Source organism: Nuphar pumila, chromosome 15, assembly GCF_984573655.1.
Source record: "Nuphar pumila chromosome 15, dmNupPumi1.hap1.1, whole genome shotgun sequence".
NCBI classification, from domain to species: Eukaryota; Viridiplantae; Streptophyta; class Magnoliopsida; order Nymphaeales; family Nymphaeaceae; genus Nuphar; species Nuphar pumila.
Genome location: NC_143263.1, coordinates 893,349 through 957,158, shown reverse-complemented (window position 1 = coordinate 957,158; position 63,810 = coordinate 893,349). Strand labels below are relative to the sequence as shown.

At 37.2% G+C, this 63,810-nt stretch overlaps 2 protein-coding genes across 3 annotated transcripts in view; both read right to left on the bottom strand.

The window, feature by feature from the left end:
- Positions 1–3,080: 3,080 nt before the first annotated feature.
- LOC149814044 (DNA gyrase subunit A, chloroplastic/mitochondrial-like) lies at positions 3,081–39,923 on the bottom strand. 2 transcript variants are annotated; one of them, XM_089989513.1, is made up of 27 exons: positions 39,270–39,923; positions 38,874–38,943; positions 38,606–38,671; positions 35,195–35,296; positions 34,859–34,903; positions 33,669–33,767; positions 33,460–33,546; positions 33,023–33,093; positions 32,800–32,908; positions 32,420–32,482; positions 29,344–29,409; positions 29,106–29,194; positions 28,866–28,914; positions 18,344–18,430; positions 18,181–18,274; positions 16,131–16,201; positions 15,963–16,052; positions 8,022–8,147; positions 7,249–7,406; positions 6,849–6,930; positions 6,572–6,736; positions 6,364–6,465; positions 5,799–5,914; positions 5,356–5,476; positions 4,786–4,840; positions 4,590–4,689; positions 3,081–3,511 (listed from the first exon to the last, which is right to left on the bottom strand). In XM_089989513.1, exons 1-27 carry the CDS (start codon positions 39,674–39,676, stop codon positions 3,418–3,420), a joined length of 2,784 nt encoding a protein of 927 aa, XP_089845639.1. In that variant the 5' UTR covers positions 39,677–39,923; the 3' UTR covers positions 3,081–3,417. The 2 variants fall into 2 exon arrangements, with proteins under 2 accessions (XP_089845639.1, XP_089845640.1); XM_089989514.1 differs by lacking the exons at positions 38,606–38,671; positions 38,874–38,943; positions 39,270–39,923 and adding an exon at positions 38,265–38,454.
- Positions 39,924–58,139: 18,216 nt separating this feature from the next.
- Positions 58,140–63,810, bottom strand: part of LOC149814043 (uncharacterized) — a 7,816-nt gene continuing 2,145 nt past the window's right edge. The window contains exons 2-3 of the mRNA XM_089989512.1: positions 59,054–59,578; positions 58,140–58,537 (exon numbers count right to left, since the gene is read on the bottom strand). Of these exons, the coding sequence (XP_089845638.1) occupies positions 58,292–58,537; positions 59,054–59,578 (771 nt within the window). The 3' untranslated portion in view covers positions 58,140–58,291. The remainder of the gene's footprint in view (positions 58,538–59,053; positions 59,579–63,810) is intronic.

Genomic DNA, 63,810 nt, shown 5'->3' with positions numbered 1-63,810 from the left:
TATATATATATATATATATATATCTTAAATTTGCAAATATTTAAGTAATATATTTGTGATGTTGTGACATTTCATTTAAGTGAAAGTTCGCACATATGTATGCGGATTCATGAAGTATATGCGAATAAGTAGTATATTTGTGATGTTCTGCATTTCAGTTTAACCGAATGTTTGCAAATAAATTTATGTGAGGTTTGTATGATATATGTGAATAAGTAGGATATTTATGATTTTAGTTATTTCAGTCTAACCGGATGTGAGCAAATAAATTTATGCGAGGTCTGTATTGTATATGCGAAAGTAAGATATTTGCGATGTTTGGGGTTTGAGTTTCACCAAATGTTTGCAAATAAATTTATGCGAGTTTCATAAAGTCAGCATAAGAAAATGTGTGATTCTGGATTTAAGTGAGAGTTTGTACTAGCTGATGAATGGTACAATTTTTATCCGGTCAGCTCACAATCTCAAAAAGTAAAAAGGTCCTAACAAATTTGGGTATTTACTGTTTTGAACATGAGAAGAATAGCAAAAATTATATGGCATTTTGGGAAACATGTCAAATTAGCCGTACAATACAGTCATTTTTTGTTGATTTAATGATAATGGACCATTAGATTGTATTTTTTGCATGAAAAATATGATTTTTTAAATCACAAAAAATTATGTCTTGTCAACCATTGAATTTTCTAATGGCCAAAATATAGTGCACATAAGTTGGACTTCACTAAATGAATGACGCAGATCACATCTGTGGAGTCCAATTTGATCAAAACAACTTGTATCAATGAAATCTCAAGGAGGGGTAGTGGAACCAAGGAGCCTGGAGGGACAGAGGTAGGGCTGTCAATGGATTGGATACGTATGGAGTTTCTGATGCAATCTGAACCCAAATTAAAAGGCATTGGCATAAAAAGTATCAGCCTGTATAATATTTGGTTGGAACATAACAATATGAGGGTCAGGCGTTGGTTATGATTTTTACTGGGTACCCGACCCGACTCAGCTTTTTTGCTGGGTAGTTGACCTAATCCGAGTTTTTTATATGTATTTTTAATAAAAATGAAGTTATGAAATTAAAGGGATTTGGGTTTGGAATTTTATTTGTTGTGATACAAGAAAAATTGAACCTGATAATTTGTTATGTGGGCGGGTTTGGATGCACTCTGATGGGTTGGGTACCCAACCCGTTGACAGCCCTTGACGAGGCGAGACATCGCTTGCACCCATGTAAACCAATGTGTGACTGACTTAACCACAAAACTAGGGCTCATTGAACTGAAAACACCTGCAAATATGATTTTTAAAAGTGATTAAAACGATTAAAGAGGTCAGGGAACCTTTCATAGAGCTTACTTTCAACCCATTTAAATATGCAAACTTACATCTAAAGCTTCAGTTTGAACGAGCCAAATGGACATCATTTGATACGCGGAACACAATGGTTCAGCACAACTCGTTCCATCGTCCTGTATTTGATGCAGGATGTGAGGCTTATATGAAACAGGACACAACTTTTCAAACAGAGCTTGAGCGAGACAGATTATCGGTGCCTCTAGCGAAATATGCCCACCATCACATCTGAATTTGATTTGAGAGTCCAGATCTTTAGCGCCTGCCCCATTTGACCTACTAATGAGAAGTAGACAACGGATCATATTGCCGTACATGAAACAGCAGACATGTCAGTAGCTGACCAGTTCAACCTGTCCTACTAGGGAATTAAGGGTGTGTTTAATTGTGCATCCTGCACGTCGCACGAGACACTTTCAATCAAACTGCATCCAACCGTCCGCTTGGACAGGTTTAAACCATAACAAATTGTAATCCCTGCCAAAGCATATATCGGTCTCTCAGAGGACCTAGGGTGGGGGTCACCGACATCCAAGCCCTTTCGGCGAATGCATGAGTTGTAATCCCAGCTCTCAGTTCCCAAACATCCACCTGAAAAAAATAGTTTGACCGTGCTTTTACTAATTGCGTAAACTCATGTCCCAGCTACCATTTCCAAACAGAGCCTTGTGACCCGGTTCTTGGTGAGGGTTCATCATCATTGAACAAAAAAAAAAACAGCTACTACTTAACAAATGCATAAACTCCCTCCAACTATCAGTTTCCAAAGCGAGACCATTATTTGACACCCTGCACACTGCCAACTGTCCTGGCTGGCAGTGTTCAGGATGCAATTTGTACACCCTGACAAGGGAGGACGTAAATTACATATGCATCTCCATGTGGCAGGATTAACAGCTAAGGGTATCAACATCAACAGGTCAGGTTTGGTTCGGACACAGGTGAAACCAAACACAGACCTGATTTGAGGTTATAGTACCAGGTCCAGATACAGGTCTAATCACTCACCATAAGAGAAACCATACCCAGTAAAATAATATTTTTCATCTTTTTTACATGGAAAATTTGTGAATATTAGTCAGAAGTGAACTCCGTTCAGGCCTGGGTCTAGTATGAAATTTCAAAAACCATACCCAGATCCGTATATTAATCAGGCCCAACTCAGATTCTAATTGGACCTTCTTGTTTATCACCAAACCCTGACCCTAATGGGTATGGTAAGGGTCAGGTCCCGGTCAAACCCAACCCGTTTACACCACTACTCTGGGCACATTTGGTGCAGGAACATCAGTGACCCTCCAAGGGTGGTGCCGCAACGAATCCTGCCTTTGTACAGAGGGAATATAGCCAACAGGGATGCCAGGACCCAATGCATCCAAGGCCCTTCTTCAATCTCTAAACAAATCAATGAATAAGTTTGAAGCAGATGGAAAGGCGTTTTTTAAGGCCCAGCACTCTCCAACGGTATGAACCCCAAACGCGTCCTCAACAGATGGAATGATTGAGCTCTAGCCATGCAACACAATAGCTACAGGATACAGAATCTCATCCAAGGCACGGACGCACACATTACTGCTCATTGCATGTAAAGGCCATCTTGACCAAACAATGGCGGCATCGAATGCTGCGCAGGAGCTGCAAAAATCGCCTAGGCATTGTGCTTAATTAAATTACGAGGCAGCAGACTTCTCCATCAACAAATTTTTCAGTTGCTTACGCACATCCACATCTGCATTAAATGCGCAGGAGCTGCAAAAATCGCTTTGGCATTGTGTTTAATTACACAACAGCAGACCTCTCTATGAACAAGTTTTTCAGTTACATGTACGTCTGCATCGCCAAAACAATATACATATCGAAAATGAATCTTCTGAGACTACAGACTAGCAAGTTCTTGCAGTCCTTTACAAAACTGGAAGATTCTGCTGATACTGACTTGTACGTTCAAGTTACAAAAAGAAAAGGGTTCTTTCAAGCCTGTGATCAGCAAAAAACCCTTGGACAAATAATTTCCTGCTCTTTTCTTCTCACCTTTATACCACCCAATTGGCACTTTCATGGCACAAATTATTCCTCTGCCTCTACGTCATTATCCATTGCAGATATCAGGGACACGGATTGAATCCTTCCAGCATATTCTAGTCTCATAAGAATAACACCCCTGAAACACCACAAACAAATACTGAGCACTCCGAATCCTACCAGAAACATGTGTAAAAGCATGAGAATATACAAGGAAATAGAATTATATCTATACAGGTAAACATACAGCAAAAAGAAACCAATACTTAAAAAGCACACCTTTGTACTCCAGGCATGCAGAATGCAACATCACATGAATATGTAGTAAGTGTGGATGCGACCCTATTTTGTCCTCAACAACATCACAAAGAGGTTCTCTTGATATATGGATGTGCTCAGTTCAAGAACTTAAGAAAAATGAAGCTGCACCAAGTCAACAAATGGACCATGGATTTAGTGAAGCTTCTAAACAGGCTAATTGCTTGGCAGCTAGGACGGTCTGCTAAGAGGGCATACCACCATTTAGCAATAAACTGGTAGCCGTTCCAACTTCCAACAAATTTATTGCTAGCTTTTTCCTTTTCCATAACTAAATTCTGCCTAGTCAAAAGCAGCCTAATCCACTCCCATTACAACAAGGTTCTTGGATTTGTAAGTACTAGAAATTCCTCTATAACCAACCTTATGGACGGCTAAAAGGAATTTATATCAGGGGTATGGTCACTAGATTACTGTGGATGACAATCAACAAGAGGTTGTCCATTCAGGTTAAGGCCAGATACCACCAACCATGCGAAGCACTACCAAACATTATGATGAAGCGGCCAAAGGGGTGCGACACAGAGACCCTACAATGCATTATAAATGTTGGGGAACTTCGATGTGTAGGATGGTTCTCAACATATGAAGAATATCTAACAAGGTCCCGCTAAATAGACATTTAGATCTCTTTATTGGGACTATGGTATCATAATTCATCAGAAAATTAGAGGATGTCAACTAAAAAGTTGCCAATGACATGATCCTCACGTCCACTTTGATGCATGCCATTATCACTTGGCCAGCTCAAGTCCGCTAAAACTGTGAGCTGTTATAATGCTGAATATCAAGATGAATGCAGCAATGAACATAGACACAGTAACAAACATCTGGCAACCAGGGTCACTAAAATGTTAATGTAAACCTAACAAAGAGGGAGGGAAAAAGACCATTCTCACCTTGCAAAACGTGACTGAATTGACACATCTCTAACCTTGATTCTATTGACTGTTCCACTTTGACTCACCAAAACAACTTGCTCATCACTTTCACCATCATCTGACAAAGAGGAACCACAGTTATAAACTACATTTACTTATAAACCAAAATATGGCACTAGAGAAAGTCGTCATCAAGACATTGAAAAAAAAATACCTGATAATGAAAACCCAACAACAAACACTGCAGCAAGTCGGTCATCTGGGTTAAGCTGTCAAACAAGAAAAGCAAAACAAGGACTAGAAGTTATAAGGAGCCTTCACCAGCATTTTATGTGCAGTCAACAATCAAAATAGATGCATAACCTGGAACAGGGTGGACATGTTTTGGGCCAGGTTCCGAGTTGACACTAAGTCAGTTCCAGGAATGCATGAAAAGGGGGGTCAACCTGGCATTATGCCTGATTAGCCAAGCTTAACTGTTGGCAAATTGGTCATTTCCAGAGCCCCCACCCATGCCACACAGACACTCCAGATTGACTCCACTGGAACTCCATAGAACTAATTTTCAGTGTGCTTATGAAAAAACTAGTAACCTGTACCCTCTAGCTGTATCCATGTGACATGGATCCCTGAAGACTAGACCAGGTTCTGGTTAAGATGCCAAAGTCCCACATTCAATCAATGACACTTTTTACCAATACACATCAATGAGAGGTCAGAATGTCCAAGTTGCAGGTTCAAGATGGCACATAATCACCACACAGAAGATCGACACTAAACTTACCTTGTAACCCACCAAACCAACTCTCTTTAGTGGCGACAACCGAAAGCTACTCAGTGGTACACGCTTGCCATAACCACACTCTGATACAAAGAGCAGCCATGGAGCACTGGCATTTTTAACCCTGCAGTGAAAAAATCACCTAAAATGAATTTGATTCCCTCCATCATTATAAAAATAATGAAATAATAAAAGCATGAGCATAATGAGAAACAAGAAGAGGCCTATTGATTATAAGACATCCATAAGTCCCATGGTAAATAAGCAAAGTCAATAAAAATGTAAACGCAGAATCCAGCTTAAGTTGGAAATACAAAATAAATTTCAAAAATTCCAGGCTTCCAGCTACCGGATATTAACCAAATACAATTAATTTAAGCAACAAGAGAAAGAAACTAATGTGCAGCAAAAATTACAAATATGTCGTCAGTTTTGCTATTTCTTACGCTCTCTGCAAGTCTTTCTGCATTGATGCAGGTATGATGTCCATGGATGCCATGCGGTCCCTGTGCTTTAGCTTCATTGAAACCACACCACGTGTGTTTCTCGAAAGTGATCGAAGCTGAAAAACAAAGATTGCAAAAATAAGCACTAAAAACTGTACAGAAGGAATGTTTCTGTGTTTCGATGTGAACTGTCACATTTCCTGAACTGCAAAAGCCAAGCTAGAAGACTCATAACCAGGAAATCACTCCTTTGCTTGAAAGTCGCATCTGGTGCAGGTCCCATGACAGATCCCACCTCAAGTTCAGAGATCCGAGAATCTCCAGGGCAATCAACTGTGCCCTAAAGGAATACTTCAATATACTAGCTAACAGAACCAAGGTTTCATGCAGATTTCTTTAAGACAGGGAAAGGCTAAAATTCACCTCATAAAATTATAATAACCCCTTCAGTTATTATTTATATTCTCCAGAGCAGTTATAAATCATCAGGTAACATGATGTTTTACTTTCAATCGTTGTCAGAAGCTATGGATAAAATTGCAAAATACAAAATAACATGACTTACACTATTACAGGAGCTTAGAAGAACCATCCCACTTTGGGAAGCCATAGCAACGAGGTCATCATTTGTGCAGCATCGCACCCACTTTAACTCATCACCAGGCACCTGCTCAAGTAAAACATGCCAGATATTTTGGACAGAGAACAGCGAGATATCAGAATCCTCAAGGGCATAATGCAAGCACAGATCAGGAACAGGTAACAGGACTGACCAGCTGAATTGATATTATCCCTGTTGATCTTATTGCTGAGAAAAAGGCTAAAGAAGTTTTCTTGATGTATCCATTTGCTGTCAACATTATAAGATATTGATCTTCAACAAACTCACTCACTGGAATAAATGAGGTTATTCTCTCCCCATCGGATAAAGATAGTATCTGCCACGCACATGATAAATGAACAAAGATACATTAGTAATATAATACAGTTACTTGCAGGCAAAAAGAATGAAACAGTAAAAGAAATTAGTGACAACTTACATACTAGTACCTGAACTAATGGTGTGCCAGCCGCAGTTCGAGAACACTCAGGTATTCGATAAGCACGAGCAGAATACACTATTCCCCTATCACTGTAGAAGTAATTTAGCGGTTCATTAGCCATTTGAAAGAAAAAGGAGAATGATATAGTTGTGCTCTGCTTGGAAAATTTTCTGTCTATAGGTTTAAGAACTCCAGTCTCTCAATTTTATTATGCACATGCATTATACATAAATCACTCGAGTCTCTCAATTTGCATGGGACACACAATAGGCATTGGCATATTCTTAGAACCTATGAAAAGAATAACAAAATAAAATAATGAAGCAGATAAATAAATGGGATAAATTCAACACATGGAATGTCACCACATGGTTCGCAAAAGATTCACCATAGAACAAGTTTATTACCTGAAATAAAGAACATGATCATGTGCACGACAGACAAGGAAGTCAGACATGGCATCATTAACTCGCATTTTCCCAACAGATTTTCCAATTGTTCCACGATGTTGTAGATTAAAGGTGCCAGGTTTCATTCTTTTTACATAACCCTTCTCACTGAGAGCCTATGAACAATGACAAAGTTGTAACAAAGGCAAGATATTATTGTTAAATAACTTCCAACTAAAGAATTCACAAGTATGCACACAAGGATATTTGTAATCAAAGCATGGCACATAATGTTGAAAAATCTCTAGTTTGAACCATAGTGGCTAATATCAGCAATATTTTGAAAATATTGTGAGAAATTCCAAGAAATTAAGGTACCGACCGTACCATTATTATCGGGAAAATCATGCAATATTTTCAAAATATCACTAAAATGAAAAATGGCAATAATATCGCGACATGTTGGCACATTTTTTTAAATCTTATTTTTATATATATGAAGTTCAGTTTATCTATTTTTTGCTTCTTTTGTATTTCAAAAAGTTTTAAAACTTGTTTCTTTATATTTTTGTAAGAAAAATAATAGAAAACCTATTCCTTCTCACTATTATTTATATTTTTCAATTTTTTAAGCTTCCGAGATTTTCCCAAGATCTTTCACCTTTTGAAAATATCTCCGAGAAAAACCCTCGCCAGGAAATTACCTTGAACACTATAGCCTATAGGTGACTATTGTTTGGACAGACGTCTAAAGGAACATAGGACCATAATATGGAATTAGAAACTCATACCAATATAATTTCTTCATTAGGGATAACATCTATGTCGTCTAATTGGCTACCTTCTGCATCTTCCAATGTTGAGCGCCTTGATGTTCTAAACTTGTTCTTCACTTCCATTGCTTCTTGTTCTACCAACTAAAAATAAAAAAGAAATTAGAACTTTTAAAAGGAGAACAAAGACTTTAAACAAATATCTAAAAGAGCATGAACAAGAACAAGTACAGAAACAACTTCAACAAAGAGACACGATATCAAAAGCATCATCAAGAAATATCTACAAGATAATCAATCAAATAAAACTACGATAGTGGATGATTTATGCAACATTAGACAACCAAAGAAAAAGAGAAAATGAGCAATTAAATGCAAGCTCGATACTAATATATCATAGTAATGATAAGCAAGAACCAAGGCTAAAGAGACAAGAAAACCTAATGATACCACTACCATAGAAACAAAATAAGATTTATGCCACATGGACGCTTCACTTTGTTAAGAAGTACATGTGTGTGTGTGTGTGTGTGTGTGTATATATATATATATATATATATATATATATATATACATTTAACTAAAAAGCCTTATTAAACATACCACATAAAATAACATACCATAGATAATACCATAAAAAGTAGCCTAATTTATAGGTTACACCATAACCAGGGGGGATATACTTTTTTACGTGGGGTCAGGTAGATTAGCAATTTTACGTCATATATCCTGATTTAACGTGGGGTCAGGTAATTGCTGGTATAAAGTATATTAGCCTTTTGTTGTATTTAGCTGGGATAAGGCTGATTTGAAGGGACGTGGGGTCAGGTAGATTAGCCATTTTACGGCATATATCCTGATTTAACGTGGGGTCAGGTAATAGCTTGTATTAAGTATATTAGCCTTTTGTTGTATTTAGCTGGGATAAGGCTGATTTGAAGGGACGTGGGGTCAGGTAGATTTGCATGGACGTGGGATAGGGCAGATTTGCATGGGATAGGGCTTATTTTATGGATATTATAGCAACGGGATAGGGTTTATTTTATGGATATTATAGCCACTTTGTGATTAATGTATTTTAAACCAAGGATGTCAAGTCTCTCGGAATACTTTGTTATAGCATTTCTTTTAAACCTATAAATTAATGGCGGGTTTAACTACGGAATACTTTGCTACGGCATTTCAACCAATAATAAATGCCATACGGAATACTTTATAATTGCAAATTGCTATTGCTTTTAGCCTCCCCAGAGGTCACACTAGTATTAGTGTAGGGCAAATTGTCATGGTAATGGTCATAACCCTTGGATTATAAGCTATTTCTATAACCGCAGGCCATGAACTTTTTAATCGTAGTTTCGTAATCATTTTTCATATTCCTTGTATCAATAAAAAAGATTGACAAGAAATACACCCAAGACAATATCCTCTATCTTTAACTTTCATAGAGTTTATACCCAAATTATCCCTCTGAAGAGTATCATTATAAAAGGGGGTATTTATATACCCCCCATAACATCCTTTTCCTCTCTGAAGAGTATCAATTTATGAGGGGCATTATATATATATATATATATATATATATATATATATATATATATATATATATATATTATTTATAATGATAGAATAGGTAAATACCCACTAGGGGTATTTTCATCATTTTACTCATGTAATAGGAATTGTTCATTAAGAACCTTAGTTGTCAAAGGCGGTAGCCCCATAGCCTGGGTAACTAGGTTTGGGCGGTGGGGCCCTATATTACAGCCTAGGCTTTTTTTAGAGCCTAGGCTTTTCTTTTTTTTAAGATTTTTTTTAAGACATCATTTGTTTTCTTCTTCGAGGAGAAGAAGAAGAAGAAGACATGTTATTTGTCCATTGCTTGTATTATGTCTATTGTTGAGAAGAAGAAGAAGAAAAATACATTATGTGTTGATTGCTTATATTATGTCTATTATTGAGAAGAAGAAGACATTATTTGTCTATTATTGTTGTTAATTTTTTTGTATACATAATTTTATTTTTTGTGTATTGTTCTTCACATTGTTAGTTGTATTGTTTGTTTATTCAATTGTTAATTTATTCTTAATTTGTTTGAGCAAGTTAAGGTTATGTAATATAATTGCTTTAGAGTGTTCAACAACATATTATTTGCCTATTCCTTATTGTTGATTGATTTTATGTTATATACATGTTTCTTATTATGTTTTTTAAGTTTTTTATTTTTTATTTGGGGTACCACCTAGGCCTTTTTAAGGGCCCACCGTGTAGTATCCGCCTAGTGCCTATGACAACTAAGTTAAGAACATTTTTTCCTTTTTTTGTATTTTCCCATTTAGAGCATGGGCTCTATGGTCTTTTAATTATAGTCATTGGGGGTTCCCAATGGTCATATTTGGGGGCTCCCAACGGTCATAAATATGACCGTTGGGACGACTCCATTGGGAGCTCCTATGTGGTCTCCCTCTCTCTTGTATGTGTATAAATAGGGGCTTTGTTCCCTTTCATTCTTTAATGTTTCTCTTAAGCATTCATGCTCAATAAAATATATATTTTTATATTCTTGTGTTCTACCTTTTAATTCCTTGATATTTTGTATGCACTTAGTGCTTGTGTAGTGCCTTAGTACTCTTGTATTGTCCCTTAGTTGGACTTGTGTGTGTGCATGTGAACTTTGTATTTATGTAAGCCCTTAGAGGCCTTTGATTTTGTATTTTCATGTATTTCATTGCATGGTATCATAGTCAAGAAATCTTTCTTAGTACTTTTGTCTTTTTGGGATCTTGGGATTCTTTGGTTCGTGATCGTTGTGTGACTTCGATTAAAGGAAAATCTTGACCCGGTATGTATCTTAAATCTTTAATGTTACTTAAGTTATCTATCCCATGTATTATGCATGAGAAAGCACTCATTATTCTTATCTTTTGAAAAGTTATTTGTTATTTTTTTGTTAAAAAATAAAAGCTTTAAAAGCTTTTCAAATTATTATCGGGTTTATTTTTATTAAAATGTTTTATAAGGTTTACAAAATTTGTTTGACCTTGTGAAATGATATGTGTGTATGCTTTTATGATATCTAGTATTTAATGTGTACGTATATAATCTAGTATTATTGAGCATGTGTTGTTAGCAATTAGATGCTTTATTCGAACACTTCATGATTATAAATGTCAAATCATGTTCGTATTTATTATTATATTTATTTCTTAAAAATTTTCAAATACTTTAAAATTATTAGAAATATTTATTTTTAAATGGTTATGTGTGTCATTCACAAGTGTGATTTATGAGTCTTTGCTTAACTTGTTTTTTATTTTTCTTTCTTTTGATGTATTCTTATGTGAAAACAAAATATTTTGTGAAGTATTAAATATTACATGTGGTTAGGATCTTAGTGATCATGGACACCTTGTTATTTTTGAAATTTGAATAAATGATTTTTATTTTTGATATATGTTCCTTGTGCACTTGTGATTGTCTTACATACACATTGATTAGGAATTTTGAATGTATATAATCTCACTCATTCGCTCGTGTGCGTGCACCGCACATATACACAAAGGCAAGTGTGGAAGCAAGCAGGCAGGAATAGAGCCTGCGATACAAGCTCGACCAACAATCTCTCAATGGAAGGCTGATTTGAAGCAGGGCCATAATACAAAAGACTAGCTCTTTCTCAACATTAATAATGGCTACATTAAGAGGGTGATGGGCCTTTTCCGCACACCGAAATGGCCAAAGTCTAGTGGAGTATATTGTAGCTCTAGTGCATGATTGCTTGCCTATCATGAGCTTGATGTGTGATCTAAGACTGTTTTGTCTGGATATTGGAAAGATGGAGCCTCTTACTAGCTCAACTTGTTGTATGCATTGATTCCCTGGCATGGAGGGGGGGGCACAACTGCATGTCGATGACAGACGTGGCTCCAAATTTATAGGTCATTGCGAGCCCCAGACCAAACTTTGATCGTTTCTTTCATTGTTGCAACTGCCTTCCTTTCGAGGCATTGGCACTGGCAAAAGAAGAAGCAAAACCTCTTTGACTCAAAATGCATTGTGTCACTTCTTTCTCACTAAGCAGGGGCAAGGAAGCATATAGAAACTTAGAGAAAGAAAGGGAGTTCACCAATCAATTCAATCAAGTTGCTCAATCACTTGTTTTATCGCAGTGTAATCACTAATGTGATATCACGAACTAAGATAATGCTAATTTCATTCCCCTGAGGTCAACTCCGCTAAGAGTCAAACTAGTTGTTATGTCTTCCTCTATATATTACTCTTCCTTTTGTTTTATAGGTGAGAGAGGATAGATATACATATGGTGTGAGTTTGAGTGTTTTGTAGTGAGGTTCATTTGTAATTTTTGTTTATTTTGTTATTAATAAAAATTATCTATTTTATTTCTTGGTGTACTTGTAAATGTATAAATATGTTATGTCCTTTTTTTGTTAAATAAATTATGTTTGTGCTTTAGTTCCTTTTTTGTTCATCTTTCAATTGTGACTCGGGTTTTGTGCCACTTCATGACAAATTCATGCAGTTGTCAAGGGATTATGTGATCGTAGATCTCAATCCATATGTAGTAGCGGAACAGTTTTGAGACGGTTTATTTATGGCATGAGACAACCTGTAGAATGGGTCTAGCTTATTAATACATTACAAAAACTCCCCTTGAATCCAATTGATTCCTCTTTACCGACAAAACCCGTGTGCAGATTTTTATGATCAAATCAAAGTGTATCTTTACTACGAGTGATTTTAATTGATTAACAATCACTGTTGTTTTGCCCATATCTTCGGTCGCTATCGCTCCCTCAATTAAGTTTAATCTTTACCACTTTGTTGCTTTGCTCCTAGGTCGTGACACATTGCATGTCAATCTTAATAAAGCTAAGCTACATGAGAAAGGAGTCATAAGCAAGCAATTAGGGCATTCATTTGGTCCTGACATGCAAGCTTCCATTGTGCTCACCTCCCTCCAAGTCCAGACTCATTGTTGCATTCGCGGAAGACCAATGTGCTAGTTTCGATCTTATGTGTGAAGCGTCGTTCACTTGTATCTGTTTATGTCAACCTTATCAATTGACAAAGGGAGAAATCAGGACAAGCAATCTTTCATTGAGAAAGAAATGTGATAGCCTTGTGTTTGTTTCATTCATAAATGGGACACTGTTCTAAGCCAGATCTCAAAAGCGGTTGGCATCCCATTTAGATTGGAGAAAGAAATGAAAAGAATGACGCTAACTACCTCGTCCAATAGTGAGAGTGTTGATCCTGCACCTCCAAAGCAATTACCAACGGTACCCAAATCCATTGCATTTCCCCAGTTTCCAGACACATTGAACTTCCGCCCGAGTCAAGGTTGACACAACCCAAAGATGGATCTAAAGCCCATTGTGTAAGTGACAGACACTTTTAGGGCTTGGGTTGATTAAAGCAAAAAAAAAAAAGTTGGCTTGTAAAGTCTGTTTAACAATACAGTATTTAGGCTTTGCCCCTTAATTGGATGTGGTTTTCCTCAAAGCAAAGAGAAGATTGGTATGCCTCCTCCCCTTGGGCGGCAGCTTTGTTCGCATAGTAGCAGGCCGATAATATACTTTTTCGGAGAGGCCTTGTTGAGAAGTTTTCACTTGTCAGGAGCAACATGGCATCATCCATCAGCTGAGGCCTATCTCGTCGATTGCAAAAAGAGAAACCATGTTTTGTCACTGCTATGCACCCTGAATGTTCTCTTCAAAAAAGCACATAGACGGTTGGCTAAATGTAGTCCTCAGAGAATAACTAAGAGAGAAATAAGGAAGAAATAACTCCAACAAAAGAGAAAGAGAATGTATGATCATATCCCTGTGTTGTTAGATTTACACTTTTAGAATATTTTATAAATCAAAAAGGCCATAAGTGTTATAACCTTGTTAAAAGGAGAAAATATGCTAACTTGGATGTAACATTCTTTGAATCCAAATCTTACTATGATAGTAAGGGGGAGACTAATAAAGAAGTAGAGTAAGATACATGCTTACCTCTTACTCACTTAACCATATGAGAAGAGCACCAAGAATGTTTAGATAGCAAGGATCCTACTAGGATAAAGACCTCCGTTAGAGGAGAGAGGAATGTTGTGATGCCAAAGCCTACCATTACTGCTATTGAGGAATCTTCTCAGGATTCGGGGACAAGAAAACATTGACAGTGAAATCTTGGAGACCAGACCTAGTCTTATTTTATATTTGGACCTACCTATAGCACTCAGAAAAGGTAAAAGAATGTGCATCTCACATCCTTCATGCCATTATGTTCCTTAAGTTGCAGATTCTCAAGTTTATCAAGTATTTGTAGCCAACTCCCAATCTAATCCAATTCCTAAGAATGTGGAAGAGGCAATGAGACATCTTAAGTGGAGATAGACTATGTATCAAGAGATGAGTGCATTAAAAAAACATAGGGAGTGATACCATTGCCAAAACGAAGAAACACAGTAGGGTGCAAATGGGTGTACACACTTAAGAATAGGCTTATGGGTCTATTGAGAGATACAAGGCTCATTTGGTGGCTAAAGGGTAATATCCAATCATATTATAGACTATCAAGAAAGTTTTGCTCATGTTCCTAAATTGACATCCATCAGAGTTTTGGATAACATGGCAGCTCATAGAGGATGGATATTACACCAGCTTGATGTAAAAAATGCATTTCACGAGAAATTGAAGAGCTATATTATAAGATTTCCTCTAGGATTCAGTTTATCTAGTGAAAAGAATTGAGTTTGTATATTGCATTCATATATGGTTTGAAGCAATAACCTAGAGGATGGTTCGAGAGATTTAGTACAACTATTATTCAATTTGGCTATAGAAGCACATGTGATCACAACCATTATGAAAGGAGAAAAAAAATGCTAATTTTAATTGTCTATGTTGATGATATTGTGATTACAGGAGATGACAAAGAGGAAATTCAGAACCTGAAAAAATAATTGCATAATTATTTGATATCAAGGATCTCAATCTGTTGCACTATTTTTTGGGGGTTGAAGTGTTGAGATCTAAGAAAGATATATTGTCGTCCTAGAGAAAATACGTACTTGATTTGTTTGATGAAATAGGAATGCTTGGATGTAAAGTTGTGGATATACTAATAGAACCGAATCACAAGTTACACTTGTGCAAGGATGACAAAGTTGAAGATATGGGAAGATGTCAAAGGCTAGTAGGTAAACTTATATATCTCACCACCATTAGAAATGATATTGTTTATGTTGTAACTGTGGTGAGCAGATTTATGCATGCACCCTCACAAGCTCATATGGATACAATATATTGTATTTTGAGATACCTAAAATAGAATCCACAACACTGATGACCACAATTTATATATTTTTGTTTGATAAAGATCAAATAGGACACTATTAAGTCATAACTGGGTGTCGAGTTGTTCCAATTGATTTGATGCCCCAATAAACCACATTAATTAGATCCCACAATAACATTGCAGCTGATTTGAGTTGTTACCTTTCCTCTGTTTAATGGTAAACTTCATCCTTACGCTTCAATAGTGCTTGCTTGAGTTAGCAAAAAATCATGAAGAAGATCGATAAGAAAAAAACGAGACAATATTACACATCCATACCATGGGGCCCTTGAAACATTTAATAAATTTTACATTCATGAACCAAAGACCTTTTGGAATGGACTAAAAATCATTTGGAAAACAAACAGGAACACTAACTGCACTGCATCAATATGCAGTAACATAAACATGAAGCTTATAGCTTTCATAAGCATGAACCAAACCTCAATATGAACATAAAGTTTTTTACTGAACACCAAGAAGGTTATGAACAACCAACGGGTTGACAAGCATTATTCATTCCAAACAACAATTCCATAGAAATAATGCAACTACCACACCTAGATTCCCCATCCAGAAACATGAACAGACAAATATTGGCATGGTAGTTACCTGTAATATGCGCTCTTTGCTAGACAAAAGTTCAGTTAATTTACAAATTTTCTCCTTTAAGGATTTGCCTTCATCCACAAACTTCTCTCTCTGCAAACATCACATTATAGTTCAAACTAAGCAAGCCCTAAGAACTTTGCAAGTAACTTGTAGCGTCCATGCGCATACCTCAAAAAGGGAGAGCTTCCGCAGGGTTATGTCTAAGAGAGCCTCAGCTTGCTTCGGAGTTAAATTAAAATCTGGAAAAGAAAACGTACTGTAGCTTGATGATTTTCTACAGAATTCATCAGGAAAATGTAACACCACAACAATTAACCATATATCAGAACAATACTTGGACATAATTAGAACAAAATCTGATAAATTACCAAGAGATAAACAAACAACTTAACCATAAAAGACGAAGCATAAAATTAAAAATCACCCTATGCTTATTATCTTATGACCAAAGGAATAAAATGGTTCTCTAAACAAGTGAATAAGCATGCAAACTGATATTTCCTATCAAGTTATTTGGCATCCATGCTAGAATGAGCAACTTAGGACACCTCAAAAAAGAGAATAATCCCTTACTAAAGAAAATTTAGATAAGAATAAAAGCAACACTACATCGTCCTAATTTTGCAGGAACAACCAAAGAAAGACAAGAACAGGTAGGCTATGGCGTAAGAGAGACTAACGAGCGATATTTATGTAATACAAACATAAAGAACAGCTTCCAATTGTATACATCAATGCTGAAAAAAACATGTATGGCAAGGGTCAATATAGACACATAGAAAAGATTTACAATAAAATATAAAAATATCAAAAAAATTTAAATATATACAAATAGATATTTTTACAACAACAAAGATCATTTTAATTAATAAGCAACTAATAAACAAGCAAAAAACATAATCATAAAGAGATAAAGCACAATCTTAACAACCAAAACCTGTAAGTTATAATCCATAATCCTTTAAGAGATAATCTTGCAGGAGTTTTTTGCTAAGCAATCTCATAATGTGAATCACATATATTCATCTTGTCTTCTTCTTAGTTGAATTTAGTCTCTGAACTTTTGACCAAGGTCATTGACAAGATTGTGTACCTTGACCTTAAAAAGAGATGTACGGCTTTACAAGTATACTTATACAGTCTTCTTCTTAGCAGAATTGAGGTTCACAATCTTTTAACCAAGAACTTCCATAAGAATTGAGTTTCACAATCTTTGACCAAGAACTTTCATAAGACTGTGTACTTTAGCATCGAAAGAGATGCAATATTGATTTATAAAGCTGACAACTTTGTCTCTAGTCTTCCAACTGCACTCAATCCAAGTCTTATAATTGTACAACCATTGCTCCTAAAGATCTAGGATTATAATTCAATAACTAAAAGTTAGTGGATGAATTTATTTATTTATTTATTTATTATTTGTTTTTATACTCATATAGAATACATTTACTTTCATTTATATATAAATATTTATTTATATTCATATATTTATAATATATATATATATATCTACATTTATATGTGCATTTTTAAATTTCAAGTATGTGTAATCAATGCCATCTTTTCATCAATTTTTACTAAAACGAGGCATCTACAAGCTTTAACAAGCCTATATGATTTTTTTTGAGGTCAAAACGCACCATTTAATTACCAGGGAAAACACAACCAAAACAAGTAGAACAAGTCAAAATGGGCTCACCTAACAAGCTGAAACAAGTAGAACGAGTCAAAATGAGTTCACAAGTTTACTATTTTCGTGAAAAAAACGAGCCGAGTGGCTCGTTAACGACTCGGACTATGTATGCAAGCTATATGGCCAAGCTGAGACAAACACATATTGTTTGTACTTGGCTCGGCTATTTATACAAGGAAAATAATTGCTAAGCTCAGTAGGCATATGAGCCGATCACAAATGAGCCATTGGTAAGCTGAACAGAGCCAAACAATGAGCAGCTCGCTTTGTTTCACAGCCCTAACTACAAATAACTATTTTATATATTTAGAAAATCTTACAGGACATAATGATGCAACTTCCACAAATATCATCTACCATATCAGCAATGCCATAAATATAGTACTAGAACTAGCATCCTATTAACAACATCCACAAAAAAATAAAGCAAATCCTGCAGACAAATATATATAAATAAATGTGTGATGAAACATGTTCAGAAGCTCCTTAAAATCACACAAATCTCACTAATTTACCAGGCTTTACCATTTTGCAAGGCAGTTGAAGCAGCCTTGTGGTTCGGGGTCTCCTTAATTGTATGAATGACAGCATCCAAATTTTCTATCCCAACAATAATACCCTGTGGAAGCAAAGGGTTATTCAACCACAGACAGTGAATAATGCCGTATATGGCAATATAAGAGAATACCTCTATGATATGCTCTCGTTCTTGAGCTTGAGCAAGCCTAAACCTTGCACGCCTTTCAACAACAGAACATCTAAAATCCAAGAAAGCCTGAAGAAAAAAAAAAACATTGATGTGAATTATTCTGCTGAAATTCAACATATACTGTTCAAATATGCACAGCACATCATTCAGGATACGAACATTCCAGAGACGACATCAATAAGAAGATAAAGAAGTACAACATGCTGTACAAAAATTCAGGGTGAAATGCACTAAAACTTCACTCCACAAATTTTATAGGGACATCATAGGCAAAGAACTTGTCAAAGAAAGCAGCACAGATATAAGTTGTGCACGCACCAAACAAAACACACTGCCTACTAGTGGCCTTTTTGGTGAATCATGAAGTATGTCAAGAGAATTGAGAATACCGGACAACTCAAAGACAGTAGCATTGACTTTCATGTTGACCCATAATTCCAACTGAATATTATTAGGTTCATATAGTAACCAGACAATAAAAAAGCCAGTAGCATTGAAATTTATGTTGAACCGCATTTCTGCTGATGTACAACTGAATGGAGGTAAGCCGGACCACCAGAAAAAACCTATGTTCACGCGTAAATGATATCTTAACCCATTTGTCAGTATAAAAAATAAGTCCTGACCATTAAAATTTATAGGCTATATATATATATATATATATTTCACATGTATATGTATATTATTCATATATAGTTTCATTTCTGCCTTTTGTGATGCTCACTAGGGGCAATTCAATCTTTTTGTACCTAGGTAAATATTCATATCGACTAGGGACATTTTTGGGTTTCTTATTATTTTTTCTTCTTTTTCTTTTCTCTATTTGACCAAGGGCAAAAAAGTCCTCCCCTTAGAGTCGTTGGGACCCTCCCCAACGGTCATAAATATGACTATTGGGGAACCCCCAACGACTCTACGAGAGCTCCCCTTGGTCCCCATAAGGTGTATAAATAGGGGTCTTTGGCCCCCTTATTCTTAATGATTTTCTAAGCATTTTCAATACATTATTTTTTATTTTTAGTTCTCTCTCATATTGTGAGTGTGTTGTGGTTTGCCCTTTGTGGCTTATTGTATTTTTGCCCAGATGCTGCCTGTAAAGCTATCAAAGTAATCTCTCAAAAATCACTCACTGTTTTAGTTTCTTCCAAATAAATCTCTGGTTATGTACATATTATCATTATTCACACAATTTATTACCCCAAGGTTGTAATTTGATTTTGCTTGGTTCACTGTTTTCACTGGAAGATGTCAAAAAAATTCATAAACTTGAACTTTATTCATTTTTTCCTCAAAAACACAAGATATGACCAACTTGATACGATTAAACACTAAATTGTCATAGAATTTGTCAAAAGTGTAGGGTGTAATATATGTATTACAAGTGTGCTGGTGCTACCCTTCTATTTGGAAAGGGCATTTCTGTACTTGGCCAGGAAGTTAGAAGTCAACGGTTCCTCTCTTTTCATGTAGCGAAAGGGGTCGACCGCTATATGTTGTAATTTCTCTCATTCTTTATGTTAATGAAGTTTCACTTTGTTTCCTCTCTTCTTATTCTTCTTTCTTGTGTATGCTCCCATCTTGATTGTAATATGGTATCAAAGCCATATTAGAGTGTGAAGAAGTTTGAATGTAGAATTTGAAGCCAGAAGAGACTTCATTCTGGACTGCACAAAAGCTCGTGCAAGGAGGTGCTGACATCAGTATCTACAGCTTGACCATCAGTTTTTGGGGTTTTGAAGTATGAAATCAATAGTTCTTGATTTTATAAGGATTTAGAATCAAGAATTTCGATCATCAGCTCATATTTGGATTTTTGGGTGATTTTTTAAGCGTTTTTCTGTGTGACGAGTTTTTGTGGCTGTTTTGGGAAATCTGCCCATATCAAGGGTTTTGATGCTTGAGATTGACTTCATCTGGATCTTTTTTATGTTGGAAGTGTGATGGAAGCAATTTAATTTTGGTATGTCATGATCTGGCTAAGATTTGAGGAACTTTTGTGTATTTACTCACTAGCGGTAACTATTGTTTGCCCTTGTTGTCACATTGGGTTTGAGTAGTTTGCTTCTATCTTGGCTATACTCGCCTAACTCTGTTGGAATAGGAGTATATCTGTAATATGCATGTGTGATAAGCATGGTTGGGATGATTTTGACATAAACAATGCATATTCTTGTGAATCGGTGGACTGTTTCTCTATCGTGACTTGTTGTCTTGCATTGGTGTGATCTTTTGGACTGTATAGTTGCTTCTTTCCAACATATTTGGCATTATTTGGTTGTATTAGTGTTTGTGTGCAGCACTCAAATTGTAGTTTGGGGGTTCGGTGAACATGGAGGAGACTACACAAATTATTTTAATAAAGTTTGATGGGAATAATTTTGCATATTGGGTTGAATTTATGAGGATGGTGGTTAGGGGTTTTTGCTATATTGGATAACTTGTTGGTAGTTGGTACCAAATCCAAACTCAAAGGGAGATGCCAACCATGACTCTGAAATCCTAGAATGGGAAAGGGATAATGTGAAGGTAAAGTCATGGCTTTTGGGTTCAGTTGAGTAGAAAATTTCAGCGAATATCATGAAGTATAAGGCAGCCAAAGATGCTTGGGCATATCTCAAACAAGTTTACGAGCAATCCAACTGTGCAAGGAGATACCAACTGGAACAAGAATTGAAAGCATTGAGGTAAGGAAATGAGTCCATTCAGGCCAGTTATGCTTAGTTCCAGCAATTATATGATGCCTATCACTAAGTGCAATAGGTGTGATGAGTGTGATTTGTGCAAAAATCATGATGTTAAGGCAAGATATCAGCAGACTATATATTTCCCCATGGCACTTCCCCTAAGTTTGACAGTGTGCACAGCAGTAATTTTCATCACCCTTTCCAACCCATATTAGTCCAGATATTGGGAGAAATGTTGGCAGAAGATACTAAGATCAATTCTCTTAATAGTTAGTCTCCTAAGGAGACCATTCTTGCAATTGATCGTAAGTTTGGAAGCAAAGGGGAAGGTAGAGAAGGTATTAGATCTAATGGTCGCAGAAGAGACATGAGTTCTATCCAGTGTCCTTATTGAAAAGGTTTTGAGCACATGAACTTGTATCTTGTGCTGAAAAAAAAGAATAGTGATTGTAGTGTATGTTGGAGAGGAGGGCTCTAAGCCTAAGGATGTGCAGCTTGATGGTAGTAGCATTGATGCTCACTCCAGTGCTTCATTTGTGGTGAGTCCCCTGAGTATGCTTGTAAAGTCCGGAAAAAAAAAACCTGAGTCCGACACGTATAGGACACGCGCCAGGCACGTGTTTCGGTCGGTCGTTGATACCGGATCCGAGCCAGACCCGGATCCGGCTTCTCGATCTTTCGAGAAGCCAGTACACCCCGCTTCTTATAAGGGCACGGGTGTCTCGGGCGAGGGCATTTGCCCTCGCCTGATTCTCTCTCTTCTCTCTCTGTCCTTTTTCGTCCCCGTCGCATCCACCCTCCGACAGCCGATCGTGCGAACGGCTCTCCGGCAACTGTCTTGGTGACAGTCGACCCCCCCCCCCTTCCGTGCTAGCATCGGTGACCCGCCGGTATGGTTAGATGTATCAAAGATGAAACGCAAAGGGTTTTAGTCAAAGATGAGGAGATTAAGGAGAGATGGAAAGATTATTTTGATAAGCTATTTAATGAAAGTCATGCTCATGATCTTGGAGACTTCTCCATTCCTTTTCATGAGATGAATCGTGACTTATTGCGCAAGATTCAAACGAAAGAAATTACAGAGGCTTTAAAGAAAATGAAATCAAGAAGGGCAGTTGGCCCAGATGGTATACCTATCGAGGCTTGGAAGTGCTTGGGAGAGAAAGGTTTAGAATGGTTGACAAATCCTTTTAACAAGATTTGGCGGACAAATAAGATGCCTAATGAGTGGAGGAAGAGTACTTTGGTGCCTCTATATAAGAATAAGGGTGATATACAAGATTGCACAAACTATCGTGGTATAAAACTCATGAGTCATATTATGAAACTTTGTGAGAGGGTGATTGAGTCTAGGTTGAGGAAGGTTGTCATGATATCGGAGAATCAATTTGGTTTTATACCTGGAAGATCAACTATGGAAGTTATACATCTTCTTAGACAACTTATTGAGAGAAATAGAGAGATGAACAAATATTTGCATATGGTTTTTATTGATTTGGAGAAGGCATACGATAGAGTACCTAGGGACGTTCTCTGGTGGACAATGATGAAAAAAGGTGTTTCTCTCAAGTACATTAGTATAATTAAAGATATGTATGAAGGAGTAGTAACCAATGTCCGCACTTGTGGAGGGGTGACAACCAAATTTCCTATAACGGTTGGGTTACATCAAGGATCTGCTTTAAGCCCTTTCCTATTTGTTATAGTGATGGATGAGCTTACAAGATCAATTCAAGAAAATGTGTCATGGTGTATGTTGTTTGCTGATGATATTGTTTTGATTGATGAGTCTAGAGCTGGGGTTAATGCTAAGTTTGAATTATATAGACAGACATTTGAAGCAAGAGGTTTTAAGTTGAGTAAGACAGAATATATGGAATGTCAGTTTAGTAAGCAACGAAGTAGTGATGGGAGTGTAGTGAAGCTTGGTGAGCAAGAAATACCAGTGGATGATTGTTTCAAATATTTGGGATCTATCATTCAAAAATATGGAGAAATTGATGGAGATGTAAATCATAGGAAAAAGGTTGGGTGGATGAAATGGAAAAGTGCAACTGGAGTGTTGTGCGATCGTAGAATGCCATTGCGGTTGAAGGGAAAGTTTTATAGGACGACTATTAGGCCCTGCTTTACTATATGGTACAGAATGTTGGGCTGCCAAGAGACATCATATTCAAAAAATGAGTGTAGTTGAGATGCGTATGCTGAGATGGATGTGTGGAAATACAATAAAAGATAAGATTCGAAACGAGGAGATACGAAAGAAGGTAGGCGTTGCACCCATTGAAAATAAGATGAGAGAGAATCGTTTACGGTGGTTTGGACATATTCGGCGAAGGCCTAATGATGCTCCAGTTAGAAGGATGGAGAAATGGGAAAATATATTAGTTAAAAGAGGTCGGGGTAGGCCTAGGAAGACATGGATGGAGGTGATAGGAAAGGATATGAATGCTTTGAACCTCACCGAGGACATGGCATTGGATAGAAAAGATTGGAGGAGAAGGATTCATGTGGAAGACCCAGAATGATTTTCTTTTTTGGTTCATATCGTCGACCCCAATTGTTTTGGGATGAAGGCGTAGTTGTTGTTGTTGTTGTATGTGTAATTTATACTTGTGTGATGAAAACATCTTATTACTAAAAGAAATAAGCTTATTTTTACATATATTTTGTATACTTTTTTATTTTTTAATTGGTGTACCGGCTAGTCGCACCCAATCCTCAACTACTCTTTGTAGGGGTCTATCGACTAAGCACCTCCTAGCCCTTTTGACTTCATAGGATATAAGTGTTATGACCTAGTTGAAAGGAGAATTATATATAATGAAAATGCATCTTATTTTAACTAAAGAAAAGCATTCAATTAATTTCTCTTTCTTGATACTATTTCCTGTGAAAAAGGGAATTAACAAGAATGTAGAGGTTCGGGTGTGTGTGTGTGTGGATGGGGGGGGGGGGGGGGGGGGGGGCAACTCAAGGGAGAGAGAGTAGATTTGGGCAAACTTTAGGAGGCAAGAGAATGTTGTTGAGATACCATTCTTGGATCAAGTAGAGATGGAGGAAGCAAGCAACTTAAATCCCAATTTTGATTCCGTTCTGGATGATCTAGAGCACACAAGTTTAGAGTCTCTGTCCACCTCAGGTACGTCGAAGCTCTAGAATCTGTTGTTAGTCTACTTCTATATTGAGCCTAATTCTTATGTGCATACAGCCTCTAAAGAGGAGTGGTAGCAGGTAATGGCTGATGAGTTAAGCACACTAGAGAGAATGCATGCTTGGGATCTTGAAGAACTCCCACATGGTAAAAATATGATTGGGTGTAAGTAGGTCTACAGGAATAAGACTAAGGCGGATTGGTCAACTGAGAGGTATAAGGGGAGATTAATTGCAAAAAGATATAGCCAACAATTTGGAATTGATTTTGCTAGGACATTTGTTCATGTTGCTCACATGACCACCATAAGGATTCTGCTTGTTGTTGTTGTAGTAAGGCAATGGAATCTCTAGCAGTTAAATGTGAAGAATGCATTCTCGAATGGGGATTTAGATGAAGAGGTTTACATGGAGTTGCAGCAAGGTTACTAAGATCCACAAGGCAGAGTGTGCAGATTGAGAAAAGCCATGCATGGGCTCAAGCAGGTACCACAAGCATGGTTTGAAAAATTCAATATCGTATCGCTTGGATTTGAGCAAAGTTATCATGATTTTGCTTCGTTTGTGTCCTCTTCTGTTCATGTGAAATGCATATTACTCATGTATGTGGATGATAAGATTACTACAAGAGATAATGAGTAGAAAATAGAAGACACCAACAAAATGTTGGCTGGTATCTTTGAAATGAAAGACCTGAAAATTTTGAAATATTTCCTTGGTCTAGAAGTTGCATACTCAAGGAGAGGCCATTACATGTTGCAGCATAAGTATGCAACTGATCTTGTTGTAAAAGCTGGATTTGCAAATGACCCTAAGAGAGTAGTTTCTCTAATGGAAGCTAATGTTAAGCTAAGAGCTACTGATGGGGAGAAGCTAAAGAATCTACTGAAATATAGGCAATTAGTGGGTAGCTTGATATACCTAACTATTTCCAGACATGATATCATGTATGCAGTCCATGTTGTCAATTAGCATATGAGCTCCCTACTTCAGTGCATCTGGCTATTGTGCTCAGGATCATTCGGTATATAAAAGACACCATGCACTTTAGGATGTTCTCATTTTTGTATTTCTCTACAGACATTAGAGCTTTTTGTGATTCAAACTTTGGAAGATCGACTAAAAATCATCTCTCGATTACCGGGTTATGTGTTTTTCTAAAAAACACTTTGATAAGTTGCAAGAGAAAAAAGCAACAACCAGTTGTGTTATCCAAAGCTAAGGCAAAATATAGAGCTATAGCATAAGTACAACTGAAATCATTTTGATAAGGTGGCTTTTGGAAGAGCTATGTGTTTCAGTTTCGGGGAGAGACTCCTTTTAAAATTTAAATTAATATGAGTGTGATTCATATTGCAAAAAATCCAGAATTTCATAAAAGAACGAAGCATATATAGAGAGAGATAGATTGTCACTTTGCTAAATGGGCATTTGAGGATAAGATCATATCCTTAGAGCATGTGGGCTCAAAAGAGCAAATTGCAGATATTTTTACTGAAAGTCTTGCTCCATTACTTTTTCAGCTATGTAACAGGGACTCGCCTAAAGGGATGCCACAACCGAGTCGACGTGATGCGACGCGACGTGGGTGCAGCATTAGGTGCACCGGGACGTGGGTCTTGCCGCACCCAATGCAGTCAACATGAACCTGGGTGCAGTTAACTGCACCCGAGATTATTTTGGACCAAAAATTGACTTGGTCAACTCTGACAAAGTCCATTTTCATCCTGACTTTTAAAGTAAAAAGAGAAAAATAAAATAAAAACCAAAAAAAGAGGGGGTGTTTAGGGTACAATTCCCCCACCCATCCTTTAGGTGCCCCTCTCCTCGTCGCTCCTTATCCTCTCCTCGTGGCTTCACCTCACTCTCGCCACCATCGGCATTGTGCCGCCAGTGTCCCCCTCCTATTGCTCCACCACCACCTCTCTCTCTCTCTCTCTCTCTCTCTCTCTCTCTCTCTCTCTCTCTCTCTCTCTCTCTCTCTCTCTCTCTCTCTCTCTCTCAGGGATTCGTCTAGCAGGGTGCCGCACCCGCGTCGACGTGACTCGATGTGGGTGCGGTCAACCCGACTCTAGGTGCCTTGACGCACCCAGGGTCATTTTTGTCCAATTTTTTATTAAAAAAAAATAATTTTTTTATTAAAAAATTTTTGTTCTGGGGGCGCTGCCCCACCGAGACCCCCATGCAGCGCGACCCGCGCCAGGGGGAGCCCCTGGACCCCCCTTTCTACAAGGGCAAAAACTCTGAATCAGGCTCCACGACTAATCAGCTCGACCCCTCCCCTGCACAAAGAGGGCGCAGGGAGGGGGCTCAACCCCTCCCCTTCACAAATTTTATATATATATATATATATATATATATATATATATATATATTATTTTTTTAAATTTTTTTTGCTGCACCCCCGCACCCATGTGACATAGTTCATAATTATGAACTGTGTTAACACCTGGCCCTGTAGGGGCCAAGCGTTGGATTCATTTGACTTCAATCAGACCTGAGCATTGACCCAGGTCTCATTCATTCTGAATCATATCTGGGTCCACACCCAGGTCTGATTTGATCAAGTGAGACCTAGGTCTGAACTTAGGTTTGGTTTAGAGTTTATCATACCTGGGTCCAGAACCTGGTCTGATTCAATTAATTCAGATCTGGGTCTAAGCCCAGGTCTGATTAGATTATATCAGACCAGGGTCTGGGCACAGATCTGGGTCCACACCCAGGTCTCATTTAGTCAAAAAGGCATGTGCCCAGATCCAGGGATGCACCTGGTCTGAGTCAATTCTAACAGAATCTAAATTTGGGCCAGCTGATTGGGACCCAACTGTGACTAGGTCAGTGGGATCAGATTAAACCCCATATCTATATAGACATACACACACTACCAGCACCCTCGCACCTAAGTTTTTTTAAAGTTCCAAATCGCCGCATCCACATCTGCACCAATGTGACATAGATTTTCAGTCATTTCTTTCCAAATTTAGGATGATTCCGCTGCATCATCTCAAATTTGAGGGAAAGTGTTGCATAGTGTAATGCATGTGTAGGGTGTAATATATGTATTACAAGCATCGTCACCTGTAACGTTAAAGGTAATTTCTCGGCGAGGGTATTTCTCGAAGAGTTTTTCAAAAGTTGATAAATCTCGGGAGTTCAAAAAATTAAAAATATATATATATATAACAACAAAAAATCTAAGAAAATACAAAGTTGCATTATTTTTCTTCCAAAAATATAACAAAAAATTGTTTTAAAAGTTTTAAAATATAAAAGAAACAGAAAATTAATAAACTCAAACTTAATAAATAAATAAGAGTTTTTTCCAAAAAATATTGTGATATTTTGTCTTCTGGAGATATTTTGAAAATATCGTGAGATATTACCTTTAATATCGGCTACCTTAAAATATGGGTATTTCTCGCAATATTTTCAAAATATCGCAGATATCGGTGACAATGATTACAAGTACGTTGGCGCTACCCTTCCAGTCTTGTACATATAATTATTTGAGAAGGCCATTTCAGTACTTAACCAAGAAGTTAGAAGTCAACTTTGTCCTTTTCTGAAAGGGGCAAACCCCTTCATGCTAATAAAGTTTCACTTTGCTTCTTCTCTTCTTAGTCTTTATTCTTGTGTATGCTCCGATCATGATTCTAATATTTGTACATTTCTTACATTTTCCTTAAATAAGAAATTTCTTTTTTCAATAAAAATTTGAGATACATGTATTTTACAATTTTTTTATTATTTAAAAAACTAAATTTTATATATATTCTTAACATTAAGAATGTAATGTATTAGATAAAACCGAAAATTTTCAAATTTTAATGTAACCATATTTTTTTCTTATTTCTTGATTCTATCTAAAATTTATGTTGCATTGAAACACTTTATCTATGTCACTTAGTATTTTAATAAAAGAAAGTTGACTATGCACTAGTTTATATAAAATATAACCAACTTTATGCATATTGTCATGTTTCCAGTTTCACATGGACTTTAAAACGTCTCATTTCCCATTTCCATTTCCTAACATGTTTCCTGTTTCCATTTCCCATCCTGGCAACCTTGAACAAAACACTAAGAAAAGAACATAACCCCTCTAAACAGTAGATAGGTTCGTGTTTGAGTCGTAGGACATGTCCCTTGAATGGAACTTGTCATGTGTTTGAAATGGGAGGCCAGTTATTTTTACAACAGACCGTGATGGACAAGTGAGTCGCACCGCTAGGGATGCAACTTATGGACCTTGGACAAATGCCACCCAGTGTGTCCATGTGGCGTTCATCCAAACAAATCAAACAGCCTATAAAGGAGCAAAATTATATAGCACGTTTAAGCTGCTCCTGACTAAATTTCCCAGAAGGCATGAAGAATAAAGTGAATCCTTCACCAAAAGCTTTCAAATACTATTATTTCAATAGCAACAAAATAAGAAAATGACGATAATAATGACTGAACACACAGTAGGACCGATACGAATGATGGAATCAGTACTAGCCCAAATCTCATATGAAAAGGAAAATGTCAGCAGAATAATAGGGGCATGCTGTAAGCCTTTAAATATTTCACAATTGAAGAGCCTTGAAACTACACCCAAATCACATAAATGGCAGTAAACTGCAAGAGACAACTAGCTAATGCATAAGGGAGAAGAATATCACCTGAAGCAATTCCTTCAGTCCCATCAGTTTTGGCTGCCCATCAAGGATGCTGCAAACCGATAAACAAAAGAGACGAATTTATTCATTCTTGGATAAGAGACTTTTATTCTCCAACTCAATAAAAGAATATTGACTTAAAACTAAAGAACATAATGGTTTCAAAATACAACATGGTCCATTCTACTACAAAGCATCATATCCAAATACACAAGTGAACAAAATTGAGGCATAGAAACTCACCCTACCATATTGCAGCTAAAGCTAGATTGCAGGGAAGTAAGCTTGTATAAATTGTTGAGAACAACAGATGGATCTGAACCCCTTTTCAACTACCATAGAAGAAAGTTCTTTCAAATGGCAGAACAAAAAAAAAGAAAAAGCTCATCCACACTTGGCCTTCCAAGCAAGTAAACAAACATTATATTCCAAATGAAAATATTACATTCCAAATTAACTAAAAGGTGTATGTTCTCAGTACCTCAATCACTATTCTCATTCCACAGCGATCACTTTCATCACGTATATCACTTATACCTTCTAAAATCTGATCCACACAAAGAAGATGCTAAGGCTCATCGTGCTTGCGTCATCATATATCCAAGCCATAAGTCAAAAGAAGAACTAAATTTTCCATATGCCTTGAAACGACCACCAATAGAAAACTTAATGAGACAATAAAAGCGGCTAACTGCAATCCATTTAATTTCCCATAATATTCAAACGAACAACAAAAGAAGAAGGAATCTCCAATAAGCCATTAAATAAATAAATAAAACTTTACATTAGAGAAAAGTCAAATTCCGTGGATTGATCCTACTTAACACCCATTCTTCTAAAGTTCTGATAATTCACTGTTTATGGATTCTAAAAAATCCAATACATGGTTCACATTACTTTGAAGTTGTGATAGGTTCTATTCATGGAATCTAAAAATCAAGTGATGGATTTGAACACCAGATGTTCAAAATTGGCACCTGAAATTTTGGAAAAGTACAACTAGAGATTGGGCAAAATAGTGCAGTCAAATGTTACAGGGGCATCCGACAGATTAGGAACTCCCTCTTCAAACATAGGCAATCATTTCCACATTCCCATTGTTTTCAAGTTAAAGAAATGGGTCCACTGATGCACCTTATTATATCTTTGCCACTTCAAAATATAGGGCATATATAGAGCTATCAATGAGTCAAGCTCGTCTCAGGCAGCCAAGACAACCCGAACCCAGATATCTGTTAAGAATATGTATGGATTGGATCAAGATCCAAATCCAGATCCAAGTGTAACATCTATACTGTATTTATCACCCAAAGGGTACTGATGTAACTTCTCACATATTTTAATATAAAAAGGGCAGACATCCCCAAGGCTGGGATAAGACGTCCCATTTCAGATCTAATCCCTTCTACTATTTTCTTCTCCTCCTTTCTGCAGGTTGTGCAGGACACGTCTTCCAAAGGTTATTCTCACATGGTATCAGAGCTCAGAAGAGGAAAGTCCTGTTAAATCATTGGCTGCAAACTTCTTCTCCATTAAAACCCCTTTTGCAAACTTCTTCTCCATTAAATCCCTTTTCTTCCTTCTAAATCTCTTTTTTTTTCTTCATCTCACGTCTGCTGAAACTTTCCTTTGTTTTGGTCTTCTCAGATCTGATCCATTGCGTTGCAGATCTGAAAATTTTCTTCTTCCAGATCAGATCTGACGTCCGGTCTCAAATTTCTTCTTCATTAGATCAGACGTCTCAGATCTGAAAATACCAGATCTGATTCTACAAATTGATTCTTATCCCTGCGTCAGATCAGATCTGGTGACATCCTCTTTGTGTTTTTATTCTACAAAATCGATTCTTATCCCTGTGTCAGATCAGATCTGAATCTGAAACAGATCTGGTGACATCCTCTTTGTGTTTTCAGCAGTGATGTCTCACATTAAAAAAGAAAAAGAAAAATAGAAGAGAAACAGAAACCCAGCACAGATTTCATTTGTAATCTGTAGCATCTGATCATCTGCCAAAAAAAAAGGAGTATCTAGGATACAGTCTATCTTATACAGTAAAATCCTGAAAATTTAGAGACTGGTGAGAGCTTTTCTTGAAAAACAGTAATTGCAACCAATTTCCTTTGTAATACACAAAAGAATATATAAATATAAATATGCATGTGTATGTAAAAGAGGAACGGCTCCTTCAATCCTAAGCAAATAATGGTTATTGTTCCCAACTACTTGTTTACACAATGGTTGTGAACTCCTTATAACACAACCAGTACTTTTTGATAGCAAGGCAAACGGATCAAGATTAGGTTTGGAAGCAGGCATTACTGAAGCCAATATAACTGATCCTGTTCGGAGTTTGAATCTGAATATGGACAGAAAATGGTTATTGGATCCAGATCCAGTGTGTTTAGATATGAATGCTAGTGTAGTTTAGGTTTGGATATAACTCAAAAAACGAATCTAGTCTGTTCAGTTAATCAGATGTGGAACGCTTTCCTGTATCCAACTAAATGGCAAACGGTCAATCAGAGATCTGAACCAAATCTGTTCCATTGACATTCCTATTTTTCGATCAGTCATGTTAAAGTAGTACTAAACAAACACAAGCAAGTGATTTGAAGTGCAACTGTACAAAAAGTAAATGGGTTCAAACGTGCATCATTCTGTAGTCACAAATATCAGTCTCGGATATATCTCGTCAAGGCATTTTCTCACAATAATATAGGTTTAGTTGATAAATCTTGGAAAAACTTGGAGCTTAAAATAAAAATTAAAATAGAAAAACAGCAGAAATAAGTAAGAAAATAGCATACTTGATAATAAAATACACATATACTAAAGGAAATAAGCATAAAATACAAAAGAAAGGAGAAAAACATATTTAAGATATAGAAAAGAAGTAAAAAAATAAAACTGAAAATATCATGATATTAGAGATGATATTGTATATAAATTTCTGATATTTTCAAAATATCATGATACTTGGCATTTAATATCACTTTATGAATTTACAGTGATTTGACGACATTTTCAAAATATCAGCTAATTTGTGACTAGATCTGCAAATTATTTTGAAACGTTGGCCACTGAATAAGGTGCAGAACAAGATTTTCTATTGTGGAATTCCAAAGCAAGAGGTGGGAAATTATAAAGTTACAAGTAGCCTATGTACAATGTGCAGGAGCTTATCATATATAAGAATAAACCAGAACTTATAAAATGAGGATAAAATAAAAAGAAGACCTACAAAGAAAATGTTTCAAAACTGCTGCAATTTATACAAAAAACAAAATCAAAGTTAGCAAGTTGTGTGACAAGAATCAGCAACACAGGTTTGAAAATATAAGCAGATGAAGATGAAAAGTAGCGACACCCAACAAGCTACCAGGTGTGGCAATATGTCTGCATTGCAAGACTTAATGGAAAGGAAAATCAGTTTTGTTTTTAATTAAAGTTGTTTGTCATTTAGTGAATCTCCTCGTGGATTAACAATATCTTTGGCCCATATTATAGTACAGAATATTGGATTAAATAAACATTCTTTAGTCTAACAAATGCATTACCTTACTTTCTGCTAGCTCAGCAATTTTCTCAATGAGAGAAGCCTTATTGTTTTGATATGGAATCTGCAAGAATAGAAGAGAAACATGCCTAAGCAACAATCTTATTCTAAAGCAAACCTTTTATTTGGAAATCTAATATACGAAGGAAGAAAGCAGACATCATGATTAGCTATGTATTCTGCTTTGGGCCAAAACCTGCAACCCAAAAAATGGTAACATAAACATGCAATACAAAAACCACACAAACAATTTTAACTAAATACATCAGAATCTGTGGGAGCCTTGAAATTTAGAGCTGTGCAGTCAGGGCCCCACAACTAAACTTGCCATAGAAAGGCATACAGCTAATCTTTTGATAGCATAGGGTTCCAACACACTACCTCTGTAATAACAATTGCATTCCTCTTAGTTTTTTCTTCAATTGATTCTATGTCCGCCTTCCCCCTGAGTATGACACGCCCTCGTCCAGTTCTATATGCTTCTAAAATCCTGAGGGAAAAAATAAGGGACATCAGATACCAGTCTAATATGGAGATATAATCACATTTTGAATTTTTCCCTCCACATGTTAGCAAACGGAAAGAAACACCAAAAGATGCATACCCAGCATTTCCCATTATTTGCCCTCCAGTTGGAAAGTCAGGTCCGGGCATATACTCAAGCAGTTCTTGAAGCTTATTCAAATAAACCAAGAAATAAGCATTTTGCTAAAAATAAAGCTAGTCTAAATATAAATAAAGAATAAGACCAGTTGACAGGTGCTAATCAGTGTGCATGAAACATTAGCAGAATTTCTTTGCTATCCACAGTGCAACAATAGATCTATCAAATTGTGTACCAAAATGTAAGGGGCTCGATATTTACAAACTACCAATCCGTCCATGAATTACCTATAGCCACTACAAATACCCCAAAAAAATTACAAGTTACATCAAACATTAGGATGCCTTTATCTAGCAAATAATCTTTTATCTTTAGTGAAAAAGTGCATAAGCTCCAAACAGCCTGCAAAAGTCTTAAAGAGAAGGAAAATGCCTTACTGTAGCTTCAGGATTACGAATTAGCACTGAAAGAGCATCTACAAGTTCCCCAAGATTGTGAGGAGGTATGTTGGTCGCCATGCCAACCTGACAAGATTAAAAGGAAAAAAAAAAAGATAAAAGCACTTTGTATACTGAACTAAGCTTGGAAATTCATAGAAGGAAGAAAATATAAGCATCAACTACAAAATCTTGAGGCATGGTATTACCGCAATACCAGATGAACCATTCAACAAAAGAGTTGGAATTCGAGCAGGCAAAAGAGATGGTTCTTGTTGGGATCCATCAAAATTTGGAACAAAGTCCACCTGTAAGCAGAGGAATGATAAAGGCAGGAAGAATCACATAGGTTGAAAACTGCTAAAACTACAAATAAATTATATTTTGATCAATATTTACTATCAAGAAAATGTTTAAATTTTCAAACTTTATATGCAATCCTAGCATATGCCTAAATTCTTTCTGTATGTAAGCATTTTGTCATCATCGAGATAATGCCTCTTTAAGGAAAAGAATACTTGAAAAACAAAGGAAGAGAAGTACTGACAGGACATTTCCTTTAATACATAAATGAAATCTCTAAATCCAATAAAAGAGCCATAAGAAGTTAAGAACTATATGCACTCCAAGTTGGCAGCAGCCAGTGAAAGACGCATCCTGGTTATGTCAGAAAATGGCTGCATATTGTCCAACCTGGTTGTGTGTATGGATGTTAACAGAGCAAAGAGAAACACCAACATCAAGGAAACATCCATAAAGCAGCATACTATCCACCGAACGGCCTTGATTCAGAAACTTCAAGCTGTTCTACTAGATTTTCTTTTGACAGAACCCAAGAGGTGGCACCACGATCCGTTAATTGATTTGTCATCTATGTCACACAGACACTTCACTTAGCATGTGTATCACATGTCGACATGACATGATACTCAGACACACCAGGACACTTCACTTAGCATGTGCATCATCTTGTGCTTTTCAGTTTTCAGATTGCTTACATTTATAGGTTGTATATCGACCTTTTCCTCAAAATTACACCTTAAATCATTCCAAGGATTACACCATAACATAGCACCTTCTTCCCTCGTCAAATGGACAGATTTGGTATTTCCAGTTTCTGTTAACAGTATCTGCCCAAGTGTCCCATGTATCACAGCCCTTAATTGCTTGTAATTGTTCGCAATGCGTCCAATGGCTTCTTAGTTGTTAGTTGTTACATAACCCAGAAATAGCAATCTCAGAAGAAAACGACGTACATGGGTGTATTTATCTATCCTTTTGTTTTAATTGCTATATGAAAGCAAAGATTCACATCTTTTTCCCCCCCAAAAAAAAAGGTCAAAAACTATATGTAAAACAGGAAGAACATAAAAAAGGCACAACTACCAATTTTGCTCACCGTATTTTCTTCAAGATCAGATAACAACACAGCCTCAGTAAGTGCCTGCAAATTGAAGTCAAGTAAAGGATCACAAATTATGAGAAATAACAGGCAATTCAAATGACTATTAGGCCTCCAGTTGATAGAAAATTAAAAAAAAATCAGAAAACTGAATAATGGGGAATAACCAGCAGCAAAAGCAAAAGTTGCCAGGTAGATCAAGGGCAAGCCTAGTGATATTTTTCACTTAGCACCACCGTGGTAGAAGAAAAATCAAGATTAGAAAAGCAAAAAAAAAAAAAGATCAAACGAAAATCAAAGACAGCCTCGTATAATGCCAGTTATGAATCATACCTCCAATCTGCACTCTGTGTATCGCATTGCAGCAGGAGGATCCGCATCAATTGATCCAAAATTCCCATGACCTTGAATCAGTGGACAGCGCAATGAAAAATCCTGACCAATATGTGTGATTAGTAGGCATTTCCATAAATAAACAGCAGAAGAGATTAAGAGCATCTCTGTGCATATGCAATAAATATTTACAACAATTTTTTTAATGTTGCAAAACATGACATTTATAATTGATGGGCAGCAAATGGATCCTAAACAGTGCCTCAAGAAAAACCTTAATAATCATAAGATGATTCAAACAGAACTGAAGTCCAATGTGTCAGTCTGTCAGCAAACAAGCTTAACCCTAAGTCACAGGGAATCGGCAAAGCAGGTGCCGCACCCGTGTCGATGCGACGCGGGTGCGCGTGCGGCACTCGGTGCGGTCAACACGACCTTGGGTGTGGTCAACGCACCCAGGGTCATTTTTGGCCAATTTTTTAACGTAAAAAAAAATTCTGATGCACGATCAAAAGGGGCTGCGAAAGAGGATTGGGGCAAAAAAAAATCCCTAATCCTCTCCTCTCCCGCGCAGCTCCGCTCTCTCGCTCGCCTCCTCTCCTCCCGACGCCTACCAGGGGAGCCCGACGCCACCTCCTCCTCTCCCTCGTCGCAGGTAGCCTCTTGCTCTCTCTCGCTCTCTTGTTGGGTCGGCAGGGGAGGGGCCGAGCCTCCCTCCCTGCTCCCTCTCGCTCTCTTGTTGGGTTGGCAGGGGAGGGGTTGAGCCCCCCTCCCTGCTCCCCCTCGCTCTCTTGTTGGGTCGGCAGACTCCCTCTGATTTCAGGGGAGGGGCCGAGCCCCTCCCTGTTTTCGGCAGGGGAGAGGCCGAGCCCCCCTCCCTGCTCCCTCTGATTTCAGAGGAGGGTCCGAAACCCTCCCTATTTTCGGCAGGGGAGGGGCCGAGCCCCCCACCCTTCTCCCTCTAATTTCAGGGGAGGGGCCGAGCCCCTCCCTGTTTTCGGCAGGGGAGGGGCCAAGCCGAGCCCCTCCCAAGAAAAAATTTCTTCCAGGGGGCGCTGCCCCCCTACGACCCCCCGCCCGCTGAACGCGCAGCGGGACCCGCGTCGGGGGGGGGCAAACCCCCCAGTAAGGGCAAAAACTTTTTTTACATATATATATATATATATATATTACATTTTTGCCCTGTTGCACCCCCGCACCCAAGGTTTTTGAAAGTGCCGCACCCCCGCACCCATGTGACATAGGCTTAACCCCAAGTACCAACATAGGAGAGGTGGCACTTGCGCCACTTTCCAGAAGGATAATAGGCTAGTTATTTATTAGTAAATTTTGCATTTATTGAAGAGCATCTTGTACAGAATCATTAAAATAAGATCTGCTAAAAATGCATCAAAGCAGAAACAAGTTTCATATAAACTCACAGACACAGGGAATATAACTTCCTATTCAATCAGAATCCATCAATTATGCCTTTTGCCAATTTATGCAGACCACACATAGCCAGATAGCCTAGACCTCCAATGTCAAGCAAGCAATATCCAAAAGAATTACATATATACAGGCATTGCAGGCATGCACATATACTAATTTGAGATCCTTGTTGCCTTTCCTAAGAAATTCAGCTTTTTTTTTTGTATATTCATTTCATAAGGGTTTATTTGAATGCCATGGATCTCACACCGTGTAGTGAATCTACTGCAGGGACACACCAAGACCAAGGTAAACAAACATTGAATCGCAGATCCACCAAAAAAGGGGATATGAATTTCATAATTCCATTGTGATTCATATATCTCTTGTTTGGGTCTCAAGTCCAAGTTTCAGAATCAAGTGATCAAACACACCCCAAGAGAGACAAGAAGTGCATGCAGAAGCATGTCTGTCCAGATAAACACCAGATTATTAATGGAAAATGAGATCCCCAGGTGACTAGACAAGGCATAGCCACAGAAAGGTGCAAAGCTCAGCTAACGCTATGCAAGCCTATGAAATCCCAGAAAATATGTGATCAACTAGGCAATTTACACAATTCTTGCCATGTAACTGCAGTGGAATACACAAGCTATCTAAGTACAACTTTTCTCACTACTCTGGGGGTTTGTAAAGCAGGGTTCTTTTCTGTCCTTGCAGCCTGTGAAACTAGGCATTGCCAGATAAGTCTTGGAGATGTCAGTAATCAAGACTGCCAAAACAATCATATGGAATATTGAACAATATGCATGGCAACTACCAAAACATGATTATTTATTTGAGGGAAAGTAATGAAAACTTTCAAGTTAGTAAAAACCACTTTTGTATTTCGACCTATTAGCCATTAAGAACCTGTTTTGAAGATTTATGCTTCTTAATCTAAGAACCAGACCCAGCAAGGCTTAGGTTCTAATTGTACTAGTGTTAGTCTAAATATAATGTGGCCAGAACACAATAAACCAGGAGAATCTTAGATTTTGAACATCTGTCCTGGTTGACTCACAATAGGTAACATCTACCTGTGCTAAATTAAGTTGAGTTTTTTATGAAACAGATCAATTGCCAAAAAAGAACCATTGGACAAACATCGACAGCAAAAAAAAAACTTTCAAAAGTTATGCACAAATCATGCATCTATTTATGCCCCTTTACTGTGAATGATAACAGGGACAAGCAGAAGCTTCTTTCCTCCCGATATGCTAGGAGTCCTTCCAGACATTGCAGAGACCAGTCCAGGAAAATCACTCATTCTTCTAGCAGATATACAAAATTTGGTTGGGACCAAATCACTAGCACTAGCTTTAAATGGAATTATGGATACCAAAAAACTTGTGAACTGAATTGTTAGAATTCCAACCATTATAGGTGAAAACCAGTTCAGTGACAAATGAAATAATCTATAAAAAACTCATAATTCTTCAATTGTTATGGGACAAAGGCAGAGATTTTTTTAAAAGTGAACTCTTAGAAACTGTCAAAAATAAATCCAAGACATCGGGAAGCTTGCAGCTATACAAGGACTATCAAATGCAAAAGGAAATACTTGCAGTGATAGACATGAATGCCTTGAAAGTTGCATTAATACTAACAAATAGCTCACCAAGCATATGGTAACTGAAGTTAACCTAAAATGACCTTCTATCTTCAAAGTTTGAAGGTACGAAACAGCAGCAAAGTTCATTAATCAACAAGACCCAAACACTAAACCTGCCCGGGTCACCCGAGTGGCAGCTGACCCCTTCATCCCAGGTTCGACTCCCATCGGGTTTGCAGGTGCCTTTAATTGGCGAGCTCCATAAGGGCTTGGGTGTCGGTGACCCCACCCAGGGTTTACCTCGCAGGGGGGGCAGGCCCATTAAGTGACCTGGTTCTCAACAAGGGTTTCCCATCGTCAAAAAAAAAAAGACACAAATACTATACAGAATTCATTATTCATATTACCTGTGCCATTCTCACCAAGGAATCATAAACAGCTGTATCACCATGTGGATGATATTTCCCCAGTACCTGTAAACAGAGTGCCAACCTTATTGCTGTAAAAGCATAAAAGAATAATATGCATATTTTATGTAATATGCAAACATACATTGGCATGAAATTACTGCAAACCAGCTCATTCCCAAATACCATTCCAAAAGTTTCAGATTGGTACGAAGAGACTCCATGATTCTATGCACTGTAAAAAGCAAAACGGGCTCAGGTCGTTTACCTCCCCCACAACCCTGGCACATTTCTTGAATGGCCTTCGAGATGAAAGTCCCAGCTCATGCATTGCAAATCTGTTACCAATGTCAAATATCATAAACTTGAGAAAAAAGAGATAATAGTTTCCTTATTTCACGCATTAGCAACTGATACCAAAAAATAGTATTATTAGGGGAAAACTTTTGGAGTTCAATTTGCAGTCCTAATTTATGAAAATTTAACTTAGAAAAAACAGGTGCAATGAGCAACAAATTGCATGAATCATTATAATTAACTAGGTATCAGTCGTATACTATACAGAAACGGCCAGAAATTAGACTCGGAGAATAAATTTCAATTCCTACTACAGGCAAATCAAATTGGGTAAGCCTCAACAGATGGCAAGATGATGAATACTAACAGTATCCGGCGATGAACTGGCTTCAACCCATCGCGAACATCCGGCAATGCCCGTCCAACCAATACAGACATCGCATACGCCAAATACGACTCCGTCGCCTCCTTATGGAGCTCTTCAGTAACGATCCTTCCCTCCTTTACGGCCAAGCTCCCATTCGTTGTGCCAGCCACATCGTCCCTCTCCTCTTTCCCTTCCTTAGCCTCCTGTCTCTCTGCCGAGACACCATCGGTGTCCCTGCGCCGCGCTCGGATGAGCCGCCGCCGCGGCTGGACAGAGAGGAAGCGAACCCTGGAGGCAGGGTCAGTGAGGGAAAGCAGAGAGAAGGTGGAATCGTGAGTGAGGAGGGGGGAGCGGCGGAGTCGGGCAATCGAGGCAGTGGTGAAGCGGAGGCTTGTCGAGAACGCCATGAGGGAAAGATGCTCGGAGGTTAACGGGCAGAATGGAGGACGCCGAGTAACACGCTCTACAGTAACGGATGATCGTTTCTTCTTCTTCTTCTAGATTGGAGATTTTCAGACAGGGTTTTGTGTTTCTTCCTCTTCGTCGACTTCTTACAGAAGCCGAAACCCTAGCGCCAGAGATTTTTGTGAAAGCGCGCGCCAAATTTTTGCTTCTCTGTATCATGGAGGATTTTAGACGGACACGCTTTCACCGGTCCGGCGGTTAAGATTTTACGCTAGTATGCACCAGAAAGTAATGCCAAAAACAATCCCTAACCGCTATAGACGACACGTGTAAATATACTTCTCTACGATACTCATGTTAATTCAGCGGTTTCTTAACTCAGATTATACAGTCGACCGTTGCAGATATTTATCTGAATGTCCGTAGACCGTGGCTTTATAAATCGATTGTACAGTCGACTGTTCAAGATATTTATCCTGGATGTCCGTTATTAGAAGCTAGGATAGGGGGACAGGTTTCACACAAGTTCCCAAACTCAATTCAGCAGTCGACTGTTTCAGATATTTATAATGGCCATGGGTGTCCGTTATTAGGAGCTACTCAGCTAGGGTCAGGGGACATGGTTTCCCAACACTATTCGTGGACTCGACAGTTGCAGATGTTTTTCGTGGGTGTCATGTCAATTATTAGAAGAAGCAAGGGTAAAGGTTGCAAACGGTCGAATACGAGCAAGATCGTGGTCTATTTGAATTCGAATACTTGTTGATTAATAAGTTTGTATCATAGTGACAAAAGTTTTTTATCGGCAATTTCTCGTTTTTCAAAAACTCACGAGAAATTGAAAAAATTCCATAAATCTTGCATTTTTTTGGCAAAATCTCGGCAATAAAAAATTAATTAAAAATATAAAATTAATTGTTATAAGAAAATATTAAAAAAAAAATTAAAATAAATATATAGGATTTTTTTATGATAAATAGCCGTTTAAAACGTAAATATCGCATTTAAATTGCAGTATTTATGTTTTTTTCATAAATCTCGTGAGAAATTGCCATTTTAAACTTTCAGGCAATTTCTCGCAATATTATCACTAGATTTTCATAAATCTCGTGATATTTGTCACACTAGTCTGTATCAGGGTAAGAGCAAGTCAATGTAGTGGAGTTGAACGCATATACATGTTTCAAATGATAATACCGGATCCATTTAAAAGGATTGGAATCGACTGTTCTACATGTAAAAAGTGCAAATGTGGATCCGGATCTTATTGCAACCCCGCAATGTACTAATCCGACTTTGAATTGGATGTGAAAGTCTAAGAGTATAATCCATATCCTAGAATGATGTTTGGGATTTAGAAGTGGTAGATTCTGGTTAATTAGCACCACGGGTGTAAACGAGTCAGATATGCAACCCATTTGGATGCACCCAGACTCGAGCAGATAGTCTATTAGAGAGAATCGTGACAGTAACACTTGTAATCGAGATAAATCTTAAGCTTTAGATTTTTACTTTAAGAAAACTATATGAAATACTGAGTAAGAGTTGGGAAAGTTTGAATACCTAACAAAAAGCATATGTAAACCTAGAAAAATCTCAAGGGTCCCACTCCCACAAAAATCTGAACCTGTTTAACCGGTGTTGATGGAGCTTCCACATAAATGCGGTGAGGCGACTCAAGCCTGATATCACGATCCAGTGAAAGATTATAGTTTTAGGTTTGGTAGGGGTGCGCTAGGCCCGTGGGGCAGTGGAACCCATGGGCAACGCTCGAGGTGCCCAGTAGCACTGCTGAGTATGGGTGTAAGTGGAAGTTGCCTTGAGTAAGGAACAAGATACGACAATTCTCGTTGAGAAAAGGGAAGAGCTGGTTACGGTGAGGGGGATCTATGGGCACAATGACTGTATCAAACGACGAGAGTTGTGACATCATCTACCGTAGGGGTGGCAATCGTGTCGGGTTGGTGGGTCGGGTCGCGGGTTGGTGGGTCAGCATACCTCAACACGAACCCGGCTAAGAAGCGGGTTGGCGGGTCGTGTCAGATTTTGCCACCCCTAATCTACCGCAGCATCCAAGGGAGGATTCTTGGTTAGTGCTTGGGGATTGGAATGTCCCTCGATCCATGATGAAACGTCGATGTTTTATGATGGGGGCACCCAGATAGTCATTTGTTCAATAGCACAATCATGGAATGTTCAATCACTCAAATTATGCAGGAGGATCAGGTTTTCACTTGGCGTGATAATTGTTTGGTTTTTACTTCAAAGCTAACTAAGTTTACCAACCCATCATCTTATGTTTACTTAAGTTAGTGGGTGTTTATTTATTCCAACAAGTTTAATCTCACATTGCAGAGTGTGATAATTTCATCTTGTTTTATTAAGTAGGGTGTTGCCTTTATGGGTAAAGCTAGTTATGAGCATATCAATTTGAATATTGAACATTGAATTTTGGACTTTGGAACGATGAACGTGACAGAGTGTCGACATAGGAAAAAAATTTAAGGCAACAAGGTTGATAAACTCAATGAAAACCTAATATCTATAGTGAGTTAAATATTTATAATCAATCCAAATAAATGGTGGTACATGAATTATGAATCAACGATCCATTCATATAATGATAAAAATATGTCATGCAAAATCGTGAAGAAAAACTATAAAATCGACATGAGAGATTCACATGAAGCTAAGGTTAATGGGAAAGAGAGTGTGGAACTTGGCTTCACCTCTTAAAAGTGCTTAATCATTTAGGATGTGTATGATGCAGCACATCTAGACCAATCCCACGTGTACAAGGAGATGAAGGTCGATCCAAATGATACGCCATTGAGGATGCGCTCCAGAAAATCATACCCAAGTAAAAAATGACTCATTTGGAATACATTGGGTATACAGGTATTTTTGCCACTTCGTACATTTTTTATTTTTAAGATTTTTATCTCTAAAATCTCAAAACCCTTTTAGCTAGCTTAATCCTAATTTTGAGGATTTTTTGAACTATAAAAATATTTTTTATATTCTTTTGGGTTGTATAGGATATGGAAAGGTATTGTCGGGTAGTAATTGAGCGAATCACAAGTTTTAATAATAGTTCATTTGTCGCCTCCTAAGCTGAGTAATTTCACCGAAGCTGATAGTACACTACTCTCTTTACTGGAATTCTAGGGTTCATTGATGCACAAGATCATGTCCTTAAGACCACGCGTTGCTTGTCGACTTGTGTCATATGTGTCTTTTCTCTTGCATTCGTTGGCAGAATGCCCCGCCTCTTCGCCTAATTGACAATCATCGATTTTGAATTAGACATATCCACTGTAAATGCATAACGCGACATCGATAACAATAGTCTCTCAAGTCGTAAGTTGCCACCTATATTTGACAAAATATTTTTTCCAATGTTAGAATCTTAAAAGTAATACTTACAATGTGATATTGTGAGTATGACAGATATTGAACAAGGTTTCCCAGTCTTAGGCTCTAATACTAATTCTCTAACACCCGAATTTTCAAAACAACATTTTGTCTAAATTCCATAGATTTTTTTTTCTTTATTGCGAAATTTAGAAAAAGCATTAGTAGCAAAAATAGATGATAGTTAGTGGTCGGTTTTAGAAAATATCGGGTGAGTCACACGTATGTGGTCAATCACTCATTGTCCACCAAAATATTTCATTTAAGCAAACAAAAATGAGTTGTTTATTACAAAAAGTACTACTTCATAAAATAGTATCAATCACTGAATTTATAAATGAAATGTCCAACAAAGTCTAAAGAAACCCTAGATCTTGATGTTGCTATGCTTCGCATATCACACTGCAGGTTTATTGCTTGTATCCCCCATAAAATGAGGTCAAAACCATTCCTGATCTTGTAGAAAAGCATTACAATTCTAACAAGTATAATATGTTGAAGACACAAAAAGTTACTCTAGGAACCACACTTAAAAATATCGTAGCTCAAGTCTCCACTACTTAGAGTATAGTTATTTCATGGACCGAAGCAGGAGCTCATCGAGCATAGCTTAGTCATGCATATACAATTTGGGTCATTCGCCCGATCGATCCAACAGTATACTGAGATCAGTACCTTACATAAGATGATGCATGAGTAGTACTAATGTGCATTTATTCATTCGTTAGTGTACCTAAACTAATGTATTATTTTGATAATTACAAGTTCACCTTCTAGTATATAGGAAAACCTAACTTTGGCGTTAAACGAAGTTATCTTGGTGTTTATTATGCTATGTATTTTTATGCTCAGAAGCCTGAGTGACCCTATCTTTAGCGAAATGATAGATTTTTTTATGATAAACCCCGCTAGGCTGGTTTGGATGCATCCTACTATTCCAGTAGCAGGGTCAACCCCTAAGTCTTAAAGATAACCCGACCTCCTAACCTCTGAGTGACTGAGTGACTGTCTAAACTCTTTGATTCATAAGATAAAATACGTCACTCGATGTGGTACCATCATCGTCTACTTCAATGAGTGTAAGTCATGAATGAGTTTGTTGGCATAATCTTTATTATTAAAACGTTGAGTGACACATATGTAATCCAGTGCATTATGCACAAAGAGAAATATAAATTCAACCTCAATCAGTTTTTTGAAACACAAACTTGTTCCCATGTAGACAGGGACTATCGTTATGTTTCTTTATATGCACGTAGACACCGCTCTTGACGTCTATAACCTTCACGAGCACTTCACCCCTTGCAGGTGGATAACCAACTCTGGTACAACAACGGTTACGAGTATTACACTTGTACAATAGTTTATATAGGTATGTATAATCAAGGATCACTTTTGATCTACTACTCGTGCGTATTTAGTCGCAACGAGCACTGGCCAAACAATACGTAATAGCTAATCTGGCACAACGACTCTTGCGAGTATGATGTCCTTGAAGGCAGAAATGGAACGAGTCATCCAGGCAGGGTTCCAACAATAAGAACATCACCGTGTCATCCCTACTAGCTTAGGTGAGTATTTTACCATAATTTTTTGCCAACATCTCTCCTATTTAACGAAAAAAATCCTATGATGCTTCGAAAGCAAACATGTCATTTAGGATTCGGGTAATCATTTGCCAAAATTTTTGGCAGCATCGCCCCTATTTATCAGATAAAACACTATGTTTTTATTATCTCGAAGCTCATCTTGTCAAAAATTTTGAGAGCATCTCCCTTGTTTAATGGAAAAACATTACCTTCGCTTTTGGATAGATGCACACTATTGTGCGTATGTTGCATCTTTCATGGTTTATCAGAAACTCAAGCCTTACGTTGGTAACTTAGATGTTTACATAAATACGATTTTGCACAAATCAGAAATATTTTCAATAGAAGTTTCATTGCCAAACAATGTTTTGAACACAACAAGGTTTTTGAATTACTTTGAGCGATGGAGGTCAGTCACCATTTGTACGCTTATTACAATGCAACTATATTTATTAAAAGTAAGAGCCTATACACATGACAGTGCAATGACAAAGCAAATAGCATCAAGCAGAAGCCTATGAATATGATAGCGTGATAACAAAGTAAAGTGCATAAAGCAGGGTCCGATGAATAAAATTACGCATTAGGCTAAGTAACTTGGGTAAAAGAACACACACACACACACACACATATATATATAAAATCTAGTAAATAAAGAAGTAGTCACAAGGATAAGCACGTGAACACTAAAGCAAGCTTGCAGTGGCCTAGAAGGCATGAACTAAGGACTAGGACCCTATGACACATAATTTACCATAAATATCGATAAGTATTCTCAAGGACACATGCGTAAACACCGAAGCAAACTTGCGGTGGTCTAGAGGGTGTGAACCAAGGACTAAAAATTGATATCTTTTTAGAAAGGTGTACGGTAAGAAAAAATCCACCATGCATGATAATTATTTTAAAAAATACAACTTGAAATAGGGAACGGCGTGCAAGCCTACAAAAAATCTGGTGGAGGTAGCTTAGTGCAAGCGTAAAGTCACTCTTAGGTTGTATCTAACATGTCCTTACGTTCGATATGGTTACAATTAAGAGTGTTTCATGTATAACTCGTCGGCATGAAGAAACGTGAAAAAAATCTATAGATAGCACTTTTCTAGAGAGAGATCTTCTAGGGAGAAATCTTCTAGAGAGAGAGCAAAACTAGAGAGTGAGCTCGTCTATAGAGAGAGTCCTAATAGAGAGAGAGAACAAAACTATATAGAGAAGAGAGGAAAGAGGAGAGATAAAGCTAGAGAGAGAGAGGAAAGATAAGAGGGTGGGGGTCTTATTTATAGAGATTGGGTGTGGGGCCTACCCCAAAAGATAAGCATGCCCCTTATTCTCAATTTCTTCCTATCATTTTTGGATAAGGATGGACATGTCCTTTGTGGGTCCCACGTAGTTATTTCCATGAGATATTTTTGTAGGACCTACAAGATATTGTTATAAGATATTTATGTGGACCCCATAAGATATTTTTGTGAAACCTATACTTTTTTAACGTTTCTTTGATATTTTTTTGCAAAAAAAAAATGAGTACGTCCTTCTCTTTGTCTAGACAAGTCAAAGCGAATTGTCTCTGAGAAATTCTCTTAATTTGCCAATTGAGTATGATATGACTCCCTGAATATTTTTAGCGTATATCTATGAAAATATATGTGTCCTAAGTATAATTGGCTTAGCAAAATTTCTTTGTTTCTCATTCTAAGTCAATACAATGAAATTACGTAAAAATACCTCTTATTTTTATTCAGAAGTTTACTAAAAAAATGCAGATCTTACAGAAAGTCCCTTATGGCTATTGTTTTTCCGATCCAAAATCACACTGTAATGTTTTTTCGATTTTGTAAAACAATCGACCAGTCTGCATTCCTAAAGACCTTTTCTCCAATTGCTCATCAGATCAATATGATTCTGGTGGTTTTGGAAAGATAACAAAATCTTCCTTCTCTGTTCTTTTTAATAATTTTCTCAATTTCCAATGTATGTTCTCAAAAAATATATAGTATCAGTCAGAATAGGGGTATCGACACATGTTTAACAACATTCCTGGTGTCATATCTCAACACTGATTTATCGATTTCTGACGTGTCATACGCCATTGAAAATATATTTTTATCTGTTATATTTTCTCGTTTAAGAGTTTTCTCAGATTTTGTTGTTTTCTTAGTAAAAAACAGTAGCAATGTTTATTGCTGTTTATTAACTTATAAATGTTTTCAAGAAAACAACCCTCCTTTTTGTCCTATGTCACGCATATGTGAAGTCACTTTTGCATTCAAACCAGACGTTCAGAGCGTGTTTGCCAACGACCCCTGTAGTCGTGTGCCATTAGTTCTTGCTTATAACTGATAGTTTTTAAGTGATAATGAAATCCAACAATATCATATTGTAGAAGAATCACAAGTTTGTAGACAAAGGTTACTCTAACAATGAGTTATTTAAACTCAATTTGATCAATAAAGTAAGTTCTTATTTTGTTTATATGCTTGACTAGTATGATTTATGGCATGCAAAATTATGACATGTTCATTATAAAACTTCAAAAAGCTTGAGTAACCTAGAGCTTATTTTTAAATACGAAATTGGGCATGATAAAAAATATGATGTTTGTATTCAAACAAAATTTATCAAAAAATATTTTTTAAGTGTTGAAAAAAAAATAGATTAGTTTGTTTAATAGTGTTTTGAAAAATACTCTAACTCATGGGGATAACAACTATTTATAACTTTTATTCATAACTTTTCAAGATATGCTTATATGTACCTCATGAAAACAAAGGATGAATCTTTCAAAAATATTAATATTTTCAAACATACATTGTAATTTTTTATAATTATAAAATAGAGTTTATTAGATCTAATATAGGTGATGAATATATTTCAAATGAGTTCATCGAATTTGGTGAAATTAATGAGATACAATGATAAATTTTTGGTCCATATACTCCTCAACATAATGGTATAGTGGAATATAAAAGTAGGACCCTAACATATATGGTTAATGTGATGCTTATAAGTTACGGGATAGAATTCAATCTATGGGGTGATGCTCTGCTTAGTTAATGTCATATCTTAAATAGAATTTCACATCTTGACTCAAATACTACACCTTATGAAATTAAAAAATGTATATAATTGAGTTTAAGTTATTTAAAAGTTTGAGGCAATGCTTATGTAAAGCTTATTGAACAAAAAATAACCAAACTTGGCTAAAAAAGTTGAACGTGTGTCTTTATTTGATATTAGGGATGGCAGTGGACCGGAGGACAATGGGGCCCCGCCTCGCTCTGTTTGGACCGGGGATGAAGGGCAATAAATAGGGATGGAGGTGGGGATGGACTTACGCATTCCCCCGCCTTGCCCCCACCCCACCCCGTCTCCAATCCTTCAAGGGATGACTATAGACCGAGGGGAAACAGAGCCCCGCCCCGCCTCACCCCCGTTTGGACTGGGGATGAAGGACTTGAAATGAGGATGGAGATTAAAATCCATCCCCGTGTGGGGATGGAGGTTCTGTTTTTGAGATGGGGCGGGGGTGGAGACCTTGTCCCCCGCCCCGGTGCACTGCCATCCCTATTTGATATAAAGAAAATAGCAAAACTTGTAGAATCAAAGGACTGATACCCAACACCGAATGGATGAGCTGAACATTGTGAATTCATGAACAACCAAGCCTTTGGAAATTTCAGGGGGTTCAACCAACATGGGCCGGATACCCATGACAACCACTTGAGAAAATCAATGAGCAACTAAATATAGCAACCTCGATTAAAATTTATCTTATTTGATGGTAAGGATCCTACTAGTTTTGATCTTCACGGTCTAACATTACTTTCGGCTAATGCAAAACTCAGAAACAAATAAGGTATCGATTGCTTCCATTCATTTGGAGGAAGATACAATGTGTTGGTACCATTTGTTTGAAACAGACCCAAGAGTATCCAGCTGGGATGCTTTTTCACGTGCCCTAGTGTTGCCTTTTGGGCCATCAGAATATGTTAACCATAACTTATAACTCTCAAAAAATCACCAAATGGTCAGCGTGATAGAGTATCAATATGAGTTTGAATGACTCAACAACTTGGCACGATCATGAAATGATATCGGCAAGCTCAATTGGCTGAAGAAAAGTTGCAAAAAAGTAGTTCAAAAAAAATATTTGTATCAAAGCCAATCAACTGAAATTATGTTATTCCTCTAATAGTGGACCAGTCGGGTCCAATGCAGCTGCCAGTAGAGATGGTTCCAAATCTAATTACAAATCCTCCTCTAATAGTTCTACAAATGTAAAATTTTATGTTAAAAAGTTGTCTAATGATATAATGGTCAAAAAGTAAAAAAAAAGAGGGTATGTTATCATTACGATGAAATATGACACCTCAACCATAAATATAAGACCATGCATATGTATTATGTATCTGATAGTGAAAAGGAAGGAGATGAGGAGAATGAAGATGATCCACTAGAGAAAGTCATGGAGATAACCTTCCATGCACTTATTGGAATGGAAGTGCCCCAAAGCGTGAGGGTTCAAGGAGCTCTTAAGTGCACCACGCTTTTCATCCTCATGGACATAGGCATCACACACAATTTTATATGCACCCAAACGGCCAAAAAAACTAAGTAGTCAACCACCTAACATGTTCCTTTTGAAGTCATTGTTGGTAATGGCAGCAAGCTACGCTACGTTGCCAAGCCAAATGCACCAATTTGGCTCTCGAGATCCAAGACACTAGATTATATGTTTCAATGTGTTTGTCATTCATATTATAAAAGGGGCATACTTGGTCTTCCCAAATTTAAAAAGCTTGGTATACAATTGCCTAGCTGTTGTATTCTCTATAAGTGGGCAGAAGAATCTCTAGAGCAATTGCTCCTCCAATGTTCATTCTTGAGATATGCTTGGAAGTTTGGATTGCTTTAAAACAAAGTTGTCCTCTAAAATGAACTTTGTTAAGTCGATTCTATTTTGTCCATTTTGGATACAAACTTCCAAACATGTCTCAAGAATGAACATTGGAGGAGCAATTGCTCTAGAGATTCTTGGGACAACTTACAGAGAATACAACAGCTAGGCATTAATTGTATACCAAGCTTTTTTAATCTGTTTCGAGTCTGGAGGGATCCTTCTATCGCCAGCCTGCCCATGATTGCGGCTCTCGGATAGACCATTGCCCAAACCAGGTTAAAAATCCATTCTTTGGAACCTTTTTTTTTTTTTTGATAAAATCCCAAGAGGATTTCTGCGTTGCCTCTCTTGATTCGCCCCAACACATCAAATCTTCTTGATTGGGGTTCCACTTTTGTCTACATATCGCCTGCTCAACTTCCATTGCAACTCTCAAACTCATATTAGAGATCACACAATTCCGATGAACCTCTCTGTCAATCATGTCCCCCAATTTGATTGGACACAAACTATCATACATTACAATCTGTGAGTGGGAGAAGGATGATGATTCACCGACGGACCCTGTCCACTCCACTGTTCAAACCAAAATGCCAATTAAAGCAATCCAAAATGCGTCCTTAAGCTGCCAAGCATGTCTCAAGAATGAACATTGGAGGAGCAATTGCCAAGCTTAGATTTGCCAATTAAAGCAATCCAAAATGCCAACGCTCTAGTCTTAAGAGCGACAAATGAACAAAGATGAGCATATTTTGTCCTCCAGAAACTATTCCATGAAAGCTTTTTACTTCTAAAAGGCGTCCCTAAGTTGCCAAGCAACCATGCGGATATAGTGTAGGGTTCGATGCTTTCTATCCCAGAAGAACAGTGCCCGGATAGTGGGCACCATGGATCGTATGATACAGAGTCTACTCATGAATCTTGACGCGTTTTGCATTGCACCCGCCCATTAGATCCAAGCTCATAGCTAGGTCGGTATGTGTTCATTTTTGCCGCCCAACCAACTGTGGCCAGTTGCCAGTAGGGCATCAGTCCACTTGCCATGGCATAGGCTTGGTTGGGAAAGGTGAGCCATGGTGTTGTAAAAAGACCAAATGAAGAGTTTAAAGATGACCTTGATGTTCTCTCAGCTAGGATTGCACGGTTTGTATGATTGTATCTATTCTTTCAAGGGCGTGCTAACGTCTAATGTACTTTTCTAGTGCAAGAAGTGTGGAAAAGGAAAACAAGACGACGACAAACCATGGGTTTGATTTGGAAGTTCATTGGAACATGTTCGGCTTCCGGATTGTGAAGTACAGATTCGAAGACCTTTAAAAGGCCTTTGTTTCAATCTATTTCTTTTGAAAGAGGCCCGGCCCAGTTTCTCACATGGGGTGAAACAAATGCCCCTGTGAGAAAGAGGTGGCAGGGCCCACTCATTAAATGCAAAATCCTCTCTTTTTTTTTTTTTTAAAAGGTGGGTCGAACGTCCCACAATGGGAAGCATTTTCTCCCATGAGCGTTCTTTTCCCCGGAAAGTGTGTTCCCATAAGTGGGTGATAACAAGCGCCCCCTTAGGGCATGTTTGATTGCACATCCCATATATCGCGCAGGATGAAAAAGATGCCAAGAACCTCATTTTTAACAAACGTTGGATGCAGCGAACGTGAGGAATGTCGTCCGTTGCATCTATAAAAGTGTGCTATTTTTGTTTCAACCCCTTTTACGAACATAACAGGGATGAGGGGAACACAAAAAAAATGCTCTATGGGCGTGACCGACCCCTCCCTCCCTCCCCTATGCAGCGACCAGAGGGGCCGGCGGAGGTGAGGGCGGTGCCGAGGCTGACAGAGGGGGAGAGGGTGTGTCAAGTGTCAGGGAGGTGAGGGCGACAACGTCAGGGTGTCAAGTCTCAGGGACTTGGGAGCTTAAGGGTGAAAGGCCCAGTGGTAGCACCACCACCTCGACAGGACGCTCATCCTCATGGCGTCTGCCAAGTGCAGGAAGGAGAGGATGCGTTCGATTGTTGAGTCCGAGAGGATGTTGAAGCGATCCTCTGTGGCCCCCATCTTCCTACCCCCACCTAACGAACAGGCGTGAGACACCCTCAAATTGAAGTGTTTTCTTCCCCCCGCCTTTCTCGAAACCGTGGGAAAATAGGATTGTTTCGCATGATGATGCATGAAACGAAACGCCCAAAAGCGTTCTTTCCACCGTCCACCTGACGATTGAAAGTTGTAATCGACAAGTCCTGCCCCTAACAATGAAAATCGGCCCGTTTTCATTTGAAAATCAACATTTCCCACCATGGTTAAACGAACATCCAATTGTTTGTCTAGTCTAGGCACTATATTTTCACAGGAAACACGCTGGTTTTGAGGCACTATATTTTCCCAAGAAACATATTGGTTTTTTATTATATTTGCACCATATGTTCTAGAAGTATTTTCACACCATGCACACGATTTTCTGTTTTTTGTTTAAACACCAACCAAAAATATCAATTCTTATCTCTTTTTTTTTATTTTTTTTTTGTTTTTAATCAAAAGTTAAAATTCATAATAAACATGTTAAAACACTCACATGTTTGGGCGGATCGGGTCACACAATCCAAAATGAAGTAATCTTACGCATTATCCATGAATGTCCAAGTTGTTCGCACATCGTCATCAAACAGCGGGTATTTGTAACAGAACATCCAAGTACGGTCCAAAAAAATGTTGAACTTGGTATAATTATTACGGAATAAACAAAACCAATGTTCTATTTCATCTTTTTTTTTTATTTCATCCAATCCTAGACAAACCATCAAACTCTTAATATATATATATATATATATATATATATATGTGTGTGTGTGTGTGTAAAATAAGGGTATTTTGGTCATTGTATATGTTATACAGTCCAATAGGGGTTGTATTATTCTTTTTATTTTTTTTAGTCTTTTTTGTTTTTCTATTTTGATTTAAATTTTGTTTGACTGTTGGGAAACAGTCCAACTAGTCGTTGGACTGCTCCCAATGGTCATATTTCGACCGTTGGAACTGCCTCCCTTGTTGTGTATTTTGCTCTATAAATGCAGCCTCTTATAAAGGATTAAAACATGTTTTTTAGCATGTGTTGTGAATATAAAAAGCACTTATTTTATATTATGTTCTTGTGAGATTTGTTCTCTTTTGTGAGATTGTATTCGATCTATTAGAGGTCATATTGTGATCATGCACTTGTGTAGCCCTTTGTTGGCACTGTGATTGTGCACTTCTTGTTTCATTTTATGGTATCAAAGCCTTGGGCTCTCGTAGTGTTGAAAATTATCTTAGGTGTGCTCACTTTGTGGTGGTGGTCATCTTCAAACTTTGTTCTTCAACCACACGTTTTATTCTTCAACATGGGTGAAAGAGAATTTGCATCTGTCATCTCTTGCAACCTCAACAAAAAACACTACTTGATGTTTTGGGGTTTTGCTAGTGAAACCACTAATGAACCTTAACTAAAGCTAATGAGAGGATAGGGAGATCAAGTCAAAGTCCTCTCTGAAGAAGAAAAGAAGAAGACCTTGTAAGAATATCAAGAAAAAATAGAGGATTGAGAGGCAAACAATCGCTCAAATACTCTCATAGTTTATGTATACCATAGAGTTCAAGATTGCAACTAACATCATCAAGTTCAAAAAGGCTTGTGATGCATGAATCTTCTTAAGAAACATATTTATCCAAAAATATACGGCTAGACTATATTATCTTCAAAATAAGGTACTTACTATCAAACAAGGGGATAAGAGCATAAGAGATTTTTATGGTCTCTTATCTCCTGTTTGCGATGAGTTGGCTATGTTGAAACCAAAATGTGAAGGTCCGACTATTGAAATGAGAAAACAACAAGTTGAAAGAGAAAATCTTCTCTTTCTTATATGGTCATCTACCAGAATTTGAGCAAGTTATGTGCACTTCACTCTATAGGACCTCGATTCCTTTTATAAGTGATGCTCTTGCCCAAATATGTCAAGCAGAAACTAGACTTGGAATACACAAGTCTAGTGATGAGGTGTTTATCGTACCGTACCCGAAAGCTTTGTAAAAACATATAAACTTTCCTACTTTGAGAAAAAATTTAATGAAGAAAGATATATTGAAGGACATAATGGGAGATGATACAAAAGAGGATATAAAGAAGAAAACATTATTTGTCACTATTGTAAAGAACTGAGACACATAAGACCAAATTATCCAAAACAAAAAAATGTGGCCACGGTAAGTGAAAAGTCTCAAGAATCAAAGAAGGGGAGTAAACAACTTCAATGATTTATCAATTGCTCAAATTGCGGAGGCCATTTTTCAAATACTAAAAGTCACTCGTTCTACATCCGGTGCCACCACCTCTTCCTCTTCTCCTCCAGGTAAGTCCTCTTGGATTTTGGATTCAGGCGCTTCTTTTTGTATGACTCATAATGAGTTCCTACTATCCGATTGCACTTTCATGTGTGTCAACATTTGATGGTACTTCTTTAAAAGTTAAAAGTACAAGAAATCTTAATAATGATTCAAAAAAAATTTTGTTTCAAATATTAGGGTTATTTCAAAACTTGATTTAAATCTTTTTTCAGTTTCTCAATTTTTTGATTATGGGAGTAAAGTAGTCTTCTCATCTAAGGCTTGTTGAGTGTAGGATCTCTAGTCAGTGAAGTTGATTGGGCAAGGATATAAAAGATGAGTCATTTACTGTATGAACTATTTATGTCTACCTAAAGAATCTTTTGGTAACCATATCCAATAAATTTATTTGGATCTTTGGCATAAAATATTAGGACATCTAAGTGTATCCAAACTATCTCTCTTTGCGTTTTTGAAAAAAAATTATAAGAAAAAAAATTTGTATGTGAATATTGTATACTTGAAAAAATGTAAATTATACATTTTAGATCTAGAACATCTTTAACTAATGAAAATTTTAAATTAGTGCATTTGAATATATGGGTTCCGATCCCGTTATGTGAAAAGGTGGTTATTCATACTATGTTACATTCATAGATGATTTTCGTAGGCACACTTGGATCTACTTTCTTTGACTCAGATTCAAAGTTTTTTCGTATTTAAAAATTTTTCATAATCCTGTTAAAAATCAATTTAACACAAATATTAAAACCTTCTGCTCTGACTCAGGGGTGGGGAGTTTCTTTCAAATGATTTTCAATTATATCTAAAAACTCATGGTATTCTATATCAAATATCTTGTCAAAGGACCCGACCTCCTAATAAAATAGAATCTTCAAAAGAAAACATCGTCATATTATTGAAACTACTATAACTTTGTTTGTTTCAAAAGAAGTTTCGAAGAAGTTGTGGGCTGAAACCGCCCTCATCGCAGTTTATTTAATAAATAAAATGCCTTCTCAAATTTTAGAAAACAAATCTCTAATTGAAAAACTCTTTAAGATTTCACCCGATTTGAAAATAGTAAGTTTTTTTATGTAAATGTTTTGTACTTCTTGAAAAATACAACAAACTCTCTTCTAAAGCTATTGAATGTGTTTTTCTTGGGTATGCTCAAAATAAAAAAAAATTATCGATGCTATGATTCTAAAAATGATAAACTTTATGTATTGAGAAATGTAACATTTCTTGAAAAAAAAATGATTTTATCTTGAGAAAACTAAGGAAGAATTCGAGTATGCTTTCTTGTTTGACTTATTGCTTAAATCCATTATTAAAAATAATGGTGAAGATAATGACAATGTGTAGTTAAATTATGAACCAAGTGAAGAAAGTTAAGCAACTTATAACATTATACAATACTCTAGACGTGATAATGGAGAATATGTACTTTTGAAAAAATCCATGTACTTTTGAAAAGTATAGTTAACCAACAAATGTAGAAGGATCTAGTATTAGAAGATTTAAATGAATACCTAGACCATCAAATAGGTTTGGTTCCTATGAATCCTTCTCACCAAATTATATGGCATGTCTTCTATCAATTTACTCATATCACGAACCATCCAATAATAAAGAAAGATATAAGAGAATGAGTAGAAACAATGAAAATATAATTAGATGCTCTACATAAGGCTCATACTTGGAAAGTCCAACATCTTCCTAAGGAAAAGAAGACAATAAGATGTAGATGGTATTTAAGGTCAAAATAAAGAATGGTGGATCTCTAAAAAGGTATAAAGCAAGATGAGTTGTAAAAGGATACTCATAAGAATATGGTATAAACTATGAGGAAACCTTTGCCCTAGTTGCCTGTATGACCACCGTTTGGATTTTAGTTGCAGTAGCATCCATTAGAAAATGAGATATATATCAGTTAGATGTCAATAATGCTTTTAAAAAAAAAAAATTTTACATGGATCCTTCTCCTAATCTGACTATTGCAAATGGAATAGTTCTTCGTCTTCAAAAAGCTTTATATGAGCTTAAACAAGCTTTTAAACCATGGTATGATCGATTTAGTGGAACTATGATAAATTTTGGATTTAAATTATGTTTTACTGATACTGCACTTTTTGTAAGATATACAAGTACTTCGTTCATTATTTTGCTCTTGTATGTTGATAATATGATCATCACTGGGAATAATCAGAGAAAATTGAAGAAATTAAAATTATGCTTAAAAAATCTTTTGATACGACTCATCTTGATTTTTTGAGTTATTTTATAGGTATTGAAGTAACATACTCACCAAGAAGATACATATACTCCTAAAGTAATAAATGTTAAAATGAGAGCTCAAAACATAGTTTTACTAGATGATCCAACTCCTTGTCGGAAACTTATCAGGTCACTAGTGCACTTATCCATTGCTAGACCAGATATTGCACATGTAGTTCATACTGCAAGTCAGTTTCAACATGCACCTACGTCTATTCATTTGAGTGTCATGTTAAGAATACTTTGATACATCAAGAAGACTATATCTAAAGGGTTATTTTTATCCTCTTCATCATCTTTAAATCTCATTACTTATACTCATTCTAACTGAATAGGATATCCCAATAATCGACACTCAACCACATATTTTTATGTGTTTTTAAGTGATTCTCTCATTTCTTAGAGATGCAAAAAATAACAAAAAGTGTCTTTATTCTCCACGAAAGTTAAATATAGAGTGATGACTATAGCAACAACCAAGGTTGTATGGATGAGATATTTACTTTCAGACATGTGTGTTGATATTTTAGAATATTCAAAGTTATGTTGCGACAACAAAAATGTCATATATATAGCCAATAATCATACATTTTATGAAAGAACAAATCATATCGAGATAGATTGCCACTATGTTTGAGAAGAATACTTGAAGGGGACGATTAGTTTACCATATGTTCAGTCTGAGTTTCATATTAGAGACTTTTTCACCAAAGCTCTTCTTCTACCTTGATTTTTTTTTTCTTAACAAACTTTCGGTGATCTCACCGTAGGTTTGAGGAGGAGTGTTAAAATATATTGTACATGTATACAACTGATATATGTATATTGTATAAGTATACATATATTAAGGGTATTTTGATCATTGTATATGTTATACAATCCAATAGGAGTTGTATTATTTTTTTTGTTTTTTAAGTCTCTTGTTTTTTTTTTATTTAAATTTTGTTTAACTGTTGAGAAGCAGTCCAACTAGTCATTGGACTGCTCCCAACGGTCATATTTTTTACCGTTCTTCCTTTTCAGTCCTCTTAGCTGTGTATTTTGCTTTATAAATAGAGTCTCTTGTAAAGGATTAAAACATGCTTTTTACCATGTGTTGTAAATATAAGCACTTATTCTATATTATGTTCTTGTGAGGTTTGTTCTCATTTGTGAGATTGTATTCGGTCAATTTGAGGTCTTCTCGTGATCGTGCACTTGTATAGCTCTTTGTTGGCATTGTGACACTTCTTATTTTATTTTACAAACATACCCTTAGGGTCTTCTTTGGATAGAAGCAGTCGACAAAGAAAAGTAAGGCTGCTGTATGCTACATAACGCTGCGCCTCATCATGCCACTTTTCAGGATAAGTGGTTGCATCCAAGAAACCTTGGCCATCATGAGATTGTTATGAAGCTTACCCTGGGCTGCTACTCTCCCAGTTTATGACCCATAATTCTACTCTTCTGCCACTAAACATACTCATTGAAGGTGTTTGGAATCTTTGGATGCACCCACTTATCCAGGAAAGAAAAGCTTGGGAAGCTCCATTTTATTTAGTGTACAGGGAAAACTACCAACGTCTCGTGAGTTTTGGATAGATTGGTGCACCCGAACGCACCCTCAAGAAATTGCAGCATCATGCACATTGCAAAAGAAGAAGTTAGCACAAATTAAACTCGGCGCCCTCTTCTATTACAGTTAATTGACCTGATCCAGCTCAACTTGCCTCAAGTTTAATAGTCACAATGACTCACCAGTCCGATCTCAAATTGGCCCACATGACTCGTCTTATACTACCAATCCACTTGCTTGCAGATCATTTCTCTCTCTCTCTCTCCTTTTTTTCCAAAACCAAGTCTAAGTCCAAACAAAATAGGAAAGTCTCCATCGTGATCAATTCAAGTAGTTGCTTGAGAATGCAACTAAAAATGAGAAGCACAAAACAAGAGAGAAAAACACCGCTGGGTTAAACATCAAGAAATAAATTACAAGCATATCAATTCACACCTTCACCTTAAGTTACACCGCATTTGTTTATCTAAAGATGAAGATACCAACACCCACTACAAAATTGAGTACAGAACATGAACCAAAGCACACTAACCGGATACAGGCTCTCCATCACCATCAGCATTGTCCTCCTTCCCGTCTTTGTCGGTGCTTTCAGCCCCAACTGAGGAATTGGTGTCTTCTTCAGCAGGCTTTGCAGGACCTGGACCAGCAGACACTTTCACCATAGATGGCCGCAGCAGCCTCTCGCCCAATGTAAATCCTTTCCGGAATTCATCAATAACAATTCCCTCTTCGAATTCTGCCGACTCTTCGCGCATGATTGCCTCATGAAGCTGTCACCCAAGTTACATCAGAAACAAATTTACTTTATCAAATTGAGATCTGATCTGACAGAGGGCATGAGCCCTCAGTAACTTGGCTACACAGTCTGTGTTGGAACACCCATGATACAACTTTAGGCTTATTTGTGCCCGCAGACATTTAGAGCATGTTTGTGTTGCCTGCCAGAAGCCATTTCATTGTGTGATTCGGAATCACAAGCGGATAATTGTGATTCAGTTTATGTTGCAAATGAGAAGACAACTCTCATTTACCACCGCAAATGAGTGGTTCTCATGTTCTATTCTCTTGAGCTTGCTTTGGCAGGAACAGATGGAGCCAATGAGAATCATTCTCTCATTTGGGTGAATGATTATTCACCAGATTTAAACAAACTTCCGCTTAAAAGAATTTTGAAAACTCAGCTTTTGAATGAAAACACAACCTAGCTAATTCTACAACAGACGTCGGGAAGAAGAAAGTGATTTCTAGACAAAGCAATATGGTATGCTCATGGAACCAAAACTCACCATTGGATCAAAAGGCTTCCCTACTGTCTCTATGACGGTAACACCCAATGATCCCAGGACCTCCACAAACTGCTTGCAGATGTTCTGGTAGCTGTTGTTGATTTTCTCTTCGCCCTCTGTAGTGACTTTGATTTGAGCCTTCGCCCTCTCAAAATTATCCAATATGGGCAGAAGGTTCTCAACCACTTCTCCTTGTACATTTGATACGAGCGAGAGCCGCTCCCTCTCTGTCCTTTTCCTAAAATTATCAAAATCTGCACTGATTCTTAGAACCCTCTCCCTCTCAGTCAACAGATCTGCAGAGATAGCTGCAACTTTGACTAGAAGAGAATCCTTTTCAGTTTCAATGGATTGAAGTAAAGCCTCTGCTTCAGCAAGTGTTGATTGATCATCATTTGCTAGCGCTTCTTTGTATGACTGAAGAGCTGTCTTCACAACCAAAACTGGAGTTTCTCGAGTTTCTTCTACATCAACAGAACCACTGTCCTCCGCGACATTTTCCCCAGGGACTCCATCTGTTGTTTCCTGCAAAATTCGTCCATCATTTCAAGGTGGAACATCATGAAAGAAGTTTCAAGAAAAATCCATTGCATCTAATTTTGTAAAGCAGTCAGGACCCGCTCCATTGAAAAATGAAGAATAATATGCAGAGATAAAGAATATCCCATTACTAGGGATGGAGTCGCCACTGAAATCACGACAATTGTGTTGTCATTTTTTGTAAGAGAAATAAACAACGAAAAATGTGCCTTGCTACCTAGGCGAGGTCGTCAACCACGAGAAAACACCATTTTTGAAGGAAAAAGATATCTCTTGAAAAAATAATCCGCAAACGGATTTAGAATAAGGAGAAGGCAAGTGGGTAAACAATTTCCACTGCAATAATCAAGGTATGCACGGGGAAAATAAGATGAAGAATTTTGCAAATAGACAAAAGGATTGAAAATCCAATGAGAGAAAACATATGATTTTTGAAAATTGCAGGCAGGATAAAAATGCAGCTGGAAATTCGAGATCCAGTAAAACAGAAGAATAAAAAATCACATGTAGTTTTGAAAGAAATTGGATATTTGGGAAAGTCATCCAGGGTTTGAGAAAATAAAGGAAAAAGATGAGAATATGGATATTTGAAAATAATTTTAGGGAAAATATGAGAGAGATAAAAGTAACGTACAAACAATCACATCCTGCACAAACATTCATGCACATACAACACTTCCTAAAAGACTGACTCTAGATGCATCATTTTGAAAAAAAAAGTTGTAGGACCTTAATCCTAACTCTAGGCTCAGATCATCTTTGTCCAATTCAGTTATGCCGATATACCCGAATTGAAATCCGAGGTACGTGGCATATAATCTTAACTCCGGTTCTAAGGTAAGGTTTTCCAACATCCTTGAGCGCCTACCGATATACTTCGGACTGTGGCCCGCGGTACGTGGTAGGGGGTGTTAACCCAAATAAGTGGCTCAGTTGTGAGGCTCTGTCCCGAACTAGGGTTCTGGAAGAGAGCGCATCTAGGCAATACAAAGGCACTTCCACCATTGGAAAAGAATAATACAAAGCACCATCTAAATAGAGCTTCACAAAATACATCACCATAACCAAAAGATTTATCGGTATGAAAATAACAAACAGAATATTTGGAAACTCAACGTAGCAGAAGAGATTCAAGGTTATAAGCCAGACAGTCATGCCATGGGCACCATAATCTGGGTATGTTCTAGTACAAAACACACAAATGACAATCTGAAACTTTTTTCAGTAGCAGTGCAAGGAGGGACTAAAACACTCAAATGTCGGACCTCTCAGATCCATAGCCCTGATTAGTGGATTTAACTACCAGTTTATAACTGTCCACACTGGCAGGAAACCCTTTTTTTTCTTTTGGATAGGCTCAGTTGGAGGAATGAAGCCCAAGACTACCAACTAAGTACCATTCTGATCTTCCCAGTTAGTACATTTCATCACCAACCTCAGTAAAGGATCAAATATTTGGAAAATGGCAACTTTCTTCTCTTAAAAAGTGTCATCCTCCGCACAATATTGCACCATGCCAACGATTTGACTGATGGATGTACTGGAGACAATCCTAACCTTCAGTTTTTTTTTTGCAAGTGGCTATTCTCAGGACTTGAACCTACATTACCACGCTGACAGCCAAGCATTTTGCCAATGCATCAATCAATGGCCGTCCTTGCTTCACTTAGCTGTTTCCTCAAATTTCTGATAATAGTTGCAGACAAACTTTGGGAACCATTTTATCAACTGCATATATTCCTACTTCCAAATTGATACTAATATCTGTATCTTACCATCCATGCTCATATGTTCTCATTATTCTACAACTTGTTCATCTATTTCCATAACAAAATATGATCTGAGCAAGTATGCCACTGAGTGTTTTCCCTCTTTCTAACGTCCTTCATTCTAGATAAATAAAGATTACACAATATAAGAGTTCCTTCTAATGTTTACAGCTCATTCTGCCTCCTGATATGAAACAGTAGCACACAACCAATTAAAAATCTGTATTAAATAATCACATGCTGTAGTATCTTTAGAAACATGATTAAGATATGTGATAATCTCATCAATATGATTTCGATGATTGGATTCATTTAAATCTAGTCATATTTTTAAGATAATGAGGTACACTCAAGATATTGTCTTTGGAATATTGTGGCAAAGCATTGTTTTCAAATCTACATATTTGTGGCAGATATATTCATAAAACAAGAATTTTGCCAATATGGCATTTGTTAACTTTTATAACAAAAAATTCTCTGGTATTTCCCTTGCCCTATACTGCCTCCCTCCAAAGCACCGACCATACAATCCTTTTTGCCTTAGCTTCAGAGTCTACAAACTCGAAAGCAGTCTCAACACTGGCTTTTCAATTGCTCCATTTACACAGTTGCAAATGACTATCTCATGCAGCTAAATCCTTCTACAAACTCATATTGAGTGTGCACCCCTTGTCTGTCTGGAAAGATAGACATAAACATGAATCTTAAAAAGCTAGATACCTTTATGTGGCTGATAAAATCATCTCTCCTCCATTCTCCTGCCTACTTTTCATACCTGCCATTCTAAAATGCTTTAATGACATGACTGACTTGTAAAGATGCCTTAACAAAGATTGGGGTTTACATTCTCTTAATTAGGACACTGTCTCTTGACTATTAGAAATCTCAAAATTTTGGACCAAACACAAACCTAAATTGGCTGTAGAGATGCACATTTAAAAAACAACTCTCAGCAAAAAATGTACTCATCGCTACTTATTATACACTCATCTTGGTCTTGGTACATTTACCACAAATGATCCCAATGATCCAGCATCTAAAAAGCCTAGACTGTCAGTCCTCCATGCGAACTTCTCATAGCCTCATTATTGTACATGGTAACCTGATTGACATATAGCTTCAAGGATAAATCCTCATCTCCTCACAAGTCCAACCCTTCCCCAACCTTTTTTGACTTCCCTTAAATATGTGATGCTTCAGTCCTTCCTCCATAAGACATATTACCATAGACCTTCTTGATTGCAAAACCACACAATTTTACCAACCTTCTGTCAGATGTGTACTTTATAACAACCCTTTGTCGACAAAGCTTGATTCCATATGCCATTCTTTCTCCCCAAGTGATAGTTACATAACAAAATCTTTGTACGCCCAAAACATCTACATCAGATCTGATGCACATCTCTCCTCTCAACTTGAACTCAGGTTCACACATTGTCTAAAGCCTAAGATGCTTATTTTACCTGTATTCTTAGACCATAGTCATCACCAAAAACATAAGAGTCCATGGTTTTACAGACTCCCGTCAGCTCCTTTTACCTCTCGCACGGTGAAACTGCCATGCATTTCACACAGTCCAGAACATGTGGCCTCAACTGGTGTACACTTCATTTTGTGCAGCAGAACCAGCTCTCTTTCTCAAATTGATTACTAGTGAAATGTGTGCTTCTTGCATCATGGACTGGTAACTGATTGAGATTCATTTGGTGGTGGCAGCGGCTAGTTTCTTCTTGGTCCCCACTTTGTAATGACAAGCAAGATATTCTCAGTTATATTTTTTTTTAAGCAATCTTGGGTTCAAGACTTCAGTCAAATTTTTTTGTTCAGAACATTATCAGAAAACTTACTCTATATGATTTTTTTCTTTTTTCTTTCCTAGAACTATTCTAATGGCTTCCTTGACTTTCACGACAAAGTTGATGGTGCCTAGGAACAATTTTAAGAACACTAACACATAATTCAAACCATCATTTTTTCAAGTACCCAAACAACCAACTTATAGCCTTCACAGGATACCATACCATTATCAAAGTAATCACCACACAAATCAAAGCTATGCATGATCAATAGATCTCTATATAAAATTGCATTTCCCACTTTAACTACAGAGAGAATCTAGAGAGCAAACCTGATGGCCTTTAGAAAACATAACAACCATAGTCGCAAATTGACGATATTAATCAAATCTTAAAAGTATCCAAAAGGGTTTCAGAGAAATGCATCCTCAAGCCAGCCGCCCACAAAGATATCCAAACTCCAAAAAATAGTCATTCCTCACTCAGAAATCATCTTTCCATAATTGACACAAAATGAAACATGAATCTTGGCACAGTTTGAAAATTTGAAATTGAGTCTAATTAGGGTTACAAAGGGAAAGTTAAACATGTCACAGTTGGAATCTAATTAGAGATTCAAAGAGAAAGTTACTGTTGACAAAAAAGAAAAGTA

What these genes read in the sequence shown, in the direction of transcription:
- LOC149814044 (XM_089989513.1), bottom strand. Translation starts at nt 39,676, where the DNA reads ATGGCGTTCTCGACAAGCCTCCGCTTCACCACTGCCTCGATTGCCCGA. An exon ending in GTGCCAGGGTTGTGGGGGAG is followed by an intron (nt 38,672 to 38,873) that starts GTAAACGACCTG and finishes CTCTGTTTACAG; the next exon opens with GTACTGGGGAAATATCATCC. An exon ending in GAATGAGAATAGTGATTGAG is followed by an intron (nt 29,195 to 29,343) that starts GTACTGAGAACA and finishes CTTCTATGGTAG; the next exon opens with TTGAAAAGGGGTTCAGATCC.